The sequence below is a fragment of the Saccostrea echinata genome, unplaced genomic scaffold (genome assembly GCF_033153115.1).
Source record: "Saccostrea echinata isolate AGI-Se365-2 ecotype Australia unplaced genomic scaffold, CSIRO_AGI_Sech_v1 ptg000046l, whole genome shotgun sequence".
NCBI classification, from domain to species: domain Eukaryota; kingdom Metazoa; phylum Mollusca; class Bivalvia; order Ostreida; family Ostreidae; genus Saccostrea; species Saccostrea echinata.
This window is the reverse complement of record NW_026889795.1, coordinates 3588940-3661028: the sequence shown is the minus strand read 5'-3', so window position 1 is coordinate 3661028 and position 72089 is coordinate 3588940. Positions and strand designations below refer to the sequence as shown.

Below are 72089 nucleotides of genomic sequence, written 5' to 3'. Positions count from 1 at the left end.
TGTGTCGTTATTAATTATGTGTCATTCTGATTGAATTGTTGAGACTAATCAAATCTATTCAGTTCTATCTCCTACATTATTAGTGTAGATTAAGTACATGTACTTCGCACAGTGTCCATTGTATTGTATAATTAAATACATATTCCAGCGTTCAGTGGCTTTATGGAAAATAATTAATATTGGTTACATATTTTGAAAATTTTGACAATTATGCGCATTTAAAAAACATATACTTTTTGTGCCTAAATTTACGAGTGTTTTGTTTTTCTGCAGGTACAAATTAAACTTATGATGTGTTTAGATATTAAACACATCTGCTGTTATGTGTTTAGAATTTAAACACTTGTGTTCATGTGTTTAGATATGTTTAATTCCTAAACACACAAGTGTTTAAAATCTAAACACTTTCTAAGACATGTTTAGGAATTTTACATGTTTAGAAATTAAACATATAAAAAAGGAGGTGACAAGAAAGTGTTTAGAAAAGTGTTTGAATTGTAAACACATTTTTTACAGTGTAATTAATAGGTTTACGCAAGTAAAATTGAATACCAAAATTATCAACCAAATGTTGATATAGCGGGCTACGGGCATTGTTACAAATATTAGAAATCATAGTATGGTTATTCACCTCAAGGAATCTTTGTTTTACTAACATGTTTACTAAGTATTATCATTGAAATCTGCATCAAATATATAGCCAAGTCCCAGTTTATAAAGTTCATTTTGAATATATCTGATCCAAATATCATTATTCTTTAATCTTTCTTCCAAGCATGATTTTAGTAGAATATTTTGTGTCCCCTTTAGTTTCAAAAAATATTTTATAATTTTCAATTTTCTAGATTCCCTCATAGGCATTCTTCCAAGTTCGAAATACACAAGATTGTTACAGGCACTTTTTTTTTAAACAAATTCATAGGAAATAGAAACACTAGTAAATGATATATGTTGTAAACAATAGTTAAAAAGAGGGAATCACAATATTCGTAAAATTTTAAACCTCGTTGTTTTCTTAATTTACCTGTTTAAACATCGCTAAAAATAACGTTTATCAATAGATAGTTTTCAGTAGACCCAAATTAGCAAGAGTTATTTCCCGTTGGCCGCCATATTAGGGGGCAACATGCTCATATTACTTCATTATTCAACCAACTTTAACTTTTTATACTGGCCATTGTGGGGTAGGAAGCATTGTTTTTCTGAAAAATATACATTTGTTAAAGCCTCCTTTATTTCATTATTTTTATTCTATAAAAATTTTCCCCCAAATATTTCTGCTACATCCACTTAGATTTGGTAAGACAAAGAGGAAAAATTACCAGGTTGACCACCAAGATGGCGGGCAAGGGAAATAACCCGGAGAGAAAATACATCATATGAAAACTATCTATAGAGTTACTTCCCCTTATTGTGACGTCATAAGAGACAATCGACATCAGAAACTGATAGTAGTAATAATATAAATATAGTATAAATAGTTTAAATATAATATAGTGCTCTCGATTATCTTAAAAAATGGCAAATTTTAGGGAACGGAGATGTTGATATACCAGAGGTAGATCTCTCAGTTAAGAATAGGCTTTACGTGTTTGAGCCAATCAAGGAAAGTACATGAAAATGATTTTTCTTCTTTGACCGATTCTGTTTCGTCCGAAGGCTCCAGACGCTAAGCTGCCTAGATATGCAAATACGCAAATGCGTACACCCCCCCCCAAAAAAAAAAAATAAGTAAGGAGAGAGAGAGATCCGGGGGAAAAAAATCCCATCCAACAAATATTCGTGTTTAGAATTAATTTGTGTCATACTGTTTTTATTTGAATTTTAAATTATCATGACTCTATAATAAAATCTGAAACCCTTTATTAACCCATTGCCAAGTCATTCATTGATTTGTAATTGTTCTTAAATACATTAATTTTTTTTTTTAAAAGATCTTCAAAAAATTAAAATTCAAGCGCATCGTTGAATGATATGATCTATTAGTATATATGATTTAAAAATTAACATTTAGTATATATACGTGTTTTGATACTACATGTCCAATAAGTTTCCATGAAAGTATTAACTCTGCGTTAAACTAATATTACTACGTCTTTTATTTTGTAAACAAAAACTGTTAAAAGGCAGAACCTTCTGTGGCTTCACCGGAGGGGGGGGGGGGCACCCCACCTCCCATACTTAATTCCAAACCTTACCTTGTACTATTGAAAATGTTATTTGAAAGGGTGATTTACCCCCACCCACCCCCACACACACACACATTAGTTGAAGTGTAGTTAAATCATGGTAATTTGGTAATGTATTAATAAAATTTTGATTTTTGAAAGTTGGAGCCTAACATCCTCACCTCTCGACCCCCTGCCGCTCTCTGCGTACACTTCACTTCCATTCTGGCTACGCCATAAGACGCTTAAGATTTCATTAATAAATATTTCAAAATCAATTACATCAACTTAATTTAGATTAAAGAAAAAATTAATATTCAACTATCTATTCTGATTTCATGTGGTAATTGTGTGTTAACTGTTACGATGCCGACAGCAAGAGAAAATAAATGCTGCAGAAAAACAAATATTGTGTACAGTAAAATTGAGGAACAATCACTTTGTATAATATCCGAGGAAAATGCCTTACGTACAGACAGGAAGTATCGTGGGAAGGGGTGCTCCCCTGACTTTTTCCTATAATTAATTTCTTGCTTTTAACCCTTACTTTTTTTCTAGAAGTAATTTATTACTTTTAAATTTTCATGAAAGGATGGTAGCAAACCCCTCCCCGTTTTGTTACAGTAAGGTCAATTTCCCACACCTCAATATACTCATTTTTTTTATTCAGAAAAAGAAAGACTACCCCCTTCTCCACCCCTTTTAAGGTTTTTTTTTTTTTTTTAGTTTGGATTTTTTTCTTTTTTTATTTCAAAGAATAACATTTATGTGCACAATAAAAAAAACAACAACATGCAAATGGTATTTCCTGAATCATTTCCTACTCTACATACATCCCGCAGATTTGTCGGATGGGTATATCAGCGCCTCGATCGGGAAGGACAGATGAATTCTAATTCTTTTGCGCAGGCTCCTGACGAATTGTTAGTGTATATACCCCCAACCAGTTTTATTTTTAGACACGATAACATCAATTCCAATACTTCGATATTTGATATCATTTTCCGTTTATTGTCAAGTTTTAGAAATTGTTCCTTAACGGTATATCATTCATCCTACGATAAAATGACCAATTCAGGGTATAAAACATGAAAAAAAATTATTGTTTCAAATATCAAATTGAACATCATATTTCTCTAAAGGACATATCAGTGAAACTTAAAAAAAAAAGAACTGTCCACAAATCTGGTACAGTTAACTTTTTACATCAATTTCATTTTACCATTGATTTTTAGGTAATGTTACGGAAGTTAATGCTTGAACAAGTCTTTTTTTTTTTAAATAAAGCTGAATTTAACCAATTTTTGCTTTCTATGTTCAGTATAGAACGCTGAAGTATGATTCTTGAAGTCTGGCATGAATCCGATATCAAGTTAAAATTTCCGTAAAAATTACGCAAGGTATTCGTTACGGAGGTTAATTTCCAGCAATAAAAGTTGAAATTCCAGGCAATTATATTTAAAATTAAAGTTTGTGTTAAGATGTAAAAGAAAATATGAAGCATATCGCTCCCAAAATAATTAAAATGTTTATCTTTAATGCAAAAACATTCCTGAACTAATGACAGACAAGGAATTCATGTATATTTGCTAAGTTAAATTCTCAGTAGGAAGGGGGGGGGGGATGTACACAAACAATCCGTCAAGTGCCTATGATCTTGTGTACTACTCAACTGAAACGAAAATCCTAAAACCCAAACAAATAATTTATACAATACAAAATTTGAAATAGAACCAAGAAATTCGTGAGTCGTTTTATGTTTTTTTTAAAAAAAAATGTAAAATGTCGCTCAGACAGTCTGACTAAAGCCAGTCCCTACTATTTCACTTCATTCGTAGGGTCCCTACGAACGGAGTGAAATAGTTGGGGCTGGCTTTAGTCAGACTGTCGCTCAGATAGCGTCGCATGTTGATTGGGTTCAACACCGTCTCTTTTTAAATTTAATGTCCATATTTTCCTCCATTTCGGGTCCTTAGAAAATAAATATATACTCATGTCTTGCCCCAATTTATCGGTACAGTTAAAAGCGCACATGGCAACATCTCGCCAACAATAATGTTCCAAACCCGGCAATATAAAGTTTGTACTTTCTAGTTTGTCTCTTATGACGTCACGCAACAAGGGAGAGAAGCGATTTATAATAAGCGATCCACTTGTCACACATGTAATTGGTGGCAAAAAATTAAACTGACTATATAATGTTATTCATATTGTTCCAAAGGCTGATAATCATGAATTATTTTGAATTTTCAAAAAAATATTATACTTGACCTTTAAGCTATGTGCGTACATATTAAAAATAGTTTACAAAATTTTTTCAAGACTTTTAATTTCAGGATTCAACCTCCTGAAGTGGTATTAAAAATGAATATTTTTTTTTTATCTTTTGCGATACATAGTTACGTCAATCTGATTCAAGGCATATGCGCGGTTTTCTGCGCAGTGGCGCGAAATTTCGAATTAGGTCTGTCGTCCTTAAGAAGCAAATTCTAAAAATTTTAGGCCCCACTTTCGGTGTCTTTGTAGTTGGGATGCAATTATTATTTATGGCCTACTGTACATACAGTCTTTTCGGTATGTCCTGTGTTGTTTGTCAATCATACCAAAGAGATTTATTTTTTTAAAACATCAAAACTTCAAGATCAAGGTCATGAATCAAACTTTAAGATGAAGGTCATGAGGTCAGATATCATATTTATGTTATTAACACAATCCGAAAGGTCTTGTCAAATAATACATATATGTGAAAAAAATATATGATACCCTGTCTCATCTGTGGCCAAAAATAAAATATTAGATCAAAAAGTAGGTCAAACTTTTATTTCATGAAGTCAAAAATGAAAGTTCTTTCTGAAAGATGTCACAGGTAATACACATGTAAAATAAGAATGCTCTATCTTTAATATAAAATTGAAAAGTTCTGTAGGTTAAGCTTTAAGGTTAAGGTCAAAAACCATTATTATGATAATAGTACATTCTGAAAGGTCTTGTAATAGGTTATGCACAAGTGAATTATGAACGCCGTATCTTCTCTTATTCAAAACATATTTTATCAGTGTTGAAATTTTAGAAAAGAAGGTCAAATTTCAAAAAGTCAAGGTCATTGGGTCAAAAATTATAGTTTACTCGGAAAGCTCTTATCACAGGTACCGGTAATGCACATGTCAATTATGAACACCTACCTTATCTCATTCAAAAGTTATAACTAATATTATATTTTTTTAAGATAAGGTGAAAATTAAAGGTCAAGGTCATGGATCAAAAACCATAGTACCTCTGTAAAGGTATTGTCATAGGTAATGCACATGTCAGCTATGAACTCCCCACTTTTTTTAATTCAAAAGTTTTCATCAATGTTAATTTTTTCTTAAAAGTAGGTCAATCTTCAAGACCAAGGTCACAGGGTCAAAAATCATAGTAGAGTAAGGGTCCTGTCACAGGCAATGCACATGTGAAATACAATAGCCCTATCTTTCTCAATCAAAAGTTAGGACCAAGTTGAAAGAACTGCGAACGATAGTATTGTTCTCCCGCCGACCTCCAAGTCAATTTTCAAAAGTTAACACATTTGAATGATTTTTCATAATTATATAGATTTTTATATGAATTTTCATAAAACATTAGTTTTTTGGTAATACAAAGAGAAACAACTCTATAATTTTGGTAAAACGTGTTTTTCACTATAGAAATGAACGGAAAATGGAAAATATTTTTAAACACCCCCCCCCCCCCCAGTCGCGGAGTAAGGAGTTGGTCCTTACGTCGGGGGTTCGAATCTCACTGTGGGACGTGGAGACCGGTCCTTCGGATGAGACCGTATAAACCGAGGTCCCATGTCGCAGTAGGTGTTGGCACGAAAAAGATCCCTCACTGCTCAATGGCCCTAAGTGCCGAGTATAGGTCAAAATTTGTAGCTCTCTACCGGCAAGTCGTGGCGTCTCCATATGAGTGAAAAATTCTCGTGAGGGACGAAACAAAAACAAACAAACAACCCCCCCCCCCCTCCCGTGAAACAAAAATTCCTTTTTACAGGTAATATGGACTGTCATTTCACAAATTCATACCAAAGCTTATTGTGTTCACGGGAGGGGGGGGCATATGTCTACGGACAAAAAAACTACAAAATTGCTTATTTTTCACCAATATTAAAGGGGTTTACAACTATATTTTATTAATAATATATGCTTTATTTTATATGCGTAAAACATAAGAAAAGATTTAAGGAACATTTATTCATATCCTAGAATATTTTAAAATGTGATGATGCTTTAAAGTCTGATATCAATGGAAAATATCGTCTACCCCCCTTATTTAAAGAGCTGGAATTAGGGGTAATTAACTATTTAACAATGGTATAAATTATCAGTCAATTACCATTGAACTGTTCTTTGCATTCAACAAAGATTTTGCGGCCAAATTGCCATTAGTATTGAATTAAATGGGTTTAAAATGTAGGCGGGAATCGAGAGTTAGCGTGCGTAGTCCTTTTTGTGACATACTGACTGTTACAGAAAGACAGACGAATAGGATTTAAGAGCCATTCTCTGTAATGACTTGAACTTTTATATAGGAGCTGTGGCACGCATAGTCTCAGAATTTCTCCAAACTCTCTATAATAAAAGTCTTTGATACCGTAAACTCAAATCAGGCAAAAATTGGTTGCTACGTGTCATGGTTACCATAGCAACATGCCCTAAAGTTTGAAAATGGCATTTTTCAACATGTTCAGAGTCCCACAGTTGACGTTTGCAGCAAAGCAAACAAGTAGCAATGACTGTTTCTGAAAGTTGAAGGCCTGGTGTCTTAAATGCGTGATAAACATGTTTGGTAAATCAACTATAACATACGTTACTATGGAAACAAAGTATTCAATAGTAATAATTTTGTTTATTTAATTTTATAAAGTCATACACTTAAGAATAAAAACAATTACAGGTTGAAATGCAAGCAAACAATAGAAAAGAGATCCTTGTAACATATATCAAGGACGAAATATGATATTTCTTATAGGTTGGCAATGGTTGCCATGGTTTTAATACCACGAAGGGATTTTGAATTTACTCTCTTAGTGTTTTAATCTTATCCTATCTTTTTTAAAAGCATATTTTTATATAACTGATGATCAATTTTTAAAGGCGTTGGTGTGACCCTAATTTTCACATTTCAAAAAATTTAATTTCAATTCTTTAGATAGTGCGTTGCTATGGAAATAAGGCGAAAAAACATGCATAAAAATCTGAAAAATACTCTGTTTCCTTGGATACATACCCTTTGTATGTAGATTCCCAAAACTTTAATGATTGATATATGTGAACAACTAACCTGACTTTCAATTTTGACTACCACCCAATCTCTAACTGGATGCAAAAAACTGGCACAAAGGTTCTAATATTGACATAAAATTAACAAAGTTGAACATTTTCTCTTCTTGGTAACCATAGCAACAGTGTTGTATTTTTCAACAAACTTTATCAATATATGATATTCAACTTTAGTTCTGCCAGATAAGTACTATTCAAGGTGAGTCAAATAAAAAGTTTCTCGATTAAAAGGTAAGTAAATTCCTAAAGCAGCAAAAAAATATCACCTTAAACAACTAGTACGTTGTTTCCATGGTTACACTGCAAAGTAACAATTAATCTCAATTTTTCTTATGTTGTCGGTGTTACAAGGTCCTAAGGATGTATATGTGCCAGTCATGAATCTTATTGTTTTTCCTCAAGACAGTAGCATTAACCCAATCATAGCAACAGATTTTGCATGGTGACACTGTGTTACCATGGCAACCATGAAAGTTATTTTTAGAATAATATTGCCAATACCTAATAACATAAGGTCAAATATTTTTCATTGTTTTTCTTAGGTTGTTGATTGAGTTTGATCATGTAACATCTATCATTTGTGAATATTGAGCGTTTTTCAGCATTTTTCAGCATCTAAAATGTATTCCAAATGTACCCATGGTTACCACTTACTTGGAGATAAATTCTAAATAGTTTCCTTATAGCATAAGTGACAACAAGGTGTCATGTTTTTGGGAGAATGGTTTGTTTGTTTTTCTTAGTCCATATTAAGGCTTAATAAAGATTTGAAGTAGCTGAAAATCTCAATTTTTTCAACTTTTCTGGCTGTTACCATGGCAACCAAGACACATAGCAACGAAATTTTATTTGATATATGTTTCTGTTGTCAAGTTGTAATAATGGGCAAAGTTTCATCAAAATCGGTGACCATGCGTGGCAAAGAAGTTTAAGTGGTTACAGAGAATCGCTATTAATGTCTCCTCGCTTTCTCTAAAGCGGGGGACAACAAGCTTAAATGAAAAATGAAAAAGTAGTTTGGAAAGAAGCAAAAATATTGAAAGGAATTTGTATGGAACGCCATCACTACCTTATAGGATAATACTATACATTCATTATGTCAACTTATCATTATATGATGTGAACATACCTTTACGTGATGTCAACTTTTTATGAAGTGGGGTAAAAATATCTTTACATTATGTCAATACTGTATTACACGAAGTAAATATATTCTTCCATTATGTCAACACTTTATAACTTGATGGCAGAAGTTCATTATGTGAAGTGAAAATATTTTTACATTGTGTCCAAACTTTATTGCCTGAAATGAATGTTTCTTTACATCATTTCATTGTTTTATTACGTGATGTCAAAATTGCATTACGTAAAGTAAAAATATCATTACATAATTATATTCTTTAATTAAACTTAGCATTACGTTAGGTCAAAGGTCCATTTCTTGAAGTGAGTGTATCGTTACATTATATCATAGCATTATTACGTGATGTGAATGCAGGGTTCTCCACAAGGGGTTTTACCATGGCGGCCCGCCATGGTTAAATTTATGTGCGCCATGGTTAAACGAGCTGCGCCATGGTTAAAATCGGCGGCCGCCATGGTTAAATTTTTATTGCATTTTAGTATTTACACCTACTTTTTAATGACTTGAGTAGTTAATTGTATCTATACTACGACTGCCATGCATCTGGCATGCCTCGAGGGAAAGCGGGCTGTGCTAAACAAACGCGGTCGCTGATCGGCGACTATGCTGTGAAGCGTGACAATGGAGGGTCAATCAGCTGAAGATCAATATCTTGAGAATGAATTATCCTGTAGTACACAAACATGTAATTTCGGGAAATTCCAACGTGTTCACTATATGATAACAGATCATAATGAGCAGTAGGTATGCCCAGAAAAAATGAGCCCTTTCAAAATTTCCTATTCTTTGTATTTAATCAATTCCACATGCTTTGTTTTTAAGTATTAACTTTATTATCTTTCTGATAAAATGTACGTAAGTGCCAATCGTCGTCTTAGTTTTAGAGTTACCTCCCGTTTTTATGAAACTTCGCGTGGCGCTATTTTTAGCACGGGCACGTGGAGGAATAAACAATGGAGGAAACTCAGCGAAAATGCAACATGTAGAAAAAATAACGTTAAGAAAAACACAGAATAGTGAAAGCAAAATTAAAGTAATGCAAATTAATGCCCCTGGTTATACTAAGTTACTTTTACCATGTATGCCACCAGTAAGTTTTCATAGATCATGCAGTTAAAAAAAGCTTAGGCATTAGTAAGATGTCAGCTTTCGTTTGTTTGTGTGTCTATTAACCTTTTTTCTGTATATCAGTTTTTGAATACTGTTGCCACGGTTACTCTATCAAAATATTATTTTGAAATTCCTTCAAAATGTTCCTACAGTTTTGGACAATTTTGGTACATTTGTAGAGTAATTAAGATACATAATCCTTTTTTATTTTTAATTTTTTAGCTTAAAAAATTATTGGTTATTTCAACTTTTTGTGCTGCAGTGGTTAAGTTTTGTGAATTAACCAATCATTGATTAATGAAGGTTAGGAAGTCTAACATGCATTCGTGTTTTTGGTCGCATTGCGCCTTTGCGCAGCTTCCTCCATGGTTAAATTTTCAAATGTGGAGAACCCTGGAATGTATCTTTATATTATGCCAAATGCATGATGATGCGAGGTGAATATATCTTAATGTTATGTCAATACTTTATTACATTGTGTGAAAAAGTTAATTATATAATATGAACATATCTTAATATTATATCAACACTTTATTACATGATGTGAAAACACCATTCCATGATGTGGAAATATAGTTTGGTTATGTTAACTCTTTCTGATGTGATGTAAAAATATCTAAATATTGTGTTAACCCTTTATTACGTTGGTGCCAAAAGTTCATTATACGTGATGTAAAATTACGTTTACATTATTTCAAATCTGTATCTCTCGAAATTTCTTTAGGTAATGCAGGCGCGGATCCAGAATTTTTTTCCAGGAGGGGTCCACCCCAGTTAAAAAAAAATCCAATCTAGAAAATTCTTGACAAGCAAAAAAAAAAAAAAAAAAAAAAAAAACAACAACAAAAGCGTAAACTCCTTCCCCAGACGTGAAAAACCTATTGCGTTTGGGGAGGGGGGGGGGGTAATCGTTGACTTCTAAAGCTTTATACCTTCATACCTATGACTTTTCAAACAACTTTACACAGATCCGCGTTTTCGGGGGGGGGGGGGGGGGTCCAAGGTCACTTTTAGCTGGATTAGTATATACATTTATTAACTCTGCAAATTCCAGGGGGGTCTGAACCCCCCGACTCCCCCCTCTAGATCCGCGCATGTAATCTGAAAACATCTTTTAATTATTATGTCAATACTCATTACATGATAACGAATTTTTGGTACGTTTTCAGTGAAGTTATCTTTCCATATTTGTGTTGTTGAAAGAGGAAGAGGACGTAATTTCGTCAACTGAATGTAGAGTGGCCGTGGACGACTGCGTTCTCGCTACTGGGACAGGCCCGTAGAACGCCGGTGGGGGGGGGGGGGGCAGGGAGGGCCCTGTCCCCAACTTTTTTCTGAGTATAGCACTTTGCTGTAGTAAACTGACCTTTAGATGCTGTTTGGCTCCCACCCCCCACTTTTTGTTGCCTGTCAGAATATTTTGGAAAATTGCCCCCCCCCTTTTTTGTCAGTTAAGAGTTTGTTTTGTTTTGTTTGTTTGTTTGTTTGTTTGTTTGTTGTTTTTTTTATGCTTGTCAGATTTTTCTGTGAAGTTACCCACATCCCCACTTTGAAATCGTTGCTACACACGGGCCTGTTGGAGGGGGATTGGGGCGAACCAGTCCTTTTCCCAAACATTACAGGGCTACAATATCTATCTCTAAAATCTGCAACCCCCCCCCCCCAATCTAAACCAAATCTCCGTGCCATAGAAAGCACGCACATTGAAAAAATGGAAGATTAACATTTGATAAAAAGCTAAGGACAATGTCTTGAAGAAATATTAGAAATAAAAGACTTTTATGAAAGAACAATTCAAAATTAAAAATAAAACTTGTTACTGCATTAAACAAAATTTTATGTAACAATTGATGGGCGAAAATTGTCAGATTTAACGTGATCGAATTTTGGCGTTAAAGAAAAATAATTTTACATCAGTTAATTAAGATTTCATAGGAACATAATCCTACATAAGTTTAAACTTGATATTTAATTGAGGAATAATTGGGTCTAGTATATAATTTTATATTAGACGCCTTTTTATTTTGCATGGGTAATATAAAATAAACTTTCGGAATAACCTAATGAAGGAGTATAATCTGTGTAAATATCGGTATAAACAAACTTCATTTAGTAAACTTTCTGTATCGTATAAAGATATATTTACTTCACACAAAGAGTTGAAATAATATAAGATATGCTGACAACAGGCTATGCACCTTTGGCACAATGTAAAGATACAATGGCATAACGTAATAATGATTTGCCGAGGCGTAACGACAAAATCACATCACGTAATGGATTTCCGCCATCATGTAGCATATTGTTAGCATAATGTAGTAAAGAATTGACCATATGTGTCCATTTTTTCACATCATGTAATGAAATTCTGACATCATATAATAAAGACTTGATATTGATCATATAATAAAGACTTGATATTGATATAAGGATAAATTCACATAACGTAATGAACTACCTGCACCACATAGTTAAGAGTTCACATAATGTAATGATAAGATAATATAGGTATTTTCAGAGAATTTATGAATTTTCGGGAACATTTAATAAAGAGTTGACATAATATAGTAGATATGTTGACATAAAACAGATGAATTTTTACCTAGAATTAAGAATTTTTGACTTGATGAAGTACTGAATCGCCATGATGTGAACACATCATTACATCACGTAATGAACATTTAACTTCACGTAATAAAGAGTTGAAATAATGTAAAGATATCTTCACATCACATAATTTAAAACTTTTATTCTAACGCCATAATGAGGTGAGACAATATAATGTAAGGTTGACGCAATGCAATTAAAGTGTTCTGCTATAAGGCAGTGAAGGCGTTCCATAAATTTGACTTTAGGTTTGGATAATATTATTATTTTTGATATAACTTTGAGGTGTTCCATGAGTCGAGATTTTACGGGTTGTGAACATGATGAATACGTCATTATGTATGAACATGATCAATACGTCATTATGTTGGTAAAAAGATACAGCTGACGGCATTGTTGACCAAACAGCTCTAATTTACGTACTTCTAACACTTAGGAGACATTACCATGGCAATCGGATAACCTCGTCCTTTTCCGTCGCACGCTAGAAAAGCGTGCGACGGAAAAGGGCGAGGTGATCCGATGGATTACCATGGTACACTAGAACAGAACGGACGTGTGTCTCCGGTTTTACTAGTAAACTAGAAAGATGTTGAAAGAGAAAGTAGTAGGTTTCCTCATCATATGTCTAATTTTAGAAAGTCCAGTTTTGTTGTTTCCTCACAACAGAGGTAATGGAATAAAATTAAAAGATAACATTTGTGAAGTCTTGAAGATTTTTATAATTTTCAAAATAATTATTTTGATTTCTTTATTAGATCAAGGGATCCTGCTCCGAAGGGAAAAAAGATTTGAAGAAAAAGGAACACCTATGCCACTAAGCGGTTAAGTATATATCTTGATACCGTTGAATCTCGATATCTCAAACTTTAATACGATGTCGAAGTGATTTGGAAATCCCAATAATTTTTCTACCGCATTTTGACCTCAATATCTCGAACCTTCGGATATCTAGATTTTTTTTCCTCAGTCAAAATGAGTTTGAAAATTCGAGGTTTGTCTCAATATACTTTTTAGTGGTTGAGGTGGGGAGAGAGAGAGAGAGAGAGAGAGAGAGAGAGAGAGAGAACATACGCGGCGACGCCCTTTGTTTGGACATAGAATGGTCATAGTTTCAAATGGCTTTCACGTGCGATAGGATTTGTTGATTACTTTGTACTTGTTCATAGGATCGAATGTGAAATTAACATTTTTTTTCTCCCAGTTCCAAAAAAAAAAAAAATCTAATTCATAACTGTCCACAATAGCTCAATTAATTAAAATGAATGTACCTTAATTTTATTTTTTTTCTTTTTCACATCCACATGTTCTTCGGACGGTAACGTTTCATCTTTCGCAAACTCGATTTCCTCAATGCCTATTAGATTTTTTTAATACATATACTTTTTAAGTGTCATTTTCATGAAGCGTGTGTAAGTTTTTTTTCACTAGAATACTAAATAAATACGTAAATTTGTCATTAAAATATGATCTATGGAAGAAAAAGAGTCAAACAACCCGGGGGAAACGTAGCAGAGGCGGGGATAGTCTTCCCCTTAATGTTGGACTTGTGTTTGCAACTTAAAAAAATCATCTAAAAATTTTGATGATGCACAGAGAGTCAATACTATATTCTAATTTTACTGATTTTGGAAAATTTTAGGATTGTTTTTAAACAACAGTACTGCGTATACACAATTTACTAAAATAAAGTAAGTCCTTACCTGTAGCGAGTAATGCAAAATATTTACTCCTTAATTATTTTATTGCGGTCATGTTCTTAATTTTAAAATGACTGTATTGGAGTAAATACAGATTTCAATTAGGATTGTTTTTGTACAATAGTACACATGTACACTTTGCACTTTTTTTAACGCGACACTGTCAGGAAATTATTTGCATTTAATTCCCCTGGAGCTCTAGGATGGTACATGTATCTGCCACAATCTGGAATTAAAATCTTCAGAATACATTGCTTTTCTTTATATTAATTGACAATTGTAAAGCACTTTAGCAGTAACACAAAGTAAAATTTATATTTAACACACACACCCCAACACACACTCTTGCATGTCTACATGCTGAATGAGGTCGAGATAACAAAAAATACCATGATATTTTATTTACTAAGCGTTGAAGCTCCTCATCCGATGATAACTCTTTGCAGAAACGTTCTAACAATATCCTTGCTATTCTGTGTTCGATCGATAGTTCAGTCGGTAAAACAACTCACTAGTGATTCTGGGGGGTCCGGGTTCGATTCCTTGTCTAGTCCGTCGCAATTTTTTCTTTTCCTGTTCAGTTTTGGTGCCGTGCCATGCCCTGGAAGTGACAGACCTGCCAGGGAAGAGTATGGGTTGGCACATGTCTTCGGGGGCGAAGACCTTTGAGGAAGAAATGTGGCGGTCAGACAGGCTTCATCGCCGGTGGATAGGTAACTTGGTTGGTAGAGCACCTGACTAGTGATTCAGGGAGCCAGGGTTCGAATTCTGGTTTGATCCGTCGCATTTTTTTTCATTTCCTGTTATACTTTTAAGGAATGGAGAAATCAAGGATATTGACCTACTTAAAATCCATTATCTTTAAGTCTCGTAATTATTGCTTGTCAATATAAAATAAAGGCACATGTACATATTAATTAGATACACGGTAAATATAAAGGGGTTGTCCACTTCAGTATAGTAGCGTGGTCCCTTTTTACACCCTTAGTTTACCGGTTAAATATTAGCATACGGTATTTTATAAGTTTTCATTGTGTATAACGGAGTATTTCTGATTAAAGCATTGTGTATTTATGATGAATAATTTAACATATCCAAAAACAATAAGCCAGTTATTAACACCGATCACACTTAAAAATTCCGGAACATTTTACCCCGAACAGACTGCGGTTTCTCAATTACATGGAAATGGGCGGAGACATTTCAATTTGATACCATAAAAAAAAGATACTGGAAACTGCAAAGTACACATTGCAGACAAAAATTAAAGTAATTTTACGATTAAAATAAAAGAACATTGTTTATGACTTTTTGTCAAAGGTTTTCTTTTCTTTTTTTTTTTCTTTTACGTCATATATGATTTATTTACGTTCTTTTTTAGGAAGGAAGTGTTGCGCTGTAATTTATAGGTATTTTCATACATATTATCCGTTTTAGTGTGTTTTGGCAAGGTAAAATAAAGATTTAGGAAATAAACAATATTCACTGGAACGAAAAATGCAAGGTTCAATGAATTACACGAGAAAAACAAACAATGGAACTTTCGAGTGAAGAAAAAAAATATGGTTCAAAGAGGAGACATTAACAGAAAGAAATATTGTTGACATTTTTCTTGCAAACAATTAATTAAATGTTTAAGCTTCACAATCAACTACAAATAAAATTTTTTATTTACAAATTGTTTGCAATAAAACGCTTTATAATAAGATGAACCTTTTTCCCCTTTTGTTAAAATGTATAGTCTGAGACAATTTAAAATATGACGTGTTATCCTTGGGAAGTTAAATATAATTATTTAACTTTCAGTCAGTTTAACTATATTTATTGATACTTTATTATCATTGTTATTGTTACATTATTATTATTGTTGTTATTATTATTATTACTGTAATGTTTACTTCTGTATAGAGTGAATGTATGTTGTACATTTATAGTCTTGGGAGCAGTTGTTATTTCATACAGATTTTGAATAGGTGATATCACCTAGTTTGAATAAGTGATATCATCTAGTTTGAATAATGATATCAACTATTCAAAATGAATGTGTTATCACTTATTCAAATTGATGATATCACCTTATCAATTTCAATAGGTGATGTCACCTATTCGGATAGGTGATTGAATTTTAAATTAAAATATTGTGATTCATCTCCCCCATAGCAGTAGGTGACAAACAATAATATTTAATTTAATGTTTGATTTAGTAAGACATACATGATTTCTAAATAGGATATGTATATATGGATATTATTTTCTTCGTTATTTTTAAACATTTGCCGATATATTTGGTATTGGGTTGACATTTTAGTTCACCTGAGCCGAAAACCCAAGTGAACTTTTCTGATCACATTTTGTCTGTCGTCTGTCTGCCAATCTGTCGGTAATTTCAGTTTCTTCTCTACTGGACCAATTTCAACCAAACTTGCCGCAAACCATCCGTGGATAAAGGGGATTCAAGTTTGTTCAAAATGATTTGAACAAATTTGTTCAAATGAAGAGTCATACTCTTTTTCAAGAGAAGTAGTTAAGAATTACTGAAAATTTAGTGACATCTTTTAAAAATCTTCTCAAGATCCATGTGTCAGAAAAATTGAAACTTCCGTGAAAGCTTCATTATAAAGTGTAGATTCAGTTTTATTCAGATCATGTCCCTTGGGGGAAGTGTCGGGCTATAATAGGTGATATCATATAAGAGGATTATATATTTTTGTAATGTTCATTGGCTGAAAGGACTTCACGTGATATTCCTCCTTTTGTGATATCGACGCGAAAGCGCGTCTGCGGAAAATGATATCGCACGACACACCGTTCGGTTGCACTAAAGTTACGTAGAACGTACGTCATAATATAAGCGTGTTTTTAACCATTGTGACGTAATGACAGCCTAGTCTGTTCAGTTAGGACTGTGTCAGTGCATTCACTTTGAGTGATTATATAATATAACTATTATGGACTTCAGTGAACGGTCAATATGTGGTTATAAGGACTCACGGCAATTGATATTGAACTCAGACACAGAAAATGATAGCGACCTCGCAGGCTCGGTCGCTATCACTTTCTGTGCCTTCGGTCAATATCAATTGCCATGAGTCCTTATAACCACATATCGACCTACACTGAAGTCCATAATTGTATATTATTATACCTCATTATAATTATTCTACACAACGCGTTATCTGATTGGTTCTAGATTATCACGTGATCGGGCCATAAAACTTCATATTTCACGGTCGTCGGCATGCTTTTCATCATATTTCCCCTCTTCGGATACCTAGAGCATTTTCCCGCAGTAGTTATCGTTCGTTGAAAGAAAACTCCCGAGAGTAATAGACGTCACAATAGCCTGGTTTACGTCACAAAATTGATGATAAGTGATGTGTCAAAGGGTTTCAGTAACTTTACGTTAAAAATGAAAGTGAATTTGAGAGCGGTGAGAATTTGAAAGTTTATGTTTATTTCAAAGTTTTTGCTTGTTTCGGTATAATAAACAATTCATTGCGAAGCCCTCGGGGAATATGATATTTCTTGGCTGAATAAATCTTCATATTTCCCTCACTATCATGCAATAAATGTATAATATATATATAGAATATTACATACGAAAATCCATATCATATATCATATCAGCCCGAGTGGCCCCATATCAGCCCGAGGGCCGAAGGCCAGAGGGCTGATATGTGGCCTGAGGGCTGATACAGCTGTATGACATATGATATGGATTTCAGCATGTAGTATTCTATTTATCATATATTATAAATACTTAATATGCGAGTTCACATAAAGTCATTGAAGAATGTTTCGTGCATGTTTATGACCTTTTCCTTTAAAATCTAATAGAGCCAATTTTAGGTCCTCGAAAACAAATTAAGTACACAAATGTTTGTAAAGAAGTATATTAAATAAAATCAAGTTAACTTTTAAACTTAATACAAACTTTACTTCCGGTTTGATATGGATTTTTGCACGCCGGTCTGATACGTGATATAGATTTTCGGACCGGTCCTTGATATGGGGTATTGTGACGTCATCCGTATCGCGCAGTGCAGAATAGGTGTATTTACTACTAAGTATATGATAAATATAGAATATCACACTGCTGTTTTGATCTCGGCCCTGGTATCAGCCCGAGCGGTTGGTATTGGCCCAAGCCCGGAGGGCGCGGGCCAAGACCATCCGAGGGCTGATACCAGGGACGAGATCAAAACAGTGGTGTGATGTTGTTTATATCATATATCTAAAACCAAAGAAATAAAAGAACATATATTTTCTCCCAGCAAAATGTTTTATTAAATTAAAATGAGTTATCGTTCTTTATTTTCGATGGAACCGGGTTACATGCAGTTCAACAAATCGATACAGGTCACAACTACCATCATTTGGCTCACATTTAAAAACAGTTTTCTCAATAGTCTAGCATTAAATAAATAATTATTAAAGATTCAGGACTAGTTTTAGTATTCAAAATATTTATCTTTGACACTTTAATATAAATTTTACTCTTAATTCACAATTAAACAGAAATAATGGATTGAAATTTGAGGGCGAGACACCCCCTTGACAACGGGGTGAGACAGAGATATCTCAGCCCTGAGGGCGAGACAGCCCTAGTTCCAAGAGGCTGTCTCACCTAGTCCAAAACGCCTGTATCAGGGCTGATACACTACTAGGTATATGATATCAAAGGGTTATAATAGGTGATCAATTTTTTTCATAAAATACATAGAAAAAAAAAATTTCAAAAATCTTCTTCTCAAAAACTTCTGGATCAAAAGAGATGATACTTGTGTGAAAGCTTCATTACGTAGTGTACGTTCATTTTTTTAGGTGCTGGCACGAAAGAGATCCCTCGCTACTTAATGGCCCTGAGTGCCGAGTATAGGTCTAAATTTGCCCCCCCCCCCCCTCCACCGGCAAGTGTTGGCGTCTCTATTTGAATGAAAAGTTCTCGAGGGGGACATTAAACAACAAACAAATATATGTAAAATCATTTTTGTTTAAATCATGACCCTCAGGGGTAGGATAAGGCCTCAATGGGTGATCAGTTTTACATACGAAAATATAAAGAAAATCTTTAAAAATCTTCTCAAGAATCAAAGGCGGATCTAGAACCGGCGCACCCCACCCCCCGCTTTTTGGCTTTTGTAAATTCTGTATGTTAAACTTCTATATACTCTCAGTTTAATTTACAAGTAAAATTTCATAATCAAATAATTTAATAATATAATATCGCAGTAAGGGTAGGTACATGTACAAATTGTCACCAGCGACAATATGAACAGGACGACAATTTGTACCGTCACAATCACGCTGCATGAAATAGCATACGAGACACGTCAGTGTGATTTACACACCAATTACATTCAGAAAACTACCAAAAAACAACAAAAAATCTTTAACCAACATTATTTGTGGGGTGACAATATGTACAGTGAGGGAAGGCACGTAATGTCGCCAGCGACAATATGTACATGTGCAACTTTTCAGCCGGCGACAACATGTATCGATGGATGACAATATGTGCAGTGAGGGTAGGTACATATTGTCGCCGACGAAAAATAAGTAAAAACGACAATATGTACCGTCACAGCCCCTCCCTAACACCAGAAGTCCTGACCCAGGGTCCATGAAATTCATAATTTTGGAAGAGGCGCCCTTGCTCATCATAACTATGCATTTATTTTTGTTTGCTTAATACCTAGGAGCTGAGGATAAGATTTTCAAAGAATTAATGTATTTTCACTATATAATCATTAGAGCCCCGCCCTAACACTGGAACCCCTGATCAGGGGCCATGAAATTCACAATTTGGAAAAGGCACCCTTGCTTATCATAACTATGCATTTAGTTTGTTTGCTGAATACCCAAGACCAGAGAGATTTTTTAAAGAAACAATGCATTTTCACTATATATTCAACAGAGCCCCACCATATCACCAGAACCCCTGACCTTGGGGCCATGAATTTTTCAATTTTGGTAGAGGCCTTAATGCTTATTACAATCATGTTAACAGTTTGACTGCTTGATGTCCAGGAGTAAAGAAGAAGATTTTTAAAGATTACATTAATTTTGATGGCTTTAGTCCCATCCCTCGGGCCCCGGGGGGACAGGGGCCATGAACTTCAAAATTTTTGTTCCCCTTCACCCATAGATACTATATGCCAAAATTGGTTGAAATTGAATCAGCAATTTCAGAGAATTTGAAAATGTACAAATTTTAACACGACGCACGTCTCACAACGGACGACGACGGACGAAAAGAGATAGCAATAGGTCACCTGAGTGACTCAGGTGACCTAAAAAAAAAATGGAACAGGGATTGCTTACGCATTCGTCATTAATTTGTACACAATTCAACAACGAAGCATGCATATTTATATATTCTCTTTTAGGCGTTAAGTAAAGAAAATTATTATTGTACTTGTTCATTTTCTTTTTATTTGCAAGACCGTAGGAAACGGAGAGTCGTACCCCTCCCCTCAAACAAATTTGCCGATATATACTAACGTTATATTGTAAAAAACATTGCTACTTTATGCTTGTACTCCCTCAATAATAAAGTCCGATTACCTTTTTTGCTTGACAAGGGATTTGACCCCCCCCCCCCCCAAAAAAAAAAAAAAAACTCTGAAAATATGTGGTTGTTCTCCCAAAACTGAAATTGCTTCCTACAGGCCTGATTGTGAAGGACAAGACCTGGGTCCGACCCAGTTGTGATTCAATATATGTTTTCAGTAAAGAAAAATTCTGGATGCATTTGTTAAAGCATATTGTGCATTTGTGCAATTATACACAAGTACATCGATCGTTATTTTATGTTTGTCGAAAATTTAAATTTAGTTATTTTTCATTAATCAATATAAACACCAATACAACATTGTGCAGTCATTACATGAATCAAAATGTTTTAATGTACATTGATTTCATACATCAAAGCCTCCCGGTTATAGATGAGTAAAACCACGTAATCAACTCCACTGTTAAGTAAGTAAGTGTTTTTATAGTGACATTGTGCACACATGACATTTGAAATACAATAATATATAAAAATTAACAATCTACACCCGGCCTGTTGGACATACAAGTCACTTTATAGACTGCATAAGTTTGAATATCTAAATACACATGTACATGTATGTTTACTTATGGACAATAATAAATAACATATCTGATATACATTTTTTTCAACAAAGAATCTGGGGGGATAAGACGAGCCATGTGCCCATGCCCATTTTTCGGCTATGCAAGAACATTTATTGGAAAAAATCTCTCAATTGTTCGAATTTACTTAAGCATTTTAATGTTTACCGTAGTTTTCAAAATGATATTTATATTCTAAACAAGCTAAACAGTTGACTTTCATTTACTGTCACAAATGTCCAACATGGGTAAGGACTTCTATTAATTAATCTGCATATTGAGTGTTTACACTTATTGTGGAGATATTATAAAAATGTTAACATCGTATATAATGATAATGGTGATCTAGAAGCGCTTTTATTTAAAATGAATAAAAACGGGAATAAAAGTATTCAAATATCTATTATAATTTTTAACCGGCATTTTAAATAATTTACTGTGAATAAGTTCATTACTACATGTATATATTTTATTTCCAGTGAAAAATATGTTATTCCTATAGACATTTTTATAAAGTAAAACAAAATTAAAACCAAAAAAAAAAAAAATCAAAAAATCAGAGCATGACTCGAACACTTTCCTCAATAAACGTCCCTTTAAAGAGCTCCTCGCTAACCACTAGACCACGGAGTCACACTTATACCGGTATGTCTTTTTAAATAGCATACAGTTCTCTATATTTAGCAAGCGTTTTTGGACTTAGAATTTTTTAAGACCACGGTGAAAATTTAAGTAAGTTAACTTAGTTTTTTATGTAGAGTGGGTCTTCATACCAAATTTTTGCAAGTGTAAAATGCAACATCTTTCCATTGCCTTTCATTAATCGTTCTCAAAAAAATGGTACGATAACCCACTCTATTTAAAAAATGTAGTTATATCATCCAATTTATGTCAGTTTCTGTGAAAATTGAGCGTGATGCCATTTTTTGTGTTAATCAGAATCATTTTCGCTGTTACAGTATTCAGGTTTTGTCAAATATGTATGCAAATGGTAATAAGCATTACGTTAATTCAACAAAAAGTGAAATTTTTGTAAATTGAATTTTTTGATTTTTTATCGATCGTTATGTAGGCATATGGCTCGGCTTATCCCCCCAGTTTCTTTACTTTTGGAGATTCTTTTTCCCTAGGTTGGTAGGCAGAGTTTATAAATGAAGGAGTTCGGAATAATCATAAATTAATGAAACAAATAAATATTGATTATTATCAAAATGTTTAATAAGAGCATGAACAGTGTCTTTCAATTTCCTAAATTGCATAGTCTGTATATACAGTGGAAAAACTTCATCGAAAATGTGTATTGTCTGGAATGAAGAACTCCAAAAAGTCCCAAAACTTTGAACCTACCGAACCGTAAAAAGTGATTTTCAAACTATGAAAACTATGTAACCAGTGGCGGATTTAACAATATTGCACCCCCCCCCCCCCCAACTGTCAAAGCGTAAATCATAGTGTCGTCTACAAATTGTAAAAATGTCTACTCGGTAGACCTCATTTTTACCCTACAAAATCTCTAAAGGGACTTCGCCATGGACTCACTGTCGGCCTCAGGGCAGCCCCCAGACCCCCTGCCTACTTTTTGCCCCCCCCCCCCCCCAACTTCAATTCCCGGATCCGCGCCTGGTAACTATGGATATTCCAAAATGTCATCGTTCTATACTTGTACAATTTAATGCGGTGTGTTACCTATAAGAAATGAAACAGGACGGTATAAGGGGAAACTTTATCTTAAAGACTGTGTACATTATGTACCTCAAATAGTGTAGAAGATGGGTGTCACTGTTTGCTTCATTGTATCTCATATTCAAATCTTGGAGGAATCTATTTTTTTTTAAACAGATACACTGTATTCAATATGTCAGATTTAGACAAAACCGAATTTCTTTTATTAAATTTTCGCAGACATACCATGAACCGAGAAATTCTTGTACTCAGCATATGCTTACAGTCTATTATATATATAGTAAACCGGTGTAATACCACTGTATTTTTATTGAATGTTATATTGTTAAAAGTGACATACAGGCCCAGTGGGTCGTGTGTTTAAATTCCTATTACATTGTATATGTATATTTAGTGTTGTGATTGTACATAACACATGTCATTATAATAAACCATTTACTTACTTCAGTCTTATAAAGTAAAAAAAAAAAATCCGGTTACCAGATGTAAATGTAAATATTTAAGCTTTTGAATCGTAATCACATAGTCGACTGTCATGCTTTGCAACTCATTGAAGTGAATGGAGAATGGGAAAAAATAGTGCATCCGACCTGAGAAATGAGCCTACACTCAAACTTCTCAGATCCTAACCCTCTATATGTTGGATTTTTTTTTTCAAATTCGAATTAATTTGTTTGGAAAGGACTATGGTCCTTCAATTTCACATTTTTTAATCCTTGTTACCCAACAATGGGTTCAAGACAATGTTTAATTAAAGTGGTCCTGCGCTGCAGGCCCCAAGATCATGAAACACGTTAAACTTCCGTCAAAATGCAAGGACAAAATATAGCTGCTTGTCAAACAGTGTGTTATAAACAATATTCCATAACACTGGATCACCAGAGTGCTGTATTATAATTTTTTATTTTCAACGATAAGAATTTTACAAATACCTAAAATTTTGATAAAAGTTTAAGCTATTTCATGATCCCAGAACCTGCAAAGGGACAGTAAAAATGAGAGAATTCTTGTGAAATAAATTAATCTCTAAATCTTCAAGCTGTGAAAAATACAGAAAACAATGGGATGAGTTTTTTGTATCTATTTATTTTACGAAATTTCAATGAAATGCAATACAAAAACAGAGACGGCATAAATATAATCATATAAATGTAAACCCGATGAGAAATCTCCCAACAACTACTCATACCGTTCATACACATGTACGAACAAGATAGAAGGGGCTGGATTTTTCAAACAATGGCTTAAATTTAACGAAGTTTTGAGACGATGAAATTCTTAAAGTATGCATGAATTTTATATGCAACACTGAACTGGAACATAGATCCTAATGACAAAAGAGTGCTGGAAATTTGGAGAAAAAAATTATTTCATTTAAAAAAATGATCATCAAGCGAGTAGAGGCTGATCCAAAGCCGGCGCACCGGGTGCGCACCCTGCGTTTGTTGTTTTTGTTTGTTGTTGTTTTTTTAAAAGGGGGGAGGGGCTTTCGTTAATTTTCTTTGTTCATAGTCTACTTGCAAATTGCAATGTTACATAATTCTGTAACTTAATTTTTACTTCCGAAATAATTTTTACAAAGTACTTATTATTTCGATAATATATGTATTACACGTTCGGAATTTGCATTGTACTGAAAGTTTAAATTTTTAAATGCAACAGGTTAAAATGAAATCATAAAAAAATACTATTAGTTTAAGATAGTCAGCTTATCAACAGTGTGTGGTGATTCGTATTATTTCAGTAACACTTTGGCTAACGCATCTCCGATTCTATCCTATAGTGACAGTAAGATATATTCATTCACAAAGGCGATGTTTGTCTAGTATTCCGTTACGTGTTGTGTAGCTATCGATTTTAATTAAATTTAAGTCATCAATACATAGAGAATACCAAAAATCAGCGGATCTTTTCACAGAATATCTTACAACTTAGACAATATTGTCCACAAAGTATCTAAATTAGACTAGGTCACAAAATTTCTCTATTTCTGTTACATTGAAATTTATTGTGAATATTTGTTTGAAAAAAAATTCTTTATTGAACAAAGAAATTACCGAGCTATCAGCTTTTTAATATAAGCTCAGCTGTAAGGGTTTTTTGTGAAAAGAGTACAGCTCATTATCTACAAGCACATCAAAAAACAAAAAAAAAAAAAAAACAAAAACAAAAAAAACAAACAAACAAAAAAAGTCTGGAAAAATGACAATGACGGACAGAAAGGGATGACATTTAAAATACCCCGACCATTTTATGGCGAGGACAACAACAACAACAACAAAAAGACATTGTTTTCATTTCAACTTTTCATTCATCATTAAATACATAAATTTTGAATTTAAATTACTAGTTTTATACGCAAGGTTAATATCTCTTTTGGTTTATAGCTTCGCAAAGGGCACACACAATACATATACATTACCATAATCACTATTCCGCTGAAAGTCCTTTTTTCTTTTCAGATATCGTCAATGCTATTCACATATATCAATTTTTCATCAGGTTTCTTTTATATGCAAGCGCATTGGTCCATTGTTGTCGAAGATCAATTTAAATTTATTCTCCATCATCGATTTTTAAAAATACGTTTGATTGTTGGTGTCCATCACAGAAATTAAAGTTTATCCACCAATCAAATAAAAAAAGAATGAAAATTATTCTCCACGATAAAATTTCTTCCGATTCCTAAAGTGTGGATATGTCACATATATTAGAACTGCTGTATAAAATTCAGAATTGTCACACATCCTGGTCACAACTAAATTAAATTGGTTCCCACATTTCTGCATTTGTTTAATGGTCTGAAGATACTGAAAAAGAAATTAACATACCGGTAATTTAAAATAGAAACCTAATTTCTACCTGCTTTAAGAGAAAATTGAAACCTCACTTTAATACGCATTACTTACTTTGAGTCAAATAGAAACCTATTTTTTATTTGCATTACTAATTTGCATTCTAATTTATAGAAAATAGAAATCTAACTTTATTTGCGTTACGTTCTTTGAGAGGAATTCAAAACCTAAATTTTATTCGCATTACTTGCTTTTACATTAAGATAGAAATCTTACTTTTATTTGGTTATTTGAGAGGAAATTGAAATCTAACTTTTATTCGCGTTGCCTACTTTTAAAGGGAATTGAAACCTAGCTTTTATTCGAGTTACCTACTTTCAGAGGAAATTGAATCCTATTTTTTATTCGAGTCATCTACAATTAGAGGAAATTGAGACCTTACTTTTATTCGCGTTACTTACTTTGAGAGGAAATTGAAACCTATCTTTTATTTGGGTTACTTACTTTTAAATAAAATAGAAACCTAACATTTATTCACGTTACTTGAGACGAAATTGAAACCTTTTATAGAAAATAGAAACCTTACTTTATTCGCGTTATTTTCTTTCACAGAAAAAGAACCCTAACTTTTATTCGCGTAACCTACTTTTAGATGAAATTGAAACCTAACTTTCATTCACGTTACTTACTTTGAGAGGAAATAGAAACCCAACTTTTATTCGCATTACCTACTGTGAGAGGAAATTGAAACCAAACTTTTATTTCTGTTACCTACTGTGAGAGGAAAATACCTAATTTTTATTCACGTTACCTACTATTAGAGGAAATTGAAACCTAACTTTTATTCGCGTTACTTACTTTGAGAGGAAACTGAAACCTACTTAGTTTTCTTATGAATACTGTGTTTAAATAGCGGTGTGTGCTGATGATGAAATATTTAAGCAGAGCATTCACAAGAAAAAAGTCAATTTACACAAAACCTTAACAATACTAACTTAAAGTGGAAATATAAACCTACATTTTTTTGCTTTTCTTACTTTTTGAGGAAGTTGAAATTTGAAACATAAATCTTTTTTTCATAACTTATGTTTACAGAAAATAGAAACCTAGCTTTTATTCGCGTTACCTACTAATAGAGAAAACTGAAACCTTTCTTTTATTCGCGTTACTTACTTTGAGAGGAAATTGAAACCTTACTTTTATTCGAGTTATTTACTTGGAGAAGAAATTGAAATCTAATTCGTATTCGTGTCACTGAATTTGAGACGTAATTGAAACCAAACTTTTCCTTTACCTACTTTGAGAGGAAATTGAAACCTATCTTATATTCCGGTTAATTACTTTTAAAGAAAATAGAAACTTAAAATATATTCGCGTTACTTGAGACGAAATTGAAACCTTTCGCAAAAAATTAAAACCTAACTTTTATTCGCATTACATACCTTTACAGAAAATAGAAACCTATATTTTATTCGCGTTTCTGACTTTTACAGAAAATAGAAACCTAACTTTTATTCGCGTTACATACTTTTAAAGAAAATAGAAACCTATATTTTATTCGCATTTCTGACTTTTACAGAAAATAAAAACCTAACTTTTATTCGCGTTACCTACTTTGAGAGGAAACTGAAACCTAACTTTCATTCACGTTACTTACTTTGAGAGGAAATAGAAACGTAACCTTTATTCGCGTTATCTACTGTGAGAGGAAACTGAAACCTAACTTTCATTCACGTAACTTACTTTGAGAGGAAACAGAAACCTAACTTTTATTCGCGTTACCTACTGTGAGAGGAAATTGAAACCTAACTTTTCCTTTACCTACTTTGAGAGAAAATTGAAACCTATCTTTTATTCCAATTAATTACTTTTAAAGAAAATAGAAACCTATATTTTACTCGCATTACTGACTTTTACAGAAAATAGAAAGCTAAATTTTATTCGCGTAACCTACTTTGAGATGAAATTGAAACCTAACTTTCATTCATGTTACTTACTTTGAGAGGAAATAGAAACGCAACTTTTATTCACGTTATCTACTGTGAGAGGAAATTGAAACCAAACTTTTATTCGTGTTACTTACTTTGAGAGAAAATTGAAACCTATTTTTTATTCGCCTTACCTACTAATAGAAAAAATTGAAACCTTTCTTTTTATTCGCGTTACTTACTTTGAGAGGAAACTGAAACCTATTTAGTATTCTTATGAATACTGTGTTTAAATACCGGTGTGTGCTGACGATGAAATATTTAAGCAGAGCATTCACAAGAAAAAAGTCAATTTATACAAAACCTTAACAATACTTACTTTAAGTGGAAATATAAAGCTACAATTTTTTCCCTTGTCTTACTTTTAAAGGAAGTTGAAATTTGAAACATAAATCTTACTTGCATAACTTACGTTTACAGAAAATAGAAACCTAGCGATTATTCGCGTTACCTACTAATAGAGAAAATTGAAACCTTTCTTTTATTTGCGTAAATTACTTTGAGAGGAAACTGAAACCTACCTTTTATTCTCATATTTACTTCGAGAGGAAACTGAAATCTAACTCCTATTCACGTTACGGAATTTGAGACGAAATTGAAACCTAACTTTTATTCGCGTTACCTACATTGAGAGGAAATTGAAACCAAACGTTACCTACTTTGAGAGAAAATTGAAACCTGTCTTTTATTCCGATAAATTACTTTTAAAGAAAATAGAAACCTAACATTTATTCGCGTTACTTGAGATGAAACCTTTCACAGAAAACAGAAACCTTTTATTTGTGTTACTGATTTTGAGATGAAATTGAAACCTTTCTGTTCTTCGCGTTATTTACTTTGAGAGGAAACTGAAATCTAACTCCTATTCGCGTTACTGAATTTGAGATGAAATTGAAACCTAACTTTCATTCGCATTACCTACTGTGAGAGGAAATTGAAACCTAACTTTTCCTTTACCTACTTTGAGAGAAAATTGAAACCTATCTTTTTTTACGGTTAATTACTTTTAAAGAAAATAGAAACCTATATTTTATTCGCGTTACTGACTTTTACAGAAAATAGAAACCTAAATTTTATTCGCGTTACCTACTTTGAGAGGAAATTGAAACCAAACTTTTATTCGTGTTAATTACTTTGAGAGGAAATTGAAACCTATTTTTTAATTCGCGCTACCTACTTATAGAGAAAATTGAAACCTTTCTTTTTATTGCGTTACTTACTTTGAGAGGAAACTGAAACCTATTTAGTTTTCTTATGAATACTGTGTTTAAATAGCGGTGTGTGCTGATGACGAAATATTTAAGCAGAGCATTCACAAGAAAAAAGTAAATTTATACAAAACCTTAACAATATTTACTTTAAGTGGAAATATAAACCTACATTTTATTTCGCTTTTCTTACTTTTAGAGGAAGTTGCAATTTGAAACATGAACCTTATTTGCATAACTTACGTTTACAAAAAAAAGAAACTTAGTTTTTATTTGCATTACCAACTAATAGAGAAAATTGAAACCTTTCTGTTATTCGCGTTACTTTCTTTTACAGAAAAAAGAAACCTAACTTTTATTCGCGTTACCTACTGTGAGAGGAAATTGAAACCTAACTTTTCCTTTACCTACTTTGAGAGAAAATTGAAACCTATCTTTTAATCCGGTTAATTACTTTTAAAGAAAATAGAAACCTATTTTTTATTCGCATTACTGACTTTCACAGAAAATAGAAAGCTAAATTTTATTCGCGTTACCTACTTTGAGAGGAAATTGAAACCTAACTTTCATTCACGATACTTACTTTGAGAGGAAACAGAAACCTAACTTTTATTCGCATTACCTACTGCGAGAACAAATTGAAACCTAACTTTTATTACTGTTACCCACTTTGAGAGGAAATTGAAACTAAACTTTTATTCGCGTTACTTACTTTGAGAGGAAACTGAAACCTATTTAGTTTTCTTATGAATACTGTGTTTAAATAGCGGTGTGTGCTGATGATGAAATATTTAAGCAGAGCATTCACAAGAAAAAAGTCAATTTATACAAAACCTTACCAATACTTACTTTAAGTGGAAATATAAACCTACATTTTTTTGCTTTTCTCACTTTTAAAGGAAGTTGAAATTTGAAACATAAATCTTATTTGCATAACTTACGTCTACAGAAAATAGAAACCTAGCTTTTTTATTCGCGTTACCTACTAATAGAGAAAATTGAAACCTTTCTTTCATTTGCGTAAATTACTTTGAGAGGAAACTGAAACCTACCTTTTATTCTCATATTTACTTCGAGAGGAAACTGAAATCTAACTCCTATTCACGTTACGGAATTTGAGACGAAATTGAAACCTAACTTTTATTCGCGTTACCTACATTGAGAGGAAATTGAAACCAAACTTTACCTACTTTGAGAGAAAATTGAAACCTGTCTTTTATTCCGATAAATTACTTTTAAAGAAAATAGAAACCTAACATTTATTCGCGTTACTTGAGACGAAACCTTTTACAGAAAATAGAAACCTTTTATTTGTGTTACTGATTTTGAGATGAAATTGAAACCTTTCTTTTATTCGCGTTATTTACTTTGAGAGGAAACTGAAATATAACGCCTATTCGCGTTAATGAATTTCAGATGAAATTGAAACCTAACTTTTATTCGCATTACCTACTGTGAGAGGAAATTGAAACCAAACTTTTCCTTTACCTACTTTGAGAGGAAATTGAAACCTATCTTTTATTCCGGTTAATTACTTTTAAAGAAAATAGAAACCTAACATTTATTCGCGTTACCTGAGACGAAATTGAAACCTTTTATAGACAATAGAAACCTAACATTTATTCACGTTTCTTAAGACGAAATTGGACTTTTAAAAAAAAAAAAAAAAAAAAAAAAAAAATTACTTTATTCGCGTTACTTTCTTTTACAGAAAAAAGAATCCCAACTTTTATTCGCTTTACCTACCTTGAGATGAAATTGAAACAGAACTTTCATTCACGTTACTTACTTTGAGAGGAAATAGAAACCTAACTTGTATTTGCGTTACCTACTAATAGAGAAAATTAAAACCAATGTTTTATTCGACTTACTTTTTCAGAAAATAGAAACCTATATTTTATTGGACATACTGACTTTTATAGAAAATAGAAACCTAACTTTTATTCGCATTACCTACTTTGAGAGGAAATTGAAAGCTAACTTTTATTCAGGTTACCCACTTTGAGAGGAAATTGAAACCAAACTTTATTCCGGTTACTTACTTTTAAAGAAAATAGAAACCTAACATTTATTCACGTTACTTGAGACGAAATTGAAACCTTTTTTAGAAAACAGAAACCTTACTTTATTCGCGTTACTTTCTTTTACAGAAAAAAGAAACCTAACTTTTATTTGAGTTACCTACTGTGAGATGAAATTGAAACAGAACTTTTATTCACGATACTTACTTTGAGAGGAAATAGAAACCTAACTTTTATTTCTGTTACCTACTTTTAGAGAAAAATACCTAATTTTTTTTCGCGTTATCTACTATTAGAAGAAATTGAAACCTTCCTTTTATTCGCGTTACTCACTTTGAGAGTAAATTGAAAATAAACTTTCATTCGCGTTACTTACTTTGAGAGGAAACTGAAACCTATTTAGTTTTCTTATGAATACTGTGTTTAAATAGCGGTGTGTGCTGATGATGAAATATTTAAGCAGAGCATTCACAAGAAAAAAGTCAATTTATACAAAACCTTAACAATATTTACTTTAAGTGGAAATATAAACCTACATTTTTTTTTTTTTTTTCTTACCTTTAGAGGAAGTTGAAATTTGAAACATAAATCTTTTTTTCATAACTTACGTTTACAGAAAATAGAAACTTAGTTTTTATTTGCTTTACCAACTAATAGGGAAAACTGAAACCTTTCTTTTATTCGTGTTACTTTCTTTCACAGAAAAAAGAAACCTAACTTTTATTCGCGTTACCTACTGTGAGAGGAAATTGAAACCTAACTTTTATTCATGTTACCTACTGTGAGAGGAAATTGAAACCTAACTTTTCCTTTACCTACTTTTGAGAGAAAATTGAAACCTATCTTTTATTCCAATTAATTACTTTTAAAGAAAATAGAAACCTGTATTTTATTCGCGTTACTGACTTTAACAGAAAATAGAAACCTTTTATTCACGTTACCTACTTTGAGAGGAAATTGAAACCTTACTTTTATTCGCTTTAAACTCTTTGAGAGGAAATTGAAACCAAACTTTTATTCGTGTTACTTACTTTTAAAGAAAATAGAAACTAACATTTATTCGCGTTACCTGAGACGAAATTGAAACCTTTTACAGAAATTAGAATCCCAACTTTTATTTGCGTAACTGCCTTTGAGATGAAATTGAAACCTAACTTTTATTAGCGTTACTTACTTTGAGATGAAATTGAAACCTAACTTTTATTCGCGTTACCCACTGTGAGAGGAAATTGAAACCTAACTTTTGTTCGCATTACTTACATTTATGGAAAATAGAAACCTATCTTTTATTCGCGATACTGACTATTACAGAAAATAGAACCCTAAATTTTATTCGCGTTACCTACTTTGAGAGGAAATTGAAACCTTACTTTTATTCGAGTTACGCACTTCGAGAGGAAATTGAAACCTAACTTTTATTCGGGTTACTTACTTTTAAAGAAAATAGAAACCTCACATTTATTCGCGTTACTTGAGATGAAATTGAAACCTTTTACAGAAAATAGAAATCTAACTTTTATTTGCGTTATTGACTTTGAGATGATATTGAAACCTAATTTAATCACGTTACATACTTTTACAGAAAATAGAAACCTATGTTTTATTCGCGTTACTGACTTTTACAGAAGATAGAAACCTTTTATTCACGTTACTTACTTTGAGAGAAAATTGAAACTAAACTTTTATTCGCGTTACCCACTTTGAGAGGAAATTGAAACTAAACTTTTATTCGCGTTACTTACTTTGAGAGGAAACTGAAACCTATTTAGTTTTCTTATGAATACTGTGTTTAAATAGCGGTGTGTGCTGATGATGAAATATTTAAGCAGAGCATTCACAAGAAAAAAAGACAATTTATAAAAAACCTTAACAATTACCTACTTTGAGAGGAAATTGAAACCTATTTTTTATTCGCGTTACCTACTAATAGAGAAAATTGAAACTTTTCTTCTCTTCATGTAACTTACTTTGAGAGGAAATTGAAACCTTTCTTTTTATTCGCGTTATTTACTTTGAGTGGAAGCTGAAATCTAACTCCTATTCGTGTCACTGAATTTGAGATAAAATTGAAATCTAAATTTTATTCGTATTACCTACTGTGAGAGGAAATTGAAACCTAACTTTCATTCGCGTTACTTACATTTTAAAGAAAATAGAAACCTATATTTTATTGGCGTTACTGACTTTTAAAGAAAATAGAAACCTAAATTTTATTCGCATTACCTACTTTGAGAAGCAATTGAAACCTAACTTTTATTCGCATTACCCACTTCGAGAGGAAATTGAAACCAAACTTTTATTCCGGTAACTTACTTATAAAGAAAATAGAAACTTAACATTTATTCACGTTACTTGAGATGAAATTGAAACCTTTTATAGAAAATAGAAACCTTACTTTATTCGCGTTACTTTCTTTTACAGAAAAAAGAAAGCTAACTTTTATTCGTGTTACCTACTGTGAGAGGAAATTGAAACCTAACTTTTCCTTTACCTACTTTTGAGAGAAAATTGAAACCTATCTTTTATTCCAATTAATTACTTTTAAAGAAAATAGAAACCTATATTTTATTCCCGTTACTGACTTTTAAAGAAAAAAGTAACCTAAATTTTCCTACTTTGAGATGAAATTGAAACCTAACTTTTATTCGTGTTACTTACTTTGAGAGGAAATTGAAACCTATTATTTATTCGCGTTACCTACTAATAAAGAAAATTGAAACCTTTCTTTTTATTCGCGTTACTTATTTTGAGAGGAAACTGAAACCTATTTAGTTTTCTTATGAATACTGTGTTTAAATATCGGTGTGTGCTGATGATGAAATATTTAAGCAAAGCATTCACAAGAAAAAAAGTCAATTTATACAAAACCTTAACAATTTTTACTTTAAGTGGAAATATAAACCTACATTTTTTTTTTGTTCTCTTACTTTCAGAGGAAGTTGAAATTTGAAACATAAATCTTATTTGCATAACTTACGTTTACAGAAAATAGAAACTTAGTTTTTATTTGCATTACCAACTAATAGAGAAAATTGAAACCTTTCTTTTATTCGCGTTACTTTCTTTTACAGAAAAAAGAAACCTAACTTTTATTCGCGTTACCTACTGTGAGAGGAAATTGAAACCTAACTTTTCCTTTGCCTACTTTGAGAGAAAATTAAAACCTATCTTTTATTCCCATTAATTACTTTTAAAGAAAACAGAAACCTATATTTTATTCAAGTTACTGACTTTTACAGAAAATAGAAACCTAAATTTTATTCGCGTAACCTACTTTGAGAGGAAATTGAAACCAAACTTTTATTCGTGTTAATTACTTTGAGAGGAAATTGAAACCTATTTTTTATTGACGTTACCTACTAATAGAGAAAATTGAAACCTTTCTTTTTATTCGCGTTTCTTACTTTGAGAGGAAACTGAAACCTATTTAGTTTTCTTATGAATACTGTGTTTAAATAGCGGTGTGTGCTGATGATGAAATATTTAAGCAGAGCATTCACAAGAAAAAAGTAAATTTATACAAAACCTTCACAATACTTATTTTAAGTGGAAATATTAACCTACATTTTTTCCACTTTTCTTACTTTTAGAGGAAGTTGAAATTTGAAACATAAATCTTATTTGAATAACTTACGTCTATAGAAAATAGAAACTTAGCTTTCATTCGCGTTACCTACTAAAAGAGAAAATTGAAACCTTTCTTTTATTTCCATTACTTACTTTGAGAGGAAATTGAAACCAGTAACTCGTATATGTGTTACTTACTTCGAGAGGAAATTGAAACCTAACTTTTATTCGCGTTACATACTTTTACAGAAAATAGAAACCTATATTTTATTCGCATTACTGACTTTTACAGAAAATAGAAACCTTTTATTCACGTTACCTACTTTGAGAGGAAATTGAAACCTTACTTTTATTCGCTTTAAACTCTTTGAGAGGAAATTGAAACCAAACTTTTATTCGTGTTACTTACTTTTAAAGAAAATAGAAACTAACATTTATTCGCGTTACCTGAGACGAAATTGAAACCTTTCACAGAAATTAGAATCCTAACTTTTATTTGCGTAACTGCCTTTGAGATGAAATTGAAACCTAACTTTTATTAGCGTTACTTACTTTGAGATGAAATTGAAACCTAACTTTTATTCGCGTTACCCACTGTGAGAGGAAATTGAAACCTAACTTTTGTTCGCATTACTTACATTTATGGAAAATAGAAACCTATATTTTATTCGCGATACTGACTATTACAGAAAATAGAACCCTAAATTTTATTCGCGTTACCTACTTTGAGAGGAAATTGAAACCTAACTTTTATTCGAGTTACGCACTTCGAGAGGAAATTGAAACCTAACTTTTATTCGGGTTACTTACTTTTAAAGAAAATAGAAACCTCACATTTATTCGCGTTACTTGAGATGAAATTGAAACCTTTTACAGAAAATAGAAATCTAACTTTTATTTGCGTTATTGACTTTGAGATGAAATTGAAACCTAACTTTTATTCGTGTAACATACTTTTACAGAAAATAGAAACCTATGTTTTATTCGCGTTACTGACTTTTACAGAAGATAGAAACCTTTTATTCACGTTACTTACTTTGAGAGAAAATTGAAACTAAACTTTTATTCGCGTTACCCACTTTGAGAGGAAATTGAAAATAAACTTTTATTCTCGTTACTTACTTTGAGAGGAAACTGAAACCTATTTAGTTTTCTTATGAATACTGTGTTTAAATAGCGGTGTGTGCTGATGATGAAATATTTAAGCAGAGCATTCACAAGAAAAAAAGACAGTTTATAAAAAACCTTAACAATTACCTACTTTGAGAGGAAATTGAAACCTTTCCTTTTATTCGAGTTACCTACTAATAGAGAAAATTGAAACCTTTCTTCTATTCATGTAACTTACTTTGAGAGGAAATTGAAACCTTTCTTTTTATTCACGTTATTTACTTTGAGTGGAAACTTAAATCTAACTCCTATTCGTGTCACTGAATTTGAGATAAAATTGAAACCTAAATTTTATTCGCGTTACCTACTGTGAGAGGAAATTGAAACCTAACTTTTATTCTGCTAACTTACTTATAAAGAAAATAGAAACCTAACATTTATTCACGTTACTTGAGATGAAATTGAAACCTTTTATAGAAAATAGAAACCTTACTTTATTCGTCTTACTTTCTTTTACAGAAAAAAGAATCCTAACTTTTATTCGCGTTACCTACTAATAGAGAAAATTGAAACCTTTCTTTTATTTGCATTACTTACTTTGAGAGGAAATTGAAACCAGTAACTCGTATATGTGTTACTTACTTTGAGAGGAAATTGAAACCTAACTTTTATATCCGTTACCTACTTTTAGAGGAAAATACCTAATTTTTTTTCGCGTTATCTACTATTAGAGGAAATTGAAACCTTACTTTTATTCGCGTTACCCACTTTGAGAGGAAATTGAAACTAAACTTTTATTCGCGTTACTTACTTTGAGAGGAAACTGAAACCTATTTAGTTTTCTTATGAATACTGTGTTTAAATAGCGGTGTGTGCTGATGATGAAATATTTAAGCAGAGCATTCACAAGAAAAAAAGACAATTTATAAAAAAACGTTAACAACACTTATTTTAAGTGGAAATATAAACCTACATTTTTTTCGCTTTTCTTACTTTTAGAGGAAGTTGAAATTTGAAACGTATATCTTATTTGCATAACTTACGTTTACAGAAAATAGAAACTCAGTTTTCATTTGCATTACCAACTAATAAAGAAAATTGAAACCTTTCTTTTATTTGCGTTACTTTCTTTTACAGAAAAAATAAACCTAACTTTTATTTGCGTTACCTACTGTGAGAAAAAATTGAAACCTATCTTTTATTCGTGTTAAAAGTCTTTGAGAGGAAATTGAAACCAAACTTTTATTCGGGTTACTTACTTCTATAGAAAATAGAAACTTAACATTTATTCACGTTACTTGAGACGAAATTATAACCTTTTATAGGAAGTAGAAACCTTACTTTATTTGCGTTACTTTCTTTTACAGAAAAAAGAAACCTAACTTTTATTCGCGTAACCTACTTTAAGACGAAATTGAAACCTAACTTTCATTCACGTTACTTACTTTGAGAGGAAATAGAAACCTAACTTTTATTCGCGTTACCTACTGTGAGAGGAAATTGAAACCTATCTTTTATTCCGGTTACTTACTTCTATAGAAAATAGAAACCTAACATTTATTCACGTTACTTGAGACGAAATTGAAACCTTTTATAGAAAGTAAAAACCTTACTTTATTTGCGTTACTTTCTTTTACAGAAAAAAGAATCCTAACTTTAATTCGCGTAACTTACTTTGAGATGAAATTGAAACCTAACTTTCATTCATGTTACTTACTTTGAGAGGAAATAGAAACGCAACTTTTATTCACGTTATCTACTGTGAGAGGAAATTGAAACCTTACTTTTATTCTCGTTACTTACTTTGAGAGGAAACTGAAACCTATTTAGTTTTCTTATGAATACTGTGTTTAAATAGCGGTGTGTGCTGATGATGAAATATTTAAGCAGAGCATTCACAAGAAAAAAGTCAATTTATACAGAACTTTAACAATACTTACTTTAAGTGGAAATATAAACCTACATTTTTTTTGCTTTTCTTACTTTTAGAGGAAGTTGAAATTTGAAACATAAATCTTATTTGCATAACTTACGTTTATAGAAAATAGAAACCTATATTTTATTTGCGTTACCTACTAACAGAGAAAATTGAAAATTTTCTTTTATTCGCGTAACTTACTTTGAGAGGAAATTGAAACCCAACTTTTATTCGCATTATTTACTTTGAGAGGAAACTGAAATCTAACTCCTATTCACATTACTGAATATGATATGAAATTGAAACCTAACTTTTATTTGCGTTACCTACCGTGAGAGGAAATTGAAACCTAACTTTTATTCGCGTTACTTACATTTAAAGAAAATAGAAACTTATATTTTATTGGCGTTACTGACTTTTAAAGAAAATAGAAACCTAAATTTTATTCGCGTTACCTACTTTGAGAGGAAATTGAAACCTAACTTTTATTCCGGTAACTTACTTATAAAGAAAATAGAAACCTAACATTTATTCACGTTACTTGAGATGAACTTGAAACCTTTTATAGAAAATAGAAACCTTACTTTATTCGCGTTACTTTCTTTTACAGAAAAAAAGAATCCTAACTTTTATTCACATTACCTACTAATAGAGAAAATTTTTTAAGAGAAACTTTTATTCGCGTTACTTACTTTGAGAGGAAACTGAAACCTATTTAGTTTTCTTAACAATACTTACTTTAAGTGGAAATATAAACCTACATTTTTTTTGGCTTTTCTTACTTTTAAAGGAAGTTGACATTTGAAACATAAATCTTTTTTTCATAACTTACGTTTACAGAAGATAGAAACTTAGCTTTCATTCGCGTTACCTACTAATAGAGAAAATTGAAACCTTTCTTTTATTCGTGCAACTTAATTTGAGAGGAAATCGAAACCTAACTTTTATAAGCATTATTTACTTTGAGTAGAAACTGAAATCCAACTCCTATTCGTGTCAATGAATTTGAGATAAAATTGAAACCTAAATTTTATTCGCGTTACCTAATGTGAGAGGAAATTGAAACCTAACTTTTATTCACGTTACTTACATTTAAAGAAAATAGAAACCTTTATTTTATTCCCGTTACCGACTTTTAAAGAAAATAGAAACTTAAATTTTATTCACGTTACCCACTTTGAGAGGAAATTGAAACTAAACTTTTATTCACGTTACTTACTTTGAGAGGAAACTGAAACCTATTTAGTTTTCTTATGAATACTGTGTTTAAATAGCGGTGTGTGCTGATGATGAAATATTTAAGCAGAGCATTCACAAGAAAAAAGTCAATTTATACAAAACCTTAACAATACTTACTTTTATTGGAAATATAAACCTACATTTTTTTTCGCTTTTCTTACCTTTAGAGGAAGTTGAAATCTGAAACATAAATTTTATTCGCATAACTTACGTTTACAGAAAATAGAAACCTAACTTTTATTTGCATTAACTGCTTTTAGAGGAAATAGAAACCTAATTTCTATTTGAGGTAATTACTTTCACAGGAAATCGAAACTTAACTTTAATTCGCTTTACTTACTTGGAGAGGAAATTGAAACCTTAATTTTATTCGCATTACCTGCTTTTAGAGAAAATTGAAATCTAAGTTTTATTCGCTTTACTTACTTTTACAGAAAATAGAAACCTATATTTTATTTGCCTTACTTACTTTTAGAGGAAATTTAAACCTAACATTTATTCGCGTTACTAGAGTAAGGCAAAATCCCTACCATCCAAACTTTACGTTGAAACCACTTTGTGTGATGCCTTTCCTCTTTCCTCCTAGGTGGTGGCCGGTACTGAGGACTCACCTTCAGCCATGGCCCGAAGCTATGTGGGAACCAGGAACGATAATCTTTAACAGTCTGAGAAGATGGCAAATCCATCTCAACAGTCACTTCTTTCTCCTCCGTGATCAGAACTTTTGCAGACACAACAGATGGCAGTGCCATCTTCACAGTCTGTGCTTGACCTTCCTGAGGATGAACTACTACAATCTGAGTAGATGGCAGAGCCATCTCTTCAGCTTGCTCAAGCTCCTCCTCAGGAAAATCAAGCACAGGCTGAGGAGGTGGCACTTCCATCTCCTCAGGCTGTTGAAGGTTATCTCCAGCCCTCAACCTCTGCTTTACAGTGGACTTTCGCACCTATAAAAGAGAAAAAGTACAGTTCCAAAACTGGAATATGAATGTAAAATCTACAATAAATGAAATATCTGATAAGACAGTAGCTCTAATGGTTTGTGCTCAAATTAGTGTCAGAGAGAAGTTGCATTTGGATTTGATTTTTTTAAAAAAAGTTTCACATGTACAGTCAGGGGTGAGACTGAAATCCGTCATTTTTGAAAAATGATGGATAAGCGTCATATTTACTAAGTACGTATTTTCGTCATTTTTGTCAATATGACTTACTATCGTCATATTTTCTTTTTCAACTTAATTCTTTTATCCTGGTTACATAAAAGCGAAATTTGAATTCACCGCTGAAAGAAGAGGGTTTACGCAAGTTTCATTTCATCCGGGTCACTAATTACTGCCGACCATGTGCGTTAGAACATCAACATGGAAGGTGAAAGTTATTATTTAGCGGTAAAATGTCGAATTTTGGTAGAACTAATTCGCCATTTTTACATGGCTTTTAGCCCTATAAAAACATATAGTACACCGTCTGGAAGAATACGTACTTGTAGAGAAAAGTCTCGACAAAAAGTTAAAGTCATAAAAAAGTAGTGCGCCCCGTAAAACAAGCGAGATATTTCAGTGCGCCCAGACCCTCCATTTTGAAAAAAGACGGAATATCGTCATTTTCGTCTTCTTTCCTATTTAATGCAAATAAATTGACAAATAACTCTTCCACTCTTATTTTTGCTTAGGAAATTTATACTGTCAACATAACCAGTATTGTAGTCAACTGTATTAGAGAAATGAAGTTCGTTTACGATGTTTTTTTTCCTTTTTTCGGTTGGTGGATCTAACATTTTTCAAAGAGAGGTAACTCGGTATTCTAGAAACACTCTAAATTTTTATGACTGTTTTTCGTCATTTTCTTAAAAATGACGAGTTTAAGTCATAACAAAAATTTTATTTTATGGCTTAAAATCGTCATTTTAAAAATGACGGATTTCAGTCTCACCCCTGACTGATGTAGAGAATTACCTGCATGTTCTCTTAATTTTTACCAAGTTTCATTGATATTAAGCACAGACGACATGTTCCTCATAAGTATATAATTTTCCGTAAGAATTTGTCATTGAGTTATTGCTATTTTAACAGGTTTCCTCACAAAAAATTTGAGGTACCTTACCAGGCATTTGTGCAAGATACCAGATGATGGTGTATGTTTTTAATATAATCCTATTGGAAATCTCTTGAAATATCAATATCACAATTTTTGGAGAATTTATTGTTTAAGACATTTTGAAAACAAGTTTAGAAATCACAAGATAATGATAATTATGGATATTTTTCTATAAATCATGAAGAGATACAAAAACATGTTCAAGGAACATGTCATCTGACCTTAAATCAATGTAATATTGCAACAATTAGCTAAGAGATCCCTTTCTGCAAATTTTCTGTTCTTTATGTTCTAGAAGTCTACTTTAGTTGAAATCACAAGTGAGCTGGAAATTAATGATATATTTTCCTTAATTATTTTAAACTATGTAATAAAGCTTTCACAAAAGTTTCATCTTTTCTGGCCCAGTGGTTCTTAAGATGATTTTTTTAAAAAGATCTCATTAAAGAACAAGGTACTGTTTCAATATAAACCTGGCCCAGTATTTTTCTAAAATATGAAAGTGGTGTAATAAATTAAAACTCATATGTTCTGAATTGTTGAAAAACCATGCACTAAGAATATACTAATTGTTTTTCTCATATGAACTCCTAAATGTTAATTGTGACGTCATGAACTTGTGATAAAGGGCCAAATTAAATATTGCTGAAAGTAATTGCAAACTGGATTCTTGCTGGCTGAGAAAAAAGCAGAAATCAGTTCAGTATTGAAAAGTTAAAATACATAAGTGGTCCCAACCTACCCTTAAAGGGGGGGGGGGGAACAAACTTGAATCTACACTACCTGGGGATGCTTCCATATCAATGTGACCAATCATTGCTTTAATGATTTTTAAAGATTATTCCTAGTATGTATTCCTATGTAAATCTTTGATCATCCATTGTGGCCCCACACTACCCCCAGCAGTGCCTGGGAAGGTCAAGCAACAGGTAGGGCCAATGGCCCCAGTGTTCATAAAATGATGGGGCCATTTTGAAATTTAAGGGTACAGAGTAATAAAACATGCATACCCGCATTTTGCAGAGTGCGCCGCATGGCGCTGCGCACCATTATTTCATTGCGCCATTTTTCGACAGTATGCGCATATGGCGCATGGCGCTGCCCCTTCCCAGGCCCTGCCCCAGGGGGTCATGATTTGAACAAATTTAAATCTACACTACCTATGGATGCTTCCATATCAATATGACCAACCATGGCTTTGCTGTTCTTGAGAAGGAGATCTTAAAAGATTTTTCCTATGTATTCCTATGTAAAATTTTGATGGTCCATTGTGGCCCCATCCTACCCCCCAGGGGTCATGATTTGAACAAACTTGAATCTACACAACCTGAGAAAGCTTTCATATCAATATGACTATTCATGCTGTGCTGTTCTTGAAAGAAGATTTGTAGTTTTTTCACTTATATACAGTGCTACCTTGGTATATTGCCAACTTTTGTTCAAGACAGATTTTGGCATTAAAGCGAGGGTGGCAATATAACGAATTCTGCCATAAATTACAATTCAGTTGGTTATCAAAACAAAATAAATATATTACTTAATTTACTTCAGTTACAATCTATTTATGTCACATGTGTATAGGGACAGCTCTCATTTCTTTTTGGGGGAAAAAGCCATCATGATTATTGGGGTTTTTTTTCTTTGTTTACAATATTTTGACTGAAAAGAAATAAAATACCAGAATATTGAACACATCAATTTCCTTTCATCATGCTCTAAGAATTTAATAACAGGATGACAAAGATGTCAGTGGCCGTTATGGCCTCTTGGTATAAAAAAGTTTTGAGAATTATCAATAATTTCATCTGAATCGAAAGTAGATTATTTCACCGTCTCAAGAAATTCTGAATCAGTTAAAAAGTTTGGTTGGTAAAGCATCATGACTGACAAATGGTAAGTCGCATGTTAGAATACGTCAACCCCTTATATTAAATGTGTATTCTCATGTTTGCTAGTACCTGTGTACTTCTCTTCCGATTCTGTTTTGATATTTGTCAATCAAACCAATATATGTCCGACAATTTAAGAAAATTTCAGGGCTAACGGAATCTCTAATATTTTCATGTGCAGAACTATAGTAGTCTAAAAATAGATATGAGGTTTCCTTTTTAATCGATAGAATGGCTTCTTAATCTAAGGGGATACAAATTAATTTTTGCATTTATTATGGTTTTGTGCATTATCCATGATGGCAATAATCAGCGATTTACAATCAAATAGATCGAATGTTGATCAATCTTTTTTTTCGTAATCTAAATTTCTACGCTTTCTCTCGCCTGACGTTTCCATTATTGTGATGAAATAATCTTCTATCTTATAAATACATGCCAAAGACATTGCTAATTTTGAGTTTTATACAACGATTATCTTTAATTTAGCTAAATTCCTTGTCCAGCCAGTCACGCTTCACCGCAACCACTGTCAAAGCACGGGTGTGGTGTCCAAATTACCGACACCCGCTAGATAATTGGCATTGTTAACGCGGGTTTTCCTTACATAATTTGACCTTTTGTTTCCCAAAACCAGTGGCGGATGGCAATAAGCAGGGGTGGCAATATAATGGGTGTATTAACATGGGGATATCCATTCTTCGAGAATTCCTGGCAATAAGCGAGGGTGGCAATATAATGGAGGGCAATATACTGAGGTACCACTGTATTCCTATGTAAAAATTTGATCTTGTGGCCCCACCCTACCCCAAGGGGTCACGATTTGGAAAAAAAGCTTGAATCTACAATACCTGAGCATGTTTTCTATATCAATATGACTGATCATGGCTCTGCTGTTCTTGAGAAGATTTTTAAATATTTTTCCAATGTATTTTTATCTAAATTTGATCATTCATTGTGGCCCATCCCCCAGAGGTCATGATTTGAACAAACTTGAATCTACACTATATAATAAAGTTTTCAGATAAGTTTCAACTTTTCTGGCCCAGCGGTTCTTGAGAAAAAGATTTTTAAAGATTTTTTCCCTATATATTCCAAAGTAAAAATCTGATCCCCAATTGTGGCCCCACACTACCCCAAGGGTTATGTATTCTACACTACCCGAGCATTTTTCTATATCAATATGACTAATCATGTCTTTGCTGTTCTTCTTCAGAAGATGTTTAAATATTGTTTCCTACATGTTCTTAAGTAAAACTTTGATCCCCAATTGTGGCCCCGCCCTACCCCAGGGGTCATGATTTGAACAAACTTGAAATTACACTACATTCTAAAGGTTTCACATAAGTTTCAACTTTTCTGGCCGAGTGGTTCTTGAGAAGAAGATTTTTAAATGTTGCCACCAAATTTTCACTCATTCTTAATTATCTCCCTTGAAAGAGGGTGTGACCCTTCATTTGCACAAATTTGAATCCTCTTCACCCAAGGATGCTTTGTAGCAAGTTTGGTTGGCTCAGTGGTTCTGGAGAAAGATGTCGAAAATATAAAAAGTTTACAGACAGTCATAATGGGGGGACACTGACAGATGGACGCTGGACAAAATGTGATCAGAAAAGCTCACTTGAGCCTTTAAGTCAAACGAGCTAAATGTTAACAATTTGTTTGCTTTTTCAAAGTGCCAATTTCTCCAAAATCCTAAAAGGGCAGGTGATGTTGAATATAGAAATAACTTTGGACAGCCTTAAGGACATACGCAACGTACCTTCCCTACTGATAATTTTTCAAGATATTCTTAATTCAAGATTATAGTGCCATCAGATGTTCATAGACAAAAAATCAACATGCATTACCAGGGGTTTTGAAAAGATATCAATTAATGGAAATTCTCGTATAATTCAAAAAAAATATACAAAAATTACTAAATATATATTCTAGGTGTTTTGTTTATCTAAACTTATTTTAGAAGAAGTGTACAACGGCATATATAGACATTAAAATGTAGCACACAGTTCCTTTAAGTATTGGAACTCTTCAACTCCAGGGAAAAAGACAATAAAGTTCAAACTACGTTGCGTACGTCCTTAAGTCTAAATTGATACCAGACATTTGGCTCAGATTATAATAGGTAATAACCATCAGAATGAGTGCCTTTTTGCGTGATTTGATGAACCTTGGCAAATACTGTTTTAGTGGTCATCTATAAACCAAGAGTATTTCCATGAATTCTAAAATATATATATATCAGTCACCAGGGTGTCATGAGTATAAAGTTCCTAAATGCATGACTACATTAATAATGTGTGATGTAAACAAAAATTAAAACATAGGTCATCAAAATTTTTAAACCGCACCTTAAGTTAATGAATGTTAAAAGTCTAACAACAAACAAATTTTCAGGTAGTGTGCACCCTAAGATTTGTGCAAGCTTGGTCTGGGTACTTGAGAATGGACTTACTCAAAAAACTTAAACCTGCATGTTCAATCATCTTGAAAATGTAATCAAGATTTAGAATCTGTAGAGGTTCTGGTAGCTTTCACTCCTACACGAATGATCCATGCAAGTTTGGTCACTTGTTAGATATTGAGGGGGGATTTGTGATGGCAAGAATAGTTTGAACCTTGACCTTGTGACTTTTTACCTCCACAACAATAGGAGTCATCATTTTAGAGTGTACAACTACAAGTGTAGGCCCTGTCACACCAAGCTGCGTCCCCACAGAGTTATTACGGCATTGTTAAATTTTTAAAATCACCGTGGAATCACAGGGGAAATTGCACAAAATTCTGTAAAATTTTTACAATGTAAAGATGTCACGGCGTCCCTACAGTGACCGACACGTTTCTATGGCATTCTTGCGGTTTGATACTGCATTCCCACGCAGATCTCTTGTAGATAGACTGCGCTTCCGCGGAGTTTTCATGGCGTTCTCACTGCACTGGCTGCATTCACAATGCATTCTTAAACGCAGTGACATCTCCAAGGACTCCGCGAGGTCTCTGTGAAAGCGCAGTCTACTATCACTGCATTCATGCTGCGATCATGTGCATCTTCACAGTTAGCCTACAGAGCTCCCACTGCATTGTTGGAGATCTCATAGTGCTGCTATGGCGATCATATTACGTTTCTACTAGTTCTTATCAGATCGTGCTCACATGGCGCGTACTTAATTGTGCATGCCCAAAGTGCGCGCAGTCCCCTGGCTTTCTAGGAGACCCTACGAGACCTTAATGCATTCAGTGGAGATCTCGCTGCGTTGTCATGGCACTGTAGGAGACTCTACAGTGATCACCTCGGCATTCTGCATATTTTATGGACGCCCTGCGATCACCGTGAGGACACAGTTCCAGTGTGACAGGGTTTTTACTTACAGTTGGTGTTCAAGATATTAAGTTGACAATTTCTTCTTTTGTCCAAATTAAGTAGTTCCACCCTTAACTTTTGTCCTTGTGATCTCGCATGTACACTCCTTAAGGGGTACTAATGGGTAATGTAACAAGGTTGATGTCTGTCAAGCAAAAGGTTCTCTAGATATTGAGTGGACAATTTTTATTTTACAGTTTAATCTTTTGAGTTGATAAAAAAAAAACAACTGGATTGACTTACTAAAGGAAGTACCAGTGAACCAAGTTTAATGTTTGCAGAGGAAAGGGTTATCAAGATATTGAGCTGTCAACACTTGTTCCTCTGACTGTCAGGTACAAAACAGCATGTCCCATTTTTTTAAAAAGGGGCATAAAAATTAGTCACATGATAAATCAAATAACATTCAGGATGGTTGTGAATCAAAAGATGCAAATGTTCATGCAAGATTTGACAATTGTAACAGTTAGGTCTTCAATCTAAATGGAAACATACCTGCCCAAACCAGAGGTCTCTGATTAGACTGTAGCTCTTATAACAGAATGAGAAAAATGTGGACTTGAAGCTTTGCAACAGCAATAAATAGAATAGTGATCCTTTGTTTAGTCTGTTAATTATTGTGGCAAGATTTATTGCAATCAGACTAAAATTGTAGGAGGAGTAGCCTTTTGAAAGAATTTTACATAAATTTCTAGTTTAAGTAACCATGGCAACATCATTCATCAAAATCAAAAACTGATAAAGACATTATGTATCTCAGTGTAGTCTACTTGCATGTCAAGTTATATAAAAATCAAACCAAAATGTAGGAGGAGTAGTGTTTAGAAAGTATTTCACAGAAATTTCTATTTTTAGTAACCATGACAACACCATTCATTGAAATCAAAATCTGATAAACAGAATTATGTATCTCAGTGTAGTCTACTTGTGTGACAAGTTATATTGAAATCAGACAAAAACTGTAGGAAAAGTAGCATTTGAAAAATTGTTTACAGAAAGACAGACAGAGACAGCTAGACAGACGGACGGATGACGGACAACTTACTGTCGCATAAGCTCTTCTGGTCTCTGACCAGTAGAGCTAAAAATGTCTAGCTGGCTACTTATCCATATTATCCAAAAACAAAAAAATTTCATGAATGGATCAACAGAAAGTGACAGACAAAATCAGGAACAACAAAATATGCAATTGTTCTTTGGAAAATTAAAGACATATATAGCATAATAAAAGTACCAAAATAATAATCCATAATACTTACCAGAAAGTCCATCACGTAATCATCGTGCCAAGCAGGACGTCGTCTGATCCTCCCCGATCATCGAGGTTCCATCTAGATAATGATAAAAACTTTATTGCACAACGTAGTTTAATTTTCCTTATATACATCAAAATATTACTGCAACATCAACTCCAGAGAATTAATGATCAGATAAATACTGTAAACATAGGAAACAATTTGAATTCACTATGTAAATGACAATCAAAGAATTTTCCATGGCTGTAGTATATTGTTTTTAGGGGTGAGTATTGCCGGAAAAATTATGTTGCAATATATTGCAATATTTGATGGCATACTGCAATAAATATTGCCATATATTGCATTGTTGTTCATTTCTCTAAAACGTTTAAGTAAACTGGATAAACATGTACTTCACGCAATGCCATGTTTTATTCATTATAATGAAATCAAAATACCCCATCTTGATTTTGATCTTTTAATTAGAGAGATTGTTTGTTGTCTGCTAGGCGTAAAAGTTTCCGGCTGAATTAAGTTATAGTTTTTATTTTGGCGAAGACAATCAAAAGGTGTTAATACTTTATAATATCTGCGTAAAAAATTGAGATACGGCCAGCTAATTTCACTTGCATATCTCAGTTTTTCTTTTCTTGTTTTAATGTACGTCTACTCAAACATGAGACTCGGAATTAAAGCATTGTGATCCAATTAAAGGAGCGAATTAGTTCACAAAGTTTTTTTCATCTGCCATTTTGGTAAACAAAAGTACATATTTGAAAATTGTTGAGAGTAAGTATTCCGGTAATAATACAATAAAATTGTTGTTGAATTAAATTTACATTGTTAACCTATATAGAATTATATATCTAATCCTTTTTACTGAATTCAGATACATCATATTTAGCAGTGTAATTAAGCATTATGATCGTCAATAGTGGTATGGAAAAAAAATATTGCAATATATCATTGTTAATCAGTCAGGGGTGAGACTGAAATCCGTCATTTCTGAAAAATGATAGATAATCGTCATATTTACTAACTATGTATTTTCGTCATTTTTGTCAATATGACTTACTATCGTCATATTTTCTTTTTCAACTTAATTCTTTTATCCTGGTTACATAAAAGCGAAATTTGAATTCACCGCTGAAAGAAGAGGGTTTACGCAAGATTCATTTCATCCGGGTCACTAATTACTGCCCACCACGTGCGTTAGAACATCAACATGGAAGGTGAAAGTTATTATTTAGCGGTAAAATGTCGAATTTTGGTAGAACTAATTTGCCATTTTCACATGGCTTTTAGCCCTATAAAAACATATAGTACACCGTCTGGAAGAATACGTACTTGTAGAGAAAAGTCTCGACGAAAAGTTAAAGCCATAAAAAAGTAGTGCGCCCCGTAAAACAAGCGAGATATTTCAGTGCGCCCAGACCCTCCATTCTGAAAAAAGACGGAATATCGCCATTTTCGTCTTCATTCCTATTTAATGCAAATAAATTGACAAATAACTCTTCCACTCTTATTTTTGCTTGGGAAATTTGTACTGTCAACATAACCAGTATTGTAGTCAACTGTATTAGACAAATGAAGTTTGTTTACGATGTTTTTTGTCCTTTTTTCGGTTGGTGGATCTAACATTTTTCAAAGAGAGGTAACCTTCTAGAAACACTCTAAATTTTTATGACTGTTTTTCGTCATTTTCTTAAAAATGACGAGTTTAAGTCATAATAAAAATTTTATTTTATGACTGAAAATCGTCATTTTAAAAATGACGGATTTCAGTCTCACCCCTGACTGTTAATGGTTTAATATTGCAATATATTACCAATATATCAGTAATAATTCGTACACCCTGGTTCATTTAATATATCCATTTTTTTCCCCAACATTTTTCACTCATATAGAGATGTCAAACATAAATTGTGAATATGTGCACATCTCAATGCAGCATTTATATACCTAATATGCTATGCACCTTGAAACCCTGTTTTCCTAGTCCATAACAGTTGAGTAGCAAAGTACTGAGAAACTCAAGATTTAAATAACAAATTAAGCTTTCTCATGAAAACTTAAAGTATATAAATTTCCAATATTATTATCATCCACATTAATAACTGTAACTCTAACAGTGGAGCAAAAATATTTGCAGTAAGGGTTACGGCACATTAATTAATTGTCACGTAGCAGCAACAATATATGTACAAGTATATATATATTAAAGCCTGCAACAATAGATACCGATGGACAGCAATTAATATGTGCAGTGAGCTAGGGTAGGTACACATTGTTGCCAGCGACAATATGTGCAGGATGACAATATATGTACTGTCACAATCGCAAAGCCTGAAAGACCAAGGGTGTCGGCAAAGGGACGGCAGGGGCAGCAGTCACCGCCCCAATCAATTTGCCAAAATACTTAATAAAGGATATAAAATTAAAATGAAAAAAAAAAATACAAAATTTGTAATGGCGATTTCTGCTCATTGGAGCAGCGATTATAACAGCAATCTGTGGTCATGCAATGGAGTGCAAAGTGTGAAAGCTACTGTTTATACACAGGCGCAAAATGGGATGTTAATGTCTATGTACCTGTATGCCTGGTACATGTAAATAATGAACAGGGTATTAAGCATACCCCGGTATACATTTCATCACTGGTTAAATAAAAGTAAGGGTTTGCTACACATTGAAAATTGTCTATAATTATATTAATTTGGAAAGCTTTAACAATTTGAAGTTGTTAAGTTAAATAATTATCGAAAAATATTACAACAGTAGCTCAGTTGGAAGAGCGCTTGCTTAATGATCAGAAGGTCGTGTGATCTAATATCATGGCCATGACTGACCTAAGTCGATAAAAAGTAGGTAGCAACTGTTCCTTCACCAAGCCTTCGGCACTTTGAAGTGAAAGTTGTGGGTCTTTCGGATGAGACCTTAAAAACCCAGGCCCCTTGTCATGGTAGGCGTTGGCACGATAAAGAATTCTCACTGCTCACTGGACCTGAGTGCCAAGTAAAGGTCTAAATTTGAAGCCCTTCAGCGGTATATGGTGAAGTCTCTATCTGAGTGAAAAATTCTCAAACAGGACGTTTAACAACATACAATCAATCAATCATTCAACAAACTACAAAAAAATCCTTAGAGAGCAGCCCTTACTGACTGAGTGTAGGCTGCAGACAAAATGTCACCAGCAACAATACGTACAATTTTCATCTGACAACAATAATGTGTCCTGATAGACGATAGGTGCATACTGTCATTGATAACAATGTGTACAACAATGCAATATGTAGTCACAGGTCTAAACCCAGCAGGGGAATATGATTTGAACTTGAATCTACACTACCTAAGGATACTTCTGTATTATATGACCAATCATATCTTTGCTGTCCATGAAAAGATTTTTTAAGATTTTTTCCTATTATGTCCCTGTGTAAAACTTTGATCACCCATTCCTTATTTTAAGAATAAGGAATTGAAAATATAAGATTAAAATCTATAGATTTAATTTATAATGTTATAGGATGTTTTTTCTATAACTATTTTTATTTAAAGAAAAATATGTAAAACTTTATTTTAATTCTTATATTAAGATATAGAATACAATAAATGTGATAAATTGCATTTGAATTAATTTAATTATAATTTTGTTACACTTTCTGAGCATAATTATTTGGATAAATGTTAGGAGTGAAACGGTTCACCGCGGTATCGATTCACCGCGGTATTTTTTCTCGGTTTGTTACACGGTGCAAAATCTCTAATATTCGGTTCAGTTCATTTTTCGGTCGGGATCGTTATTCAGTCGGGTTTGGCATAAGGTAAAACACGTTACTCAGTAAAAATAAGTATAGAAAACGTAAATTTTTGATGAATGATAGCTTGTAAAATAATTTTTGACAGTCGAATAATTTTAATCAATTTCTTCTAGTCAATTTGCAAATAAAATTCGTAAAATATGTGACTATAGATGTAGAAAACGAAAGCATAAAACAACGTTGAATTTGTTTCCTTCTATCAAAATGTATCGTATTGAAAATAACCGAACCGAGACAAAATTATACAATACGTATCGAACCGTGAAGGAGGTGTATCGTTTCACCCCTAATAAATGTATTTCAAGCATGATAGAAATATTTGAGCAAACATAAAAATGACTGATCTCATGGACAGAATTTACTTTCAATTTAAAATAGAAATATGTTCATTATAGTACATGAATGCCCTGCCGAGAGATCATCAATGATGCAACATGAAAATTAGTATTAGTGTATGAAGACTGATGAAAATATATCTTAAATTAAAAAATGAGTTTTATAGACAATAAATAACGAAGTCAAAGGTAATTGGAAAGGTCAAGATAAAAACTTTGGATATACTTGATAAATTCACAACAAATTATGTATCAGTGCATAATAATGCTTCCATAAAAATATCTTGAAATATCTTTGAAATAGAACAAAATGCAAATTTAAGAAAAGTGTGGTCAAGGTCACAGAAAAGTTAAAAGTTATAAGTTTTTGATGCAGTTCAATAACTCAAGGGTTGTCCCTAAGACCCAGGGGCCGGGGAAATTCCCTGCCTATAATGATGTAATCCCCCAGTTATTCTGGTATTCCCCCTCAACCCCCATTAGGGAGGAACCCAAAAACCCCTTCTACTTTTATAATGTCCCCTGCTATTTCAATTCTTAGGGACAACCCTGAACTCTCACTAATATGTATCAGCATATGAAGTTTGTGAACAAGATCTTGAAACCTTAGCTAAACACTAATTTAAGAAAAAATAAGTCAAGGTCAAAGGAAAGGTCAAGGTAAAAAACATTGATGCATTTGAATAGCTTTCAACAAGTGAATATGTATTAGCATATAAGGTTTGATAAGAATATCTTCAATAGTTTATTTGAAACTGTTTAAAACATTAATTTCAGAAAAGGTCAAGGTCAGAGGAAAGGTTAAGGTCAAAAAAGTTGATGCAGTTGAGTAGCTTACATCAGTATGTATCAGCATATGAAAGATAACTAGTAGACTAATTGTTCTCGAACAATTAGAGGTCTTTCCACTTTCTTTAAATTTCTTTAATTTTTATATTTTACTCTCTAAAGTTAATTTTTATACAAAAAGAATCCAGAAATGGCTTGAAAATAGAAAAAAATGAAAATTTTGAAAATTTTGAAATGACCTTGACCTTTGACCTTTACCACACATTAAAGGTCAAAGGTCAAGAATCACATTGCAATTAGTTTCATGCTTCTAGGACTTATACTTTTAAAGTTATAAGGCCTACTATTAAGCGCAAAGCCGTTAAAGGGCGATAACTCATATAAAGGGTCATCAGATCCTTTCGCACTGAATAGATTGAAGTTGTGTCTAAAGACCCTGAAGACATTAGTGAAGGTTTGATGTCTCTACGGTCTACGGTTTCAGAGGAGTAGCGATAACAAGGTTTTTCGAAAAAGGGGCAATAACTTTCAAAGGGGTTAAGCTTAGGGGACAAGAATGAAATCTTTGAAATAGTTTTAGAAGGACATATTAAAGATGCAAAGGCATATAGTATATGTTGAAAGACAAGAGAGTTATAAATATCTCATAGTTTGAATGACCTCTACCTTTGACCTTGACATAAATTTCAAGGTCAAATGTCAAAGAATTCAATGCAGTTGGTTTCATGTCTCTACGACTTATGGTTTTGAAAATTTTTAATTTTTCATGAATATCAAAAACTTTCAGGGGCAATAACTCATTGAAGTGGTCAATGAATTCTTTTGCAATGAATAGATTGAAGAATCCCCTCAATTAGTCAAAGACATTGGTGAAGGTTTCGTACCTCTACGGTTTACGGTTTCGAAGGAGTAGCGATAACAAGCTATTCTTGCGAAAGGGGCAATAACTTCGTAAGAGGTCAAAGTTCAAACATGGGGGGTCGTTTTTCGGAATAACTTTTAATATCCAGTATCATGAACTATAAAGTTTTTCGATAAGTCTTGTGGTTTCAAAAGTCCGGGAAGAAAAATAATAATAATAATAATAAACATAAGCATTTCAAGAGGTCTTTCCACAGAAAGGTGGAAAGACCTAATAAAATCTTGAATAGTTTCCTTAAAAATGAGCTAAACACTAATTCCAAAGGAAAAGTAAGGTCAAGGTCAAAAAATGTTAATGCAGTTAATTAGCAGCATATAAAGTTTGTTAACAACATTTTGAATGGTTTCCTTAAAACTGAGCTAAACACTACAGGTCAAGGTCAAAGGAAAGGTCAAGGTCTGAAAATGTTGATCGGTTGATAGATCTCATCAATATGTTTCAGCATATTAAGTTTGATTAAAATATCTTATATTGCTTCTTTGAAACTGAGCTAAACATAAAGTGCAATGGAAGGACAGACGGAAGGACGGAATATACAGAAGAACGAAAGGGCATAAGATGGACATGACAAACACTATATGCCCTCTGGCAATATTCATATTGGGGCATAAAAATTAAGAAAATTATGTTTAACAATAAAAATTTCATTACATTTACTTCTTTTTTAAAACTGTCAACACTTCACTTTAAATAAGTCACGAGGCCATGAATAGTATGTCACTAATTCCAATCAAGATAAATTTTATAAAAATCCATGCACATTTTTGCTATTCTCAAGAGAATTAGTTTATGTTTTATAAAAAAAAATTCATGTTGAAAATCATAAGAAAGTACTTGACTTAATTCTTACACGTCAACAGCTGGTCAATGAATATCTGAAAGATGTGAAAAGTTTACAGACAGACGGACAGACAGACGGACAGACAGACAGACGGACTACAGACAAAATGTGATCAGAAAAGCTCACTTGAGCTTTCAGCTCAGGTGAGCTAAAAATATATCATGTATGCTATACTCTACCTATAAAGGAAAATTTTCATCAAAATATATCTAAATCAAAATTATTTATACCTACCTTAAGTGTAACAGGTATTAGAAAATGCTTATGTAACTAACTTAATCAGATACTTTCAACCGTCATTACAAAGCCTGCAAGGAACTAGTATTTATATTTTCACATTTATACTGTTTACTTCTCATAACAAATTTGAACGTTAATGAACACTTGGTGCCTTCCAGTTGGTTACTATTCTTAGATAAAATCGCGTAAACAGAGGCCTGTTCAACAGAGCGAACGTCCGCGAGCGCTCGCTAAAATTCCTTAGCTCTCCAACAGAAATGTTCGCGAGCGCTCGCGGACGTTCGCTCTGTTGAACAGGCCTCTGGTAAATGGAATGGTTTAAATAAGCACATTTTTAATCATCTGCGCATGCGTGTACTTTTCATCGAGTATGGTTTTCCTATTTCCGCGGACTTGGGGGTTCGACCAGATTATTTGTATTGTTTCAAACAAAACCAATAAATAATGTAGAAAATATGTATGTGTATTCATGTAATATATAACATAAACAAATATTCATCGTATACCCAATTTAATAAAAATAGGGTTATGTGGGCCTAGCGGACCGTTGACTCGACCCCGACATAAAACTCACGACCACATTTTCCACAAACACGTGAGAAAGAGCTGCAAAATAAGCATTGATAAAATTACCTCATCTCTAAGATGTCTTCTTCTGTAACTGTAGCTGTGCTTTGTAGCAGGAATTCGTTTGGAATATGCAAATCTCTTCGCAGTTAGCTCACTAACTCTTGATAGCTATGGCCGCCAATTTCAGTGTGACCATGACGTATTTTGGTCATGTGACCAAAATTTTTGGGTGAGAGAGAGAGAGAGAGAGAGAGAGCTTATATCATAATATTGCTGAATTTCTACTTTATTTGATATATAAATAAACTTTTTTGTAAATAATTGAAATATGGAGGCAAAAGGGATAGGGGAGTATTCGAGTTGAAATAAAAAAAATTCTTTTTTTAGTTATAATTTTTTTTTATATATAAAAATAGCTTGCTGGTGAAAACTATGGCTTAACGTAAACAATCTATCCTGCTAATCGATGAATAGATTTCTTTTGGTATTATATAACAATATTAACATTAGAAACAGCTAGTTTCTTACTACTTTATCATATAGTTTAAAGATTTACAAGTATTCATTTACAGGAATGATCGGCATGAGATATAATAGCCAGCATCATGGCATGTCTTAAAATAAGTTTGTGTAGACATTAAAACTATTCTTAAAACCACTGTTTATTTGTTTGTTTTCAATTCAGTTGACTTAATATTTGTCCTTTGAGTATGTTTTCCCCACATTATTAGTGTCACACCTAGATTTTGACTGTTTTTATGTTTTTGTATAAATCCATTAGGTCGCATATAAAGCCCTTATTTTAGCGTAAATATAGTTTTATAGCTTTGTCTTAAGAATTAAAATATGTAACATGTGTTTTCATTATTACACTATATTCTGGTTGTTGTATAAAATGTGTGAAATGTCTTATAATTTCTATTTAACTATTCAAAGTTTATTTTCTTTAAATTGTGGCATCTGAGCCTAATCGTATTTGAGTCACTTAACAAGGTTTCTATAAAAACAACCTCTGCAGATAGATTAATTACAAGCATCTTTTTTTTTACAGAGTAATTAATGTTGGAGGAAATAAAACCTCAGTACTCAGGCGCGGATTCAGCAATGCTTTCCAGGGTGTCAATCCCACTCCAGAAGAAACTCCAACCAAAGAATTCGTTGAAAAAAAGAAAGAAAGAAAACCGTAAACTCCTTTCCCAAACGCTAAAAAAAATCTGGGGGTTGGGTTGGGTTGACCGCTTTCCTCCATTTCTTAAGCTTTATATGCATGCATGACTCTTCCTACCATCTTAAGAGAGGCCCGCATTTTCCAGGAGGAGGGTCCAAGATTATTTTTTTAGTTTACTATGTAATATCCTGGGATCGAGAGGTCCTCCCCTTCTAGATCCGCGCATGGTACTCACAATTTTTTTAAAAAAATTTTCCCGCTAATCGCCAAACGAATTATGAGCTGTGTGCATATTCTTTTATAATTAGAGATATCGTCACCATAGATCGTCCACCACATTCCCGAGCTCTCCGAAAAGGCCCGAGAAGATGCGATTTTGCTATAGATAGACACGCATATAAAAAAAAATGTAAGTTTATTCACCACGTAACAATTTAAAGGTTTGTATCTCAAGGTCTGCATTAAAACAATGCTCCTTAGTACTTACATGTGCTATGAAAGATTCACAACAAGTTTTCAGTGCATAGTAAACAAAGTTGTGCAGGGCGTCGTGTGTGCGCAAATAGTTACATTTACCGCGGATGCCTCATATGGAATCCTAAAATTTGAGGAAAGGTTTAAGCGTCAAACCTCTATACCAAAATTGCTACCTTCTCCCTCTCCACCGGGGGGGGGGGGGGTCTTTCGGTCTAGCTTTGAGGTGACCTCGATAAACGCTTAAGACTGGTTTTCCCAGTGACTGATGGCAACAGCTTTGGAAGAAGATCTTTAAAAGTTCTTAGGCTTTCTTCAGGAGAGTCTAAACGTCGTAGCAGGCACGTAGTATCAGCCCCCCCCCCCCCCACTTTTTTCTCTAAAATAAGCTTTTGTTATAGAAGATGTTTGTTGAAAGGGTGGTTAACCCCCACTTTTTCTTGCAGCATAGTCAAAATCAGGGTTATAGTGTAATAAATGAAGAAAAGAGCCATAGCGCATTTGATAGGCATTTCGCCAACTCTAGTAGTGATTTCTTAACTTACATTTTCTAACCAAGATTTTGTAATACAATCTTAGCTTATGCATGTGTAAAGTCAAATTACACAATAATGATATCTAAATGATAACAAGTATTAGCTTTCCTAAAGAGCATGTCTGACGTGAACAAATTTATTATTACGTAAAGAATCAAGAAAAGTTAAATCCAGTGTAATCAACATCACTCTGAGTCAAGAAATGAATTCTTTTGCCAAGAAACAAGAAAAGTTTAATTTAGTGGCATCAACATAAAATAAAACTTGGACATGGATTTATTCTATACCCAATAATTACATATCTTTTTTTTCATGGCTGTAGGAACCGGGGGGGGGGGGGGTAAGTTTGCCGATTTATACATAGTTACATTATGCCCCTAAATCATGTAATAATGTCTGATAACTTTTTATGCTTGATAAGGAATTTTTCCTTCAAATTGCCCATCCCTAACTGAAAATTTTGGTTGTGCACCCCTTCCCCGTGAAATTTCTTCCAATGGGCCTGTTCACGAACACAAAGATATAACCGGTGCTTTTGGAAAAAAAAAAAGTTACAACACATAAAAAATATATAAACATCAGTTGTTGAATAGTTTTAATAATTATAAAATGTTTTATTAAAAAAAAAATAATAAACGTTTTACAAATGAGCTATAACATCTTTTCATTTTAGCAAAAGAATGTTTAACATCTATCTTCCACTTTGATATGTTTTTACTACGAATAAATCAAATGTCTGCAAGTTATGAATATGTGTACACTTTAAAAAAATTCTTAAGGTAGAGAGACAGTATGCATTGAAAATAAACATCCATTAGTTAATCTGAAAAAGATATTCAACAAGTGTTGACCTGACCAGCTTCATTCCTGCTGTTTTGGTGGACATGAATAATGCATTCGAGAATGGCCAAATGTGATGGAATTGTAATTCCGGATTTTTCTATTTTGCTTGTTCACAATTGTTGGTTTCTTAGTTTAGAATTTATGCATTTCCCGGTAAACGACACCTTGTATGTTTTTCAGTTTTCCGAGCTATGAAGAGCCATAGAGTGAGTTTTATCTATTGCTTAATGTTAATCACACTGTTCATGATGCATCTTATTGGTTTTATAGAGTTTTTAAGTCAGATTTTGTGCATATTTACTTATTACTCTATACACGTGTTGATGATTGGCTCAGGCCAAGTATAAAACATGGATATGTCCATTACATTTTGCGTATCAAATCTTTGATTAATTTCATTGATACTTACCGTGTGCATAATATCAGGTGTGTTTGCATTGATATGTTGTTAAGCTAGATTGTTAGATTTAAAACTACTGTTTGCTAATGTGTAAAACCTTCATTTTCATCTATTTTTTAATTTTGGTATAGTGTAAAATTTGGATTGGCATGTTAGGATTGAATATGGTTCATAGCTGTCATTCAGTTGTATTTTCATGGGAATTCATACTTATGTATCTTTGTTATTTGTTTTCAGTATTTCACCCTCTCAGGAGGAGGCACAATAAATTTGCAAGACTAAGCAGACTTGTTGTAGCACAGTGAAATATCTGGCTCCACTGATGTCGGCCAAGATGAGCCTGAAGCCGGAACTAAGGACAGAGAGAGAGATGACCCGGATGCGTCAGTTGTCCACACTGGGACAGGAACAGTATGAAGCTGCAGTTGACAGACACCTTCAGAAGATTCGCGACATCAAAAGGGAAATTGATGGATGCATAGATGATATTAAGTTACTAAAACCCTCTAGTGAAAACTGTATTGACGCCTTCCGACAGCTCTTGAGTTCATGCTATAGCGCATACCTTAAATGTTCAGAGGACTTTTTAGCCTTTTTACAAGGCACACGAACAGCTGAAAGCCTAAATGAAGCTGCAGCACACCGTCTTATTATGGATGCTATGAGTGCAAAGATAGATGCTGTGCATCTTAGTTTAGATGAACTCTCTAATATAAAAGACTCAAAGGCTTATCGACAGTCAGAAGAACACTTATCGGCACGGTCACTCAGAGTGCAATCAACACATTCGCAACAGGTTCAAAGAAAACATAGTCCTAGCAGATCCAAATCAGGAAAATCTAGTGAATTTTCTTCAGGACTCACCAAGTACAGCCTAAGCAGGAGTGGAAGTTCAAGTACCTACCTCCAAAGAGTGGAAGCAAAACTAAACGCATCTCGAGCTAAGTTGAAATACGTTGCTAAGGAGGTGATAATTCTCAAGGAAAGGGCGGCGTTGGATGCACAGCTAAAGCTAGTAAAAGCTGAATGTGAGATCGAAATGCGAGAGAAGGAGATAGAGGTCATGAGAGAAACATTTAAACTTGAGAGGGAAGATACAGAGATGTCGTCTACAAGAAAGTCACGCACGGAAGAATATGTGAAGAATCTTCCTCACCCACAGCTTACGCAAGTTCAACAGAACGATGCTCCTCCTAATGTGGTCAAGGAAGTCAGAGATTTTGTTCAAGACACAGAACAAGTAAACAACAACAGTGATGCACATTGCAGACAAACTCACCTGGACCCAGATGCTCCTTCTTTCACCCCTATTAGACCTCCACCTCACAGAGTTCAGATGATCACGTCATCCCCTCTGCACGTTGAGAATTCTAACAATATACATAATACCCCTGCCGTTGGAGATCCAACGTGTGATTCATCGTCAACAAATACATCTAACCAGATGACGGAGTTTACCAAGTTCTTAGTGAAAAAAGACTTACTTTTGTCACGACTTACCAAGTATGACGATAACCCAATGTTCTACGTTGCATGGAAGTTAAACTTCAAAGGGATCATGAAAGAGTTAGACACTACATCAACCGAAGAACTGGACCTTTTGGTTAGATGGTTGGGTCCAGCATCGTCCAGACAAGCCAGCACCATTCGTGCATGTAATGCAGACAATTCAGCACTAGCTGTAAGGAAAATATGGGAGAGGCTTGAGGAGAGATTTGGTTCACCCGAGATGGTGGAAAGGAGTCTGAAAGAGCGCATTACTTCTTTCCCTAGAATCACTGCCAATGACAACAAACGTCTATTCGACCTAGCTGATCTAGTTAGTGAGATAGCATCTGTGAAGGAACAACCACAATACCATGTTCTCTTTGGTTATTTTGATTCTTCTACCGGGATAAACCCGATTGCATCAAAGTTACCTTGGAACCTACAGGAGAAGTGGGTGACAGAAGCTAGTAGATTCAAACGGCAACAGGGAAGCACCTTTCCACCCTTCTCGATATTTGTCAAGTTTATACACGACACGGCCAAGACTCGGAATGACCCAAGTTTCCAGTTCGACCGCACAGAAAGGACGAGTTCAAGTTCGAGTGTGCCAAAGAAAACATCAACTGTGGTTGTCAAGAAGACTGAGACTACAAGTAACACTACCAATCTAGACGATTCACAATTGTGTCCATTACACAAAACAAAGCATTTACTCAACGAATGCTCAGCTTTCCGCAGGAAGCCCCTTGAAGAGCGCAAAAAGTTCATACTTTCCAATGGCATATGTTTTAAGTGCTGTGGACCTAAGAAGCACAGAGCTATGAACTGTAAGACAAATGTGAAATGTGACGTCTGTAAAAAATCTTCACATCCAAGTGCACTTCATGCGGATTTGGATTGCCACGTAGGGGAGCTCTCACCAGAAGGAACAGTGAAGAATGCTTGCACTAAAGTTTGTGGAAAACCAAGGGGTACTAGCAGATCCTGTGCTAAGATTATACCAGTTAGAGTATATCTAAAGGATGATCCACAGAAGTGTCGAGTTGTGTATGCTCTCATTGATGACCAGAGCAGCCATTCATTAGCAACATTGCCATTCTTTGACTTCTTTTCACCAGGAAGTTCTAAATATCAGTACATACTGTCTTCATGTGCAGGAAGACTTACTACTTCAGGAAGGAGGGGTCATGGTTATGTGATCGAGTCGTTGGATTTGACATGCAAGTTAGAGCTACCCGTCGTCATTGAGTGCAACGACATACCCAATAACAGAGACGAAATTCCGTTCCCTGCCGTTGCACAGCAGTACCCTCACCTTCAAGAAATTGCTTCATTCATACCTACTGTGATGGATGATGTTGAGATTGAACTTCTTATAGGAAGAGATGTTGTCTCAGCACACCATGTTCTGGACCAGAAACTCGGTGAGAGTGACCTTCCAATAGCCCAAAGGCTCCCTCTTGGTTGGGTCATTATTGGACAAGTTTGTATGGGAAATTTGCACCACACAAATGTTATAAACGTGAATAAGACATTCATACTACAAAATGGTAGACCATCTATATTCGAACCATGTGATAGTAAGTTCCATATTGCTGACAACCCATTTGTGAAAACAGAACATGACGAAAAAACTGGACTCTCCTTTGAGGATAAAGCCTTTCTTCATGTGATGGAATCTGGCATGAAGAAAGAGGAGGATGGGCATTGGTCAGCACCACTTCCCTTTCGACAGGATCGACCAGTTCTACCTAGCAACAGAGCACAAGCTGCGAAGCGTGCTAAGTCGTTTGATTCCAGTCTCCAACGTGACCCATTAAAACGTCAGCACGTACTGGAATTTATGGATAAAATCTTCATACATGGACATGCTGAGAAGGCACCGACCATTCCCCAAGGACAAGAGTGTTGGTACCTCCCCATGTTCGGGGTGTACCACCCTAAAAAACCCAACTCCATAAGAGTAGTATTTGATTCCTCAGCTCGTCACGAAGGGTTATCACTGAATGATGTATTAATGAAGGGTCCAGATCTCTCAAACAGTTTACAAGGCATTCTGCTTCGTTTCCGTCAGAATGCTGTTGCCATTACAGCAGACGTGGAACAAATGTTTCATAATTTCCGAGTTGATGAGCCAGACCGCAACTACTTACGCTTCTTATGGCACCAGGGGAACGACTTTGAAAAGCCCTTAGATGAGTTCCGGATGAGAGTGCATGTTTTTGGGAACTCCCCTTCCCCTGCAGTGGCCACATATGGTTTACGTCGATCTGTTGTTGATGCTGAACCAGATGTCAAGAACTTTGTATTTCATGATTTCTATGTAGATGATGGGCTCACTAGCTGTGACACTGAGGAGAAGGCTGTAAGTCTGATGAAGCAGACCCAGAAAGCACTTAGGGAAGGAGGAATGTTGCGTCTCCATAAGATAGCATCTAATTCCAAGTCAGTTCTCAGCCAATTTGACCAAGATGACCTTGCTAAGGACTTAAAGAGCATGGATTTTGGTTCGGAGATTATGCCAGTGCAGAGGACTCTTGGTGTGGTTTGGAATATCGAATCTGACAAGATCACCTTTCAAGTTTCAAAAGAAACAAAGCCCTACACTCGTAGAGGAGTACTGTCAACAATAAACAGTTTATTCGATCCTCTGGGTTTTGTCTCACCTGTCACACTCAGAGGTAAAATGCTTCTTCGTGAGATGATGTCGCCTCCAGGTCCCACCAACTGGGATGAACCACTTCCAGAATCCTTTCGTGAGCAATGGGAAAACTGGGTGAAATCGCTTCGTCAGTTAGAAGAGGTTGAGGTCCCAAGGATGTATGGAAGACTTTCATTATCCCAGGTTCCTAGTACTGAAGTCCACATATTCTGTGATGCCTCTAAGGATGCTATCGCTGCTGTGGCGTACATCAAGACTATAGGAGAAGATTCATCTGATGTAGGATTCTTGCTTGGAAAAGCAAAGGTAGCACCCAGTCATGGCCATACTATACCACGTTTAGAGTTGTGTGCTGCTGTGGTTGCTGTTGAGTTGGCTGAAGTGGCCAAAGAACAACTGGATCTCAAGAAAGAAGATTTCCATTTCTACTCTGATAGTCGTGTGGTACTTGGATACATATCAGCAGAAACTAGAAGATTTCATGTTTATGTAGCTAACAGAGTCAGTCGCATCAGATCATTTTGTGGACCAGAACAGTGGAATCACGTACCCACAGAGGACAATCCTGCAGATGGCGCCACTCGCAAGTTTAGAACTTCAGATCTCTCAGACAGCATGTGGTTAAGAGGACCAGACTTTTTACGAAGTGTCAAGGTTGATGATGTGAATGAACACTTTCCTCTTATTGATGCTGAGATTGATAAAGAGATAAAGAAAGAAGTATCAACTGCTAAGACAGTGCTTGAGCCAGTATTAGGTTCGAAACGCTTTTCACGTTTCTCAACATGGAAAAGTTTAGTGAGAGCCATAATGACTTTGAAGATGCTTGCCAGGAAAACATGTGCCTCTCAGGTCATTGATGACACCAATTTGCTTGAGTCTACAGAAAAACTCATCATCAAAGAAGCGCAGTTAGAAACTTACGGTGCAGAAATCAAGGCCATTAGAAATGGCAGTGATCCCCCAAAGAACAGTCCCCTCTTACCCTTGAATCCTATCTTGGGTGTTGATGGTCTCCTTCGTGTCGGTGGACGTATCCGTCGTAAACAAGTCAAGCCGGGTGGTGATCAGCATACAGCCCATCCCATTATAATTCCAAAGAACCATCATGTTGCTGTTCTGATAATACGTCATTATCACTCCAAGATACACCACCAGGGCAGGCAAATGACAGAAGGGGTTATACGATCTTTTGGTTATTGGATTGTCAACGGAAAGCGCATGATTTCATCTGAGATCCACCACTGCATTACTTGTAGAAAACTTCGTGGGAAGTTTGGATGGGTTCAGATGGCAGACTTACCAGAGGATCGACTGCAAGAAGCTCCGCCATTCACATTTGTTGGTTTAGACGTCTTTGGACCCTGGTCAGTTGTAACAAGGAGAACACGGGGCGGTTCAGCTAATTCAAAGAGATGGGGTGTGTTATTTACCTGTTTAGTGTCTCGTGGAGTTCATGTGGAACTTGTAGAGGAGATCAGTTCAGCCTCATTCATTAATTGCACGCGTAGATTCATAGCGTTACGAGGTCCCGTCCAGCAGATTCGGTCTGATCGAGGGACAAATTTTATAGGGGCTGTTAAAGAACTCAACATTGATGCAGAGTTTGTCGAAACTGGACCAGTAAAGGATTACCTGACTGAAAGTAAAATAGCATGGGTGTTTAATCCTCCCCATGCATCCCACTTCGGGGGTGTATGGGAAAGGATGATTGGGTCGGTTCGACGCATTTTGGATGCTCTTCTCCTAGAGAACAAATCCTTTGACTTGACACATGAAGTTTTGTCAACCTTCATGGCGGAAGCCTGTGCCATTGTGAACAGTAGACCACTTGTTCCAGTCTCCTCAGATCCTGAGGCACCAGCTGTCCTTTCACCATCATTGTTGCTGACACAGAAACGACCAGACATCACATTTCAATTACCCAAGTTTGGGAACAAGGATGCTCTGCGCAGCCAGTGGAAGTTAGTCCAACACTTAGCTGATGAATTCTGGTCAAGATGGAAGGCAGAATATCTGAATGCATTACAGAAACGTGCAAAGTGGTTCAGTGAAGGTGAACAATTTAAAGAAGGAGATGTTGTTCTTGTTAAAGATGAAGAATCCCACAGAAGTCAGTGGCCATTAGGAGTGGTGGAGGAAACATATCACAGCAAAGATTCCAAGACTCGTAAGGTGAAGGTGACTGTGGTTCGCAATGACTCCAAAGTGTCCTATGTGCGCCCAGTGTGCCAGCTAGTAAGACTGGTCGAAGTGATTTAGAGTTGTCTCAAACTGTAATTATTACAGCTTAATTGATGAATATAAACTGTAAGCCATGTACATTTAGATGTAATATGCAGTATATTCATAAGTCCATGTAGCCTTTTAACTGAATCTTATATTGTTGACGATACACCCTTATGTGCGTCACCTAATGTTCATTTCATTTATTTGATGATTTCTGATAGAAATCAGTAGGGGAGTGTGATGGAATTGTAATTCCGGATTTTTCTATTTTGCTTGTTCACAATTGTTGGTTTCTTAGTTTAGAATTTATGCATTTCCCGGTAAACGACACCTTGTATGTTTTTCAGTTTTCCGAGCTATGAAGAGCCATAGAGTGAGTTTTATCTATTGCTTAATGTTAATCACACTGTTCATGATGTATCTTATTGGTTTTATAGAGTTTTTAAGTCAGATTTTGTGCATATTTACTTATTACTCTATACACGTGTTGATGATTGGCTCAGGCCAAGTATAAAACATGGATATGTCCATTACATTTTGCGTATCAAATCTTTGATTAATTTCATTGATACTTACCGTGTGCATAATATCAGGTGTGTTTGCATTGATATGTTGTTAAGCTAGATTGTTAGATTTAAAACTACTGTTTGCTAATGTGTAAAACCTTCATTTTCATCTATTTTTTAATTTTGGTATAGTGTAAAATTTGGATTGGCATGTTAGGATTGAATATGGTTCATAGCTGTCATTCAGTTGTATTTTCATGGGAATTCATACTTATGTATCTTTGTTATTTGTTTTCAGTATTTCACCCTCTCAGGAGGAGGCACAATAAATTTGCAAGACTAAGCAGACTTGTTGTAGCACACCAAATGTTATGTAACCTGTAATATAATGACATCAGCTCCAATGCTCTGGCTTATTTGGGTGTTTAGCATGTTTCCATTACTACTCATGCTCTCCAATTGATAGTTAATGTAGTATGAAGTTTCCAAGATCGAGTTATCACAAGAATTCTATTGGATGACTTGACCAACAAGCCTTGGCTAAATCTAGTACTGTCTGACGTCATGACGTCAGACAATAATTCCGTTGTATGATAAATATGAAAATCATTGAGTTTATATGGAGTACATGGGAAATACTGAAGTATATCTATACTTAAACGATGACAAACTGTTACCAAATACACTGTACCACCCTTAACCAAAAAAAAAAAAACAAACAAAAAAAAAAAAACAACAACAACAACAGTTGAATAATTTTATTCGGATATGACATTCACTGCACTTCATTACATTTAGATAGTTTTGGTTAAAGGTGGTCTTAACATTGAAAATGATGAAAATGAATATTCAATTTTTCTTTTCATATTACCTTACGAGTTAACAATCTGTTTAAATCTATAAATCTATTCGACATCAGTGATTTCGTGGTGCAATGGTATGATTGCTGTTATGTACCCGGCAAAGGTGGTGATTCCGAGTTCGAGCCCCACATTTTCCATTTATACCTTTTTAATTTTTTTATGTATCTTTTCTACGTTTTCTTTATTATGTTTTTTTAATGAACATAATTTCAGAAAGTTTTAATAATACACACGTTATACTTTGAAATTACATGTATCTAAAACAATTCTAAACCATTTCATTAAATGCAAATTCATTGGTACTTGTTTTATTTTTACTGATTTTTAATTCTTTTGTCTCGAAATTAAAGTAATGTACATGTAAAATGACTGTTTTATGACATATTTGAACTTATGAAAATATAACATTCGTCCACAAATGATATTACATAGGCTGATCTTGAATTGAAATGGTATATAGAAACAGGTGATTTCCTTTTGCAGCGGGGGGGGGGGGGGGGGGTTGAGGGGAGTGTTACTATGCCCTGCTCTCTTGTAGATCTGGCCACCTCGAGGTCTGCATCGACACCTTCGGTTTGGATACATGTAGCCTTAATTGTACTGATAAGTTTGACTATGCTGCTAGAAGTTTCCATCAGCACCCCTGAAGTCGACCATGTCGTCGACAAGGCAGCCATGGCTCTTTGGTTGTGAAAAAATTGGAACCTTTTTTGATAGTCAAGTTTTTCAGGTGATCAAAATTTTTTCCCTGATTGCCCCCACCCACCCACTTTGAAAAACGAGCCTGGGTAAAAACATGAAGCACCAGAGATGAAAATCCGAGGCTTGACTTTTGATTATAAAACAACTGATATGCCGATGGCATTGATGTTAGTATGTGACCTTGATCTTTGACCTTTTCTTGACCTTTAAATTACACCTAACTTTCAATTCAGCTTTGATTTTCCCCACAACTGTTGGTTGTTATGTACACACCTTACTTTTAACATACCCCCTCCCCCTTTCCTTTTAGGTGCAATATCGACACATCTTTATAGTTTTATTTTCTGAATGCATATACACTTCGTAACCTCCTAGTGATCACGTCTGATTTCATTCAAATACCATTCATTATTTATATAGACGCAAATAAAGAGGTGTACAAAAGTTAAAGCAAAATCGCATTAATCATTTTTTCTTTCATCAGAATATTTAACTTTAACTTTCTTAACAAAGGCATTTATAGTTTTATTCAAATTTTATTTAGGGCCTAGTTCTTTATTTTTCTCATATAGGCCTACAGCTTTTATAATTAAAACTCACATGCATCTAAGACTGATAGAATATGGGTGAACAAGCCGAGAAAAATGCCTATGGTTCGACCAATAAGAAAGTGATAAATCAAATTTCAATTATAACACAATTATCTTACGTATTTCAGTTAGCATTAATGTAAAATCTCCAAAATTTACAAAAATCTCATAAGTGTAAAAAATAATTAGTCTTTGAAATAGTACGCACACAAAAAGGGCAAAAAGGATCATTTCTTTACACTGAATGTGTAAGACAATTATTCTAATGGACATAAGTGGGTCTTCTCTCCATTCTTTTGAAAGTTTATATATATATTGCTTAACAAGAACATTGGGCAAGGACCCACTCTACCTTAATTAAAACTACACTTTTCTGATCGAAAATTCGTATCATTCCGAGATATATTTAAGTCCAGTTATTCAATGGTTGAGTTGTATGGTAATAGCTAATTTTTGGAACAATGAGCTGAAATCAAGCAATAACTTGTATTCATAAATTTACGTTTGATTTGCTAGGATGTAGAAATAAGCCCCGCTTTCTGCTAGTTTCCCAATTTATACAAATCAATAATTAAGGAGGTTACCATATTGAATTTGGTATCTTGTATGAAATGATAGCTTTCTCTACGTATCGGCTAGCGTATTATTCAAGACTGTATAGCTCTACGTAGAAATTATCTTGAATGCATCAAACTTAACGCTTCGCGTCAAGTTTGATTTTTTTTAATGATCCGTGCCTGTCATCTGGACAATATCAGATCAGTTCGGATCAGTTACTGTTATAATAATGAAGGTGCATAAAATATTTATGGACCCCCACGTGCACCCCTCCGTCCATTGTAAATTCGAAATTGAGGTCTCGTATAGCTGAATTAAATAGGTCATTTACACGTAAATTATATTATCAAAATAAATTAATTTAAGCAAAAAGTCCTGTGGTATAATCAAGCAAGAGAAACATACATGTAACAATGTGTCACATATTTTTAGTGCATATAAAGCCTTATTTATTCTTATTCAAAAAACAAAACAGGTACATGTTGGCTATTTATTATACACTAACGGCAGGCAAAAAGTCGAAAGAAAAAATCCTTCATATGCAAGTCCCTTACCATGGATAAAGCTTGATAGATACTGGATTTTCTTCAGGGAAGTTGTCTACACTGAGCAGCTTGATTTCCACTGTAAAGAAAAGCGGGGGGGGGGGGGATATACCCGTACGAAATTTTTAACAGTTTTCCGCCTAGAGTCCAGGCAGACTTAGGCGAATTCCGGTTAAGTGTTACACTGTAGTAGGACAAGACCGTATAAACGATCGACTTGGTAATTTTTTTCTAAACTTATTTTACGCGAGGTTCAAAATGCACAGTAATCCATTCCCTTGTATGTCTCAAAAGTAACGACAGCGTTTTATATTTCGGGAATATTTTACATTTTAAAGAACATGAAATTTAGAATAAGAAGTACATGACTGTACACTTGTGTTCAGCTCCTTTCTCATGACCTTCCAGTCACTAGGAATCTCCGATTTCGCTTATTCAAACTTCAAAAATGGACCTCAGCTCGACACAAGTTAGGGATACTGTGGTCGAGACATCAAAAGAAAGTTTCTATAAAGTTTAATGGATATTGTTGCATGTACAATATGAAATAATGAACTTTATCGGTCGAATAAAGGTTAACCCTCTTACCCGCAGTCACGCATTTTAACGCAAGGCCATATACTTAACGCACTTTTCATTTTTTGACGTTTTCTGCTCTGATAAGGCATACATTTTGATGGTTTCACAATGAATAATTAGAAATAAATATTGTAAATATATTTACAAAATTTTGCACGGAAAAATATTTTTTCCCTATTTTACTATGTCCGAGTCGTCCGATTTATTTGACGATACTTCAATTTGTATATACTTCGTCAGTATACATGTATATTTGTCAATACTTCAACATTGGCATGGTGATCTGTTTAAGATGGTGTGGATGTCCTTCTTTTTTGTGTGAGATGGGACACTCGATCCACAATTTACCAAATTCCCCAATGAAAAGTTTTTTTTGTTTGTTTTTGAGATACCGTTTGATGAAAAGTGTGTACAAATATTGACCGAGGGAACCATTAAATTTACGACAGAAGTACATCTAGTCATAGAGCAACAGAGAAAAGGTTATTCTATTTTTTGTTCGATTCAAATTCAATTTCGTAAAAATACAACGGATTTTTTCCGCCTTATATACACAGTAGATCGCACGGAATACACATACACAAAATAGAAAAGAAAAAAGAAACGACGAAAATCATGTTGAAAAAGAAAGTAAAATGTTATTGTAGATTATTTCTTATTTAGATTAATTTTATTATCAAAATCAGGATTTCCAACATTCACGAGAGAGAGAGAGAGAGAGAGAAACTGTTGCACTTAAGTCTATGAATTGACTTTTTGATTGAAAAAAAAAAATAAAAACAATGTATTTTGGAAAATTTGAATGCAAGAATACTGGATTCGAAAGAGCTGTACATGGACTCAAATGATACTAGACAGGTTTCAGGACTGATCAGTGATGAAGTTGCAACTAGATTGAATCGGTACATTGAAACTTTTGATCAGCCAACAGTTTGAAATTGCATAGATATGTTTATAACTGTTCTGTTTTTTTTTTTTTTGGTCCGTCATACGAATATAAAACATCTTAATGTTATTACTTTCTGAATACCCCCCCCCCCCTCCCAAAACGTCCAAGAGCAGGTATGAAATCAATGAAGATTGGATGTTTCCAGGTGACCCTCAATTTAGAATTCGTTCAGTCATGAGCTATATTACAGATAACAAAGGGTAAAGCGACCTGTAGGAAGCAATTCAGGGGGGGGGGGGCATGCACTATACCAAGCAACAATACCTTGACAAGAAAAAAATTGTAATAATAAAAGGCCATCAATCTTAAATGTTGAGGGGGAACAAGCATAAAATACAGTATATAGCTTTGTTTTCTATAGTATACTTCATATCGGCAAAGTCATTTCCCCCTACCCCCGGTTCTTACGGCCCTGCAAAGTTTACAAACCAATGATTGCCTACAAGTGGCGACAAAAAGTCTCGTTTATTGGTCAATATAATTTCCCCTTTATGTATAAACACTGAAATACTTTTGTACCAAAAATGATGATAATGAATCCAATTAATATACTTAAGCGAACAAAGAGCTGAAAGTTAAAGTACAAACACACCATGTAAAATCTCAAGGAAGAGGGAGGAGTTAGGGGGGTTGACCCTTTATTTTCATAGTAATTAAATGTATATAGTGAAGTAAGAAAGAAAGTTAGAACCCAACCCCAAATCCCCTATTTTTAGAAAACATAAACATATATGCATGGACACCTTACCATTTATGAAGTTAATTTGAATTAATTATTTGTTTTTGAGTGGGTATATATAGATTCCCTTCGAAATATTCCTTTATCCGACCTTGAGTACATTTATATTGTCAGTATATTACATACCTATATTTACTTATCAACATCTACAATGTGACAATTTGACAGCCACGCAGTGAATGAATACTGGTAGTTAACTCGTAACTGTGTTTACAGTACCCACCTCTGCGTCAACCTAAGGACCAGTGCATTAGACGACTGAAAAATGGAACAGTCCTCTTCACACCTCGCCCGGAAAAGGGGGTGGGGGTCAACTGTGATCTAAACAGAAGGGCTGTTTAGAAATTATTGAGACATTCTGTTTATTCTCCTTTATAATCTGCTTGTACGTTTTTCGGTTAAAATTGTATAACTTTAACAAACACAATGAATATAAAAGTGAGGATTTTTTTTTTGTTCTTTTGAATTATATATTGACATTTGATCGTTGGGATAACAGCGTAGTCACGAAATCAGATATTGAAAAATCTGTATCCATTATGCACTAGCTCCCGATAGATCCTTAGTAAATGATAAAACTAATTTTATTGTATATGCCATTTTCTAAGATCTAATTTTTCTTTATTCTGTGCAGGTTTGATTGAATTCGGCATAAATACGCATGTATTTTTAAACGTCATTATGCCAAAGATATCTGATTATGAATGCAAAATTTATTTCGTTGGCAGGGTTATGAGATATGCTTTCTATATATATTTCTCGATAAATACAGCTACCATTAATGCATTTTTCATAGAAACCTTTCCAAGAGTATAGCCTGATTTGCTCAGCAAATAATACTTCGGACACCATCGGAAAAAATGCTACCGAGTACCGACCCCCTCGTCCCACAAGTTGTTACACTCTCTTGTAAACAATTACATACATGTGTATATTTAAAATAATTTATATCCTTTCCAAAGAAAAGAAATACTGCATTTCGATGTGCTTTATGCAAGGTCCACCTTTAAGGAAAAAAAAAGAGTGCTTTTCTTTACTTCACGGCTTTTTAAACGTGCTAATTTTTTTTTTTTAAAGTAGTGGACATATATACAGACTGTATGTAGGTGTAAAAATATTTATTGTTTATTGTTTAACGCCGAGTCGGCAGTAATTCAGCCATATATCGGCGATGATATTGCTAAGCAGAAATTGACTCCTTTTGACGAATTATACTTTTGCCCAGTAGAAAATTAAGAGAAATTCATCTAAAAAATTTAATAGTTAACATATTAAAACTAAAATATTGTTCAATGTAAGCTACAGTACAAATACTGGTATGCCAACTTCTTTTTCTCTCTCTCAAAATTCTGTAAATTATAACTGTTCACGAAATTTTAAGAGTAATGAATCTTCTAATTTCTATTTTTATTTATTAAAAGATTTTGCAAGCTTTTATA

General features: G+C 33.9%; 2 protein-coding genes across 2 annotated transcripts; one reads left to right on the top strand and one right to left on the bottom strand.

Moving 5' to 3' along the window:
- Positions 1-23936: 23936 nt before the first annotated feature.
- LOC133202117 (uncharacterized) lies at positions 23937-54973 on the bottom strand. Its single transcript, XM_061337896.1, has 4 exons — positions 54883-54973; positions 47323-47394; positions 39247-39663; positions 23937-25680 (listed from the first exon to the last, which is right to left on the bottom strand). Exons 2-4 carry the CDS (start codon positions 47332-47334, stop codon positions 25525-25527), a joined length of 585 nt encoding a protein of 194 aa, XP_061193880.1. The 5' UTR covers positions 47335-47394; positions 54883-54973; the 3' UTR covers positions 23937-25524.
- Positions 54974-58562: 3589 nt separating this feature from the next.
- LOC133201951 (uncharacterized) lies at positions 58563-64652 on the top strand. Its single transcript, XM_061337739.1, has one exon. It carries the CDS (start codon positions 58563-58565, stop codon positions 64650-64652), a length of 6090 nt encoding a protein of 2029 aa, XP_061193723.1.
- Positions 64653-72089: the final 7437 nt, after the last annotated feature.

Excerpts from the sequence above, each read along its gene's own strand:
- LOC133202117 (XM_061337896.1), bottom strand. Across the intron at positions 25,681-39,246 it reads TTCAACGTAAAGTTTGGATG|TATCTTCAGACCATTAAACA; the intron begins GTAGGGATTTTG and ends TTTCTTTTTCAG.
- LOC133201951 (XM_061337739.1), top strand. The coding sequence starts at position 58,563 with ATGTCGGCCAAGATGAGCCTGAAGCCGGAACTAAGGACAGAGAGAGAG.